This window comes from Muscardinus avellanarius (assembly GCF_963383645.1).
Source record: "Muscardinus avellanarius genome assembly, chromosome: 3".
NCBI lineage: Eukaryota > Metazoa > Chordata > Mammalia > Rodentia > Gliridae > Muscardinus > Muscardinus avellanarius.
In genome coordinates, this window is record NC_137788.1 from 51,526,449 (window position 1) to 51,598,537 (window position 72,089).

The 72,089-nt window shown below is 39.9% G+C and overlaps 1 protein-coding gene across 1 annotated transcript; it reads right to left on the reverse strand.

The window, feature by feature from the left end:
• Positions 1–3,252: 3,252 nt before the first annotated feature.
• Positions 3,253–34,832, reverse strand: CYP2J2 (cytochrome P450 family 2 subfamily J member 2; the record flags this gene model as incomplete). Its single annotated transcript, XM_080692423.1, has 9 exons — positions 3,253–3,431; positions 8,879–9,017; positions 12,402–12,589; positions 18,597–18,738; positions 20,704–20,880; positions 23,955–24,115; positions 24,484–24,633; positions 28,212–28,374; positions 34,620–34,832. The coding sequence occupies 9 exons, from the start codon at positions 34,830–34,832 to the stop codon at positions 3,253–3,255; spliced, it is 1,512 nt and encodes a 503-aa protein (XP_080548549.1).
• Positions 34,833–72,089: the final 37,257 nt, after the last annotated feature.

Below are 72,089 nucleotides of genomic sequence, written 5' to 3' on the forward strand. Positions count from 1 at the left end.
AAGACAAACAATTTATACTAAAATAGAAACATAGGATCTAATATAAAATTAATAAATGGCTTACTGACAAATGAGACACTGCAGAAGAAAAAGTGCACTTGAAAACAGAATAGTAGGAACTATTCAAGCTGAACACAGCAAGAACAAAGCCTGAAAAAAATGTACATAGCCTCAGTGATGAGTAAGTCAACATCTATAGGTCTAACATATATTGTGATAGAAATCCCAGATATATGGGAGCAGGGGGTCAGTTCAGAGAAAATATTTGAAAAAATAATGACTCATATCTGTTCAACTTTTCTTCCTCTTCATTTCCACTTCTCTTTTCCTTCCCCCCTCCTTCCCTCCCTCCCTCCCTCCCTCCCTCCCTCCCTCCCTCCCTCCCTCCCTCCATAAGTTCCTTCTTTCCTTCCTTCTCTGGTACTGGAGGTTGAACCCAGAGATTTTCTACATCTGAGGCCTGCCCTCAGCCCTGTTTCATTTTTTATTTTGAAACAGGGTCTCACTAAGTTGCTAAGGGACTCGCTACGTTGCTGAGGCTGGCCATAAACCTGTGATCCTCCCGTCTCAGCCTCCCAAGTACTGGGTTTATAGGCGTGTGCCCCCACACCAACCTCTATCCAAATTTTCTTGAAGTGATAAGCTCACATATTCAAGAATCTCAATGAATTCCAATCAAGATAAACACCAAGAAAACTAAACTAATATATATCATAACCAAATTGTGGTGGAGTCATGACACAGAAAAAAAAATCCTAGCTGGACTTGGTGGCCCAGGCCTTTCATTCCATTACTTGGGAGGCTAAGATAGGAGTATGACAGGGTTATGGCCAGCTTTAGCAACTTGATGAGACCTTGTTTCTACAAAAGAGAGGAGGGATACCAGGCAGTGTAGCTGGGCAGTAGAGTACTGCTGTGTTCAAATCCTAGTGCCATGCGTTGGTGGTATAGTGGTGAGCATAGCTGCCTTCCAAATCGTAGTGCCAAATTTTAAAAAAATTTTAAAAAGGGAGGACAAAAGACTCTTCATCTGTTCATAAATAAGGAAGGAAAGATCTAAATGACTGTGAACCTTTTGTCAGAAATAATGTCAGTCAGGAAACAATGAAATAACCTTTCAAATAGGCGTTATCAAAATTGATGTCTCCTCTTAGTAATTTTCCATTCATGGCTCTTCCCCACAACCTACTCATGCCACAAATGCCCACTGGCCCAGACTACATTTGAGATTGAGCCCAGTTCTATTCTGAAGTCTTTTTTTTTTTCTTTCTAATTGTTCCTGAATAAAATCTGTTTTTTTTTTTTTTCACTTCCACTGCTGTTTAGGTATAGTTTTCTTTAACGGGGTCCTTCTCACGTTCTCCATGCTTCCTGTGACGTGGAGGAAAGGCAGGGGTTCCCCTCCCAGGTGGCAGGTGCGAGGGTGCAGGGTGTCGTAGGAGGCTTTGCTTCCACTTGCTGGTGAAGCAAGGAGCTGAGAGGCCAGTGGTACATACTCGCTTTATAATCCCTGGAAGGTGAATCTCTGGAAAATAGAGCAAGTGATAATCCAAGAATAAGGCTAGTTGAATCAGGCCTTGAATTTCTCTACTGTCTTGGCTCTGTCTTCCATTTAATTTTCCTTTTCTTCCCCAGTCAAGTCCCCCAAGTAGAGGCTAAGGCCCAGCTAAAGGATGCCTATTGATAAAGTAATAGACTAAAAGATTTACCATTTGGCAACACTACATGGGCTTTATCTTGGGATACCTCTGGGAAGGCAGCAGAAAAGGGATGATTCCTGTTCCCAGGCAGGGAGGGTACATGTTGTTCTATGATTTGCATAAGGAAACAGCACATCAGGACCACACTGATGACCAAAACAGTCTAAATTATCTTGTGAGTGTTGATGTCATCTTCGAATACCTCCTCCTATCCACTTCTCACAAAGTCTCACAAATAAGAGCTGTGAACCCCCAAACACATCTTTTACTTTGGAGATGTCCCCATTCTCTCTTGAATGTGTGTTTCTTCCTTTTCTAAGTATCTGACTGTCTTAGGCTGAAATTATTATTATTTTTTTTTCATGTAAGTCAAGGACCCTCTGGCCCTGAGTTGTGTTGCCCTCTTTCCCTGACTGGAACTCCTCCAAACTCTTTATACATCCATCCTTCTCCCAAGACCATGGTGTGGGAATAAATGCTTGATGGACTCAAGACAAAGCGGTTCTGTGAGACACACAATCTTTCCACATATGTTCCCCAGCCTGTTCTCCAGGTTTGGCTGACTGTGGTCTCATCCTAAGTGGCCTGAGTCCAAGGCCTGTGTACTTCTTCCTTATGCAAGAACAACATAGAACACAGAACAGCATGTACCCTCCCTGCCTTCCCAGAGGGTCAGGAACAAGATAAAGCCCATTGAAGTGTTACCAAATGGTAGATACTTTATGGCCAACCACCATGGCTGCCCAGAGTGCCTGTGTCCTCAGCGGAACTGTTACCGTGTAGGGCAAGAGGCTGGACTCCACTGCTCATGTGCTCTGCAAATACTCAGACTCGACTCAGAAGTGTTCTGATTCAATCTAGCTCTGAAGGAAAATAGAACTTTCTTGTTTTAAAATCTCCTTCTTCAGAGAGCTCCCAGGCAAGGGAAGCTTTTTTATAAGAGAAGAGGTAGCAAAGGGAACACAAGAAAGGAAATATGCATAAGCAGATTTAGACAGCAAGAGAAGCTGTCTCATATTTCTTGGTGAGTGGGGTGGGGGTAGCCCTTCAGCCTTTATTCTCAGTGGAAGGAAACATGAGATGCAGAAAAACAAGTTATCAGGATGTTGTCCTTAAGTTCAGAGGGAGTCTCTTTCATCACTTCTTGTACTGACTATTTTGCATCCCTTAAACCCAAGCTATCTCAATAGGACAGACAGGAAGGAATTACATAGTAGCTACAATTCTCATGATGTCCTTTAAGGTTTACAAACCACTCAAAATCCACTATTTCCTTTGACCCACACAACATGATTTTATTTTTAGGGAAGAAATCATTATTCTCTTTTCACTTCCTGAATGAAAAGGGAAATCATTGAACACATACACCGTTGTTCTATGGTTAATTTGGAGGAGACAGCAGAGCTGGGATTGGGATTGCCTTTCTTCTTAGGGCAGTTCCTTTTGTCTTTGCTCAGAGTCACCTTCTTTTGTCCCCTTGCATCTGAGCAGGTGCCGGCAGAGCACAGGTAATTTCTTCTTCCTCTCCTTTTCCCTTCCTTCTCTGGCAGCATCATGCCCTGGGAACTGCACAGATGCGATGGGCGACTGGGGAGAGGGTGAGGCCCAATCTGAACTTGAGGCTCAGCTTCTCATCAAGTGGGGCCTTAAAGGTAAATTTTTGCATGAGGGAAGTGAAGAAAATAAATAGCTCAGTCCTGGCCAACTGTTCTCCGAGGCATCCACGCTTTCCTGAAAGACAAATAGGAAGGTGGGGTTACCTTCTCAGCTAGCACTGGAACCTAAAAGAGAGCAGACCCAGGCTTTTGTCCATCAGATTATTGAAGGCAGACAATTAACTGAATTCACCAAAACACAGAAAGTGGAGTCCAGCATTACAAAGTCAAATGCCTCTGGGGGTGAAGTAGTTCTAGGGTGAAGGGTCTTGGACATGGTTCATCATACCCAGGATTATTTACTCCCTGCTCAGAAAGTCCAGGGACAGAAAACAAGTTGCCAAAGCAGAAAAAAATATGTATCTGGAGAACCAGCAAACCAAAGAAGATGAAGACTCTTGGCAACAAAGACCATCTTGACTTAGCCTAGGCTTTAAGCTCTCTTTTATGCTCAGATAAGAAGGAAAGGAGGAGGGTTGAGGTTAGGAAAGGACTGATAACTGAGACTTCTAGGTGCTGTCAGGTGGTTTGGAACAGGACTTTGTGAAAGATGGTGATTGGTGATCTGTTGATCAAGAGGCCCCTGTAAATATTAAAAATATCTTAGGTACTCTTTTTTTTTCTTTGCAGTACTGGGGATAGAACCTGGGGGGGGGGTTCTACCTCTGAGCTACACCCTCAAGTTACACTTCCAGCCTAATTTTTATTCTTTATCTTGAAACAAGGTTTCACTGAATTGCAAAGGGCCTCACTAAGTAGCTGAGGTTGGCTGCAAACCATGATCCTCCTGTCTCAGGCTCCCAAATGCTGGGATTACAAGCATGTGCCACCATGCCCAGCTGGGCTTCTTAGGTACTCTTATCTTGAAGTCTTTAGCCTTGAAGAGGGAGGAGAGACATTAGGAAAATTTAAGACTAATCAACCTTTTATTACTAGTTCCAGGCAAATACTCCTTAGATGGCTAACCTGTCTATCTGCAGAGTTGAGCAGAAATCTTACAAATTAACAGCAAAGGAGACAGAGGCAATATGAAGGCAGGGATGCCAAGCTTTTAATGCTACATTTAGTCACTCGTTGGACATTTGCAGGTCCAAGTGAAGAGCCAGATCTTTCAGCAAGAGGTCCTCAAGTCCCTGAAAAGCAGCCTAAGCATTAATCATCATGACCCCCATATCAACTATGTCTAGACTAATAGTGTACTGCTCAGCTGTGTACCCTCCAAAATTAGTGATATTAAAAGTCATCAACAAGCAAGTGAGGCTGGAGGGTTTATGTAGGTTTTCCCTGGGTTATAACAAAAACAATAAAAGTGGGAGACCCAGCCTGACCTAGAAAGTAGGGTTCTAGTCTAAAGGCTTTCAAAATTCACTTAACAATGACAAAAGGGCAGTCAACAAACAGCAACAAAGCAATGTAACTGTTTCAATCCTCAATAGGACACTCTAAGATATAAGCAAATAAACACCAGAACAGGGTTTCTAGTGTCTCTGTCATTTTTCTCCTATATGTGATGTCCTCCTTCTCCCTGGGGGACTTTCTGCCCTTCACACTCATCAGAACTACCTGGGTCTCCATCCCTCAGTGGTCTGTCCTGGTGAGAGCCTTTGCTTGTAATGTGGAGCCCCAGCTGGATGGTCCTCTGCACAGTTCACACGTGGTACTGGTTTAGCCATGTACCAGTCCCTGTCAGGTGTGGAGAACTGGAGGCAGAGGACAAAGATCCAGTTCAATTCCTCCTATCTCCCAGGGTGATTGAGGTAAGTTAAGCAATCTCTTCAGATATTAGTGAAAATGTGTCTGAATTTAAGATAGAAGCTATTTTACATATTGATTGTGCTACCTGCTGAATCCAAATGCACTAAATAATTTAACAATTGGTACAGAAAAATTATTACAAAATGTCACCTACAGAATAATAAACATTTTAGGAATATAAAGTGCATTATTAGAATGATCTGGTAATTATCAAAAAGGACAGTTTAAATGCTAATCTTTAAATAAAACTCATTTGCTGATAGTGTTATTAAAATAGCTTTCTATCCATTATATTTCTTTATTGTGTGCTTTTGATAATGTGCCTTTTATTAATCTGAAATAATTTCAAATGTACAGAAAACTGACACAAATAATTTGTTTCTCCTGAATTATTTGAGAGTAAATTGCCATACCACCCATAAAAAAGTTGGTATATAATTTCTACAAATGAGGACCTTCTCCATAATAACCATCAAAGGTCAGGGGATTGACATTAACGCATTACCACCCTCTACCCTCTTATCCTCAGATCCCATTCAGGGTTGTCCGGTTGTTCCAATAATGTCCTTTACTAAAAGAGTCCAGTTTAATGTTGTGCATTGCATTTAGCTGACATGTCTCTTTAGTCTCATGTCTGGAATAATTCTTCACTCTATATGACTTTCACAGCTTTGGCATTTTAAACATTACAAACCAGTTATTTTGTAAATGTCCCTGAATAGAACAGGTTGTGGGGTTGTGTATTTTTGGTAGGAATGTCACTGACCTGACTCTATGTTCTCATTTCATCCTACTAGATGGTACATAATTTTGATTTTTCTCATCATTGGTGATCACTTTATTAAGATGGTGTCTAACAAGTACGATCCTGTAAATATTTGTTTTTGAAACTAAAAATATTTTGAGAATATGTGGAGAAACCAATCTTCATTCTGTCACGCCTTCCGTGAGATCCCCAGGCAGACCTCCTGCCCTCTCTGCTTTTCATTCTTCTCGGTCAGAAGAGAGATGGTGAGAACAAAACACCTCAATCTTCCCTTTGCCTCGTTCCCACATAATTGGCAATGTGACTTCATAGGTATTTTATTTATTTATTTATTTATTTATTTATTTATTTATTTATTTATTTGGTGGTACTGGGGTTCCTGGAAGCCCTTCTACCTCTGGGCTACACTACCAGACCTATTTTTTATATTTTTATTTGGAAACAGGGTCTCTTAAGCCAGCGAGGCTGGCTCCGAACCAGCGCGATCCTCCTGTCTCTGCCTCCCAAGCGCGGGTGTGCGTCACCACGCCCGGCTTCATAGGTATTTTAATTAAAAAAAAAAGTTGTAGTTATTTCCCCTCCCCTTGAACTGGAGCTGGCCTTATGCATGGCACCTGTTGTCAGAATGGGATGGGAATCCTGGGTTGCTAGCTTCCAGCCTGGACCTTGAGAAGCTACTATGTTCGTGCTTCTGTTCTCCCCCTTGGGACTTCATAAGCACCACATGGAAAAGCCAGGCTTGTCTGCTATAGGATGGAGGTGGTGTGAAAAGAAAACCGCTGTCCCAAATGAGGTCATCTGAGACCAGCCTGCAGTCACCTAGCCTACCAAACATGTAAGAGAGCCCAGCTAGTCACAGAGTTTTAGACTGTTTGTTACCCACTAATATATACTAGCTGATACATATGGTGTGAACTCAGTGAATCTTTAAATGGAAAGGTCTTTGATTGGGAAGGTAAGTTACAGAGAGAGCACTAGATCAGAAGCATAAAAACTTGAGTCTTAGGCCCTATTCTGTCAAATCACTGAGTATATGGTCTTGGAAGGAAACAACTCTCTTTTTCAGCTTCCTACATTAAGAAAAAGGTATTAATCCATTTCCTGTCTAATTATGAATAACTGGTTTGCTGTAAGGATTCCATGAGATAATTTGAAGTTGTAATTAAGAGGGTGTAATACAATTCCCAGTAGCAAAGCACCAGTTAATTACTGTGTGTTGCTCTTTTTATACTACAGCTAATGTAAATGGAATAATTTTTAAACAATGGGAGTCATGATACAAATATGATGAAGAAATTTTGCAATATAAAAGAAAGAAATCTAGGCATCACTTGGCTGAGAAAATCCTTTTTCGTCTTAAAGCCATGGGCATCTATCTATTAAGATTCCTCTCATCATACTTGCAGCAAAAAGTAGGTAAAGGATTTTTTGGGGAATGCATAGAGGGCTATACTTTTCACATTTCAGGATTTTATGGATCCAATGCAAGAGACAGGAAAGCATGTTTATAATACTTAAAATTAAGGCTTTGCTTTGTGCTGTAATAAACCTGAATGTTGCAGACAGACTAGGGTTTTTTTTTTTTTGTTCTGTTTTGTTTTGTTTAAATTTTACTTCATTTTAGAAGTGACTTGTCCAATGTGCATAAAATAACCTAAAACCAGATGAGGAAATACAAAAACAATATATTAAGAATCAACCCAAACACACCCAGAACATCACAGCTCATTGGGAAATCAATTAATCACAGCGCCTTGAGGTTCAGGTCAAATTCCAGACCTTCTCTTTTGGCCTTAATATCACCAGCAGCCAAATGATAGTGCCTAGGAAGATCAATGAATATTCCATTTTAAGTTAAAAATAGTGAATTATTATGTATTCCATGGTGTGGTTTCAGTGCAGCACTTGGTTATTTTGAAAAAATAGCGTTGGAAGAACGCAAAATTTACTTTTTAAGAAGTCTTGTGGACACTGAGTCCTACCTCTGCCATGTGACTTTTATGAGCTCATTTCCACATTTGCTTAATCCTCAGTTTCCTTATCTGTTAAGTGGTGATAGTAATTTGAACTTTATACAGTTACACTAGGATATGTGCCCCAGGAGAGTAGCTCTATTATGATTTCTACTTCATCCATGTCATGTTCTCAGGACTGAATATTTGACACATAATAGATCCCCAGTAAATATTTATGGGATACAGGAATTCAGCAATTATTTAGTAATATATGTAACTCAATACCTGAAATAAGGCTTTTGTTATTGATTTTATAATATGAGTTCAAAATGCCCTTTAGAGGAAGAGAGAAAAAGTGTGTGTGTGTGTGTGTGTGTGTGTGTGTGTGTGTGTGTGTGTGAGAGAGAGAGAGAGAGAGAGAGAGAGAGAGAGAGAGAGAGAGAGAGAGAGAGAGCACGCAGGCAAGCAAGTGAGCAGTATATCCATTTTCCTGCCCTTAGAATTGCATACCAGAAAAATGTACTAGTTTGATTTTGCAAAAGGATTTCTACAAGGGGTTCTTATAGAGCAGAACCCCACCTAGGTGAACTGGTGGCATTTAGAGTCACTGTCTAATGACCTAACAGTAAGTATGTGGCCCCTCTCCCTCAATGTCTCCTCATCTTATTATAAACCAGATCTGTTTCTGTGTGAGTGGGATGCCCTTGAAAGGAACTTGTGACAATTAAAAACTCTATAAAAAAGGTAGGTGCTCAAACTTCCTTGTGAGCAAGAGCCAGGATTGGAGTTTCTGTCTCCAGTGTTTTGGAAAAGAGGGCAGAGGGAGGCTGGACTCTCCTTCAGAGCAGGGAAGGCTTGAGGAGCAGAGGTGGCCTGAAGCAGTGCCATGTCCAGGGAAGGTGGGGCTGCAACCAACAGCAAGATGAATCACACTGGGAAGGGCTGTCTGGAGACTTTCCAGCTATAGCAAAGGTCTCCAGGGAGCAGAGGAGGGCAGGGCTGAGGGAGGAGCTCTGCACTCTCACGCTTGTCTTCACCATGACTTACCCATGGAGAAAGGCAGGAAGGCTTCCTTTTTCTTAAACTGTCCATTCTCCAGAAAATGTTCCGGGTTGAAGGTGTCAGGAGTGGCCCACTCCGCAGGGTCCCTGTGCAGCGCCGTCAAGTTGGTCAAGACCATGGTCCCCTAAGGAAGACAGCAAAGAGTCAGGCAGGCTTGAGCCGGGTGACACACACTCAGAGGGTATTGGTCCTCAGGCTTCCAGGCCAGGGCCTGCCCACATCCTGCACTCCCCCACCTCCTGAGCAGCACACCACTCCCTCAACCCAAACCCCTAGGGCTTTCCTGTTTGTGTGGGATAATTTAGAACAATAGATTGGAATTGCCTGCTGGAAATTTACCAAGAAAATTTGACTACTCTTGACTGTAGAATGAAGCTGTTCTTTCTTCCAGGACAAGTTGGCTTAGGTCTACTGAGGAGACCTGTAAACCTCCATTAAAGAATAACATGACAGCTGCCCACCAAACCCCATCAACCCAGCTGCCCAGTGAAGTGATGACCAGTGCAGCTCTGAAAAAGGAAAAGACATGCCCTTCATTTTGCTTCTCCATTCTCTTCCTTACAGTGTCCAGGATGCTGTGCCCAGTCCCCAAGGCAGGATTAAGAGCAGAAGCAGGTTTCCAGAGAAAGAAGCCCCTGTCCATCCAGATACATGGCAAGAAACCCCACAGTCACCAAAGCAAGCTTTTCCTTTTCTGCCTCATCCAACCCATCGAAGTCTAGTCAATTCCTCTTTAAATTTCTTGATTCTGTCATCTCAACTACCTGCCCACCCTCTCCACCTTGGCCCAGGCTCCCACCTTGAGTGCAGAGACACTTGTGCCTGCCTCCTAACCATGCCCACATCCTCTCTTTCCCCTTTCAATCTCTTCCACACCCTGAAAGCAGAGTGGGCTCTGAACATGACTTCAGCATGCCATGCCCCGACCCACTTTCTCCTTGAACCTTGGTGCCCTTTGGTAGTGTCTGATCACTGAATATACAGTTCCCTTGCCTGACCCATCAGGGCCTCTCTCTGCATGGGCTCCCACTATTGTGGCCTTCCTTTAGCTTCTGAAAGGAAGCTAAAGGAAGCTTTCTCACTCATATCAAGGCCTTTAAAATTCTGTTTGCTGTGCCAGTAATGTTCTCCCTCCCCCACTTTGTCACTGGTTAACTAATTCTTAACCATTCTTTAATTCTCAGCTTCTGCATCATTTCCTTTGAAACTCCCCACCCCATCACTTTGGCTCCTGGTTCTCACTCTACCTGGGAGATACAAGGAGCATCTTCATAAAAACAGTGTGTTTTTCTTTGGAAAGCCATCATTGTTTGTAATCACGTTATTATTTTGCTTAAGGTTGTTTTTCAGACCTGACCACTTCAGGTGCTTAATGAATGGTTGCTGAATTAATAAAGAATAGTAGCTGCTATTTTGAGTACAAGGCTCAGCATGTATGATCTCATTTTACTTCCCCGTGGATCTTGTAAGATGGGTTTAAACGCATTTTATAAATGAAGAAAGTAAAGATACAAAAGGTTAAATAATGTGCTAAAAGTCACACAGAGGAGGATGTTAAGCCATCATTTAAATGAGGTCCATCTGATGTTAAGGGCATGACTTCCAGCTTTTATTGCAAATAGTCAATTATATTTCTCAGAGCCCAGCATGGCTATTAAAGTTGATGCTAAAATAGTGGTAGAGATGGGCTGGCTGACTGTAGTTAAATGAATGGCTAGAAAAATAGAAACAAAACCTGGTGAACTCAAACTTCAGTCTTCAACCACAAGACGCTCACTCAGTAAGGAAACAGCACATGCAGCGGCTCCATTTCCTAGCTCTGCAGGGACAGTCACCAAGTAGTGTCCAGTGGGTAAACTCTTCAGGTTTTACCTCTGGAGATCAACTCTAAGTACAAGCCATTTGGAGAGACCTAGACAAACTAGAATAGGTCTACAGAGGCTGGCCAACGTGGCCAGGAAGCACGGGAAGAACTGTAAAAATTCATCATTAAGCAGGAACACTGCACACCCCAGGAGAGCTGTCTGCAGAGATCCCGAGAGTGGTGGGTGGCTTGGGATCAGAATTCTGTTTTTATATACTTTTACTGGTGCATTGTAATTATACATCACAGTGAGATTCGAAGTGATACATTCATACCTGCACAGATCATGTGGTTTATTTCTATTATTGAAGACAGAAAATCTGTGGGGTTTTGTTTGTTTGTTTTTGTGATACTGGGATTGAATTTAGGAACATTCCACCTCTGAGCTAACTATTTTATTTTTTTACTTTGAAACAAAGTCTCACTAAGTTACAGAGGGCCTCCCTAAATTGCTGAGGCTGGCTGAAAATCTGCAAGCCTTTTGACTCAGCCTCCCAAATACTGGGATCTCAGGTGTGTACCATCACTCCCAGCTGAAGACATGGAATTTAATAGGGACCGATGGAGGAAAATTGCCAGAAGATTCTTCTAAAGTCAAAGTAAAGCAAGTCCGTGGAGTACATGTGCAGTACAAATAGAACAAAGCTTGTTCTGGATCCCAACCTTTGGCACTTTGTTGTTGAGGAGATCCCATGCAAACAATTTTTCTGCGTTTCAACTTCCCAGTCTCTAAGATAGGAATGACAGTTACTCTGAGAACTAAGACAGTTTTTAAAAGGCTAACGGTCGATGGCACAAGGAAGTCATTTTTTTGTAAGTGTTTGCTCCTTTCTCTCCCGTTTTATTTTTATTTATTTATTTATTTATTTATTTATTTATTTATTCCTGGAAGTCCTTCTACCTCTAGGCTACACTCCCAGACCTATTTTATATTTTTGAAACAGGGTCTCTTACGCCAGCGCAGCTGGCTTCGAATCTGCGCGATCCTCCTGTCTCCGCCTCCCAAGTGCGGGGATTACAAGCGTGTGCCACCACGCCAGGCTCTCTCCCGTTTTAAAGTTAAAATTGTACATACTGGATTCACTTCCTTTTTAAGGCAGAAATTTCCCCATACTGGGGCTATAAGTAAAAGTTATATAACGATCCCAGTGGGATCATTACATTAGAAACACCAGCATTCGTGTGGCTTTGGCCCAAGTGATAGGTATCCTTTCACACGTCAACGTTCTCTACCCTCAGGCTTGTGAAGTAGACTTTTCCACACTAAGTCCAGCATGTCTCTACTCCTGAAAGATGCTCTTTCAAGGCAAGGAAAAGAATCCATGGAAAAGTTGACAAGATCTTCTGCCTGCTCTGTGCCCACAAAGACTGACAATACCCACCAGCACAACATGAATGCAGAAAAGTCCCACAGCATCAACAGAAATGTTAGTCTTTGCCTAAATACATATGACCTAGGAATCTTCCCTTCTCCAGTCCCCATGATTCCTATTAGTATCTAGTTAAACTCACAGAGAATAAAAAGCTACAAATTTTCTTATATCAGCGATACTGTATCCTTCTCCTTTAAGTGATTTCTTGGGGTTGAAATACATGTATTATAATGGTCTCAAAGACAGGCTTCAAGACCTGAGGCTTGATTACCTTGGGCAAGTGATATCCATCCAGAGTAGTGTCCACTGCCACTTCCCTGGGAACATTCAGGGGGATGATATTGCTCATTCTCTGTACTTCATGGATAACAGCATTGGTATAGGGCAAGGACTCCCGTGTGGCCACACTTGGCTGCTGCCATTGGCCAATTACTCTGTCAATCTCAGCGTGTACTTTTTCTGGAAGAGGAGATTTTGTTATTTTTAAAACTTTGGCATTTTTTCTAAAGATGTAGGAATAAGCCAGATAGAGAGGCACTTGCCTGTAATCCCAGTCCTTGGGAGGCTGAGACAAGAGGATTGCAGGAGGTTTGAGGACAGCCTCAGCAACTTCATGAGACTATTTCAAAATAAAAAAAAAAATAAAGAATGGCTGGGTGTGTAGCTCAAAATTAGAATGCCCTGGGTTCAATCCCTAGCAACACGTACACACACATACACACACACACACACACACACACACACACACACACACACACGTAGGAGTGGTTTTTAATATCTTACCTGTTTTTTTTTAAGCTAATACTTTTTTTAAGAACTGGGGATTGAACCCAAGGGTATTCTACTTCTGAGCTATACCCCCAGCACTATATTTTATTCTTTATATTAAAACAGGGTCTCACTAAGTTGCAGAAGGCCTCAATAAGTAGCTGAGGCTGCCCATGAACCTGTGATCCTCCTGTCTCTGCCTCCCAAGTACTGAGATTACAAGCATGTACCACCACATCTGGCTTATAGTTAACACTTATTTTTATTCTTTATTTTTTATTTTATTGATGCATTATAGTCTCACATCATGATGTAAATCATGTTGACAATGACATGGACACAATACTTGGTGCCCCTTGCCTCCCCATTTCCCTCCCTCTCAATACCAAGTACTCAGATTGACAATGGTATATTCACATGTATACATATAGTCAATGGTAATATTTCCATTTATTAATTTCAGTCTTCCTCTTTCCCCTACCCTTCCTGCCTGGCTCCACTGAGTCCCCTCCATTATCTGGAGTTCCTCTGATATTCCAAATACTCCCTAGCTCATGCATATTAGAGAAAACATATGACCCTTCATTTTCTGTGATTGGCTAATCTCACTTAACATATGTTTTCCAGGTCCTTCCATCTTCTTCAAACGATGTAATTTTGTTCTTTATTGCTGAGTAGAATTCCATTGTGTATATTTTCCATAATTTTGTAATCTGTTCATCTGCTGATGGACACCTAGGTTGGTTCCATAGTTTGGCCATGAGTTGTAAGTTGTGCTGCTATAAACATGGGTACATGCATGTATTATTATAGTTCTCTGGTTTCAATCCCTTTGGAAAGATATCCAGTAGTGGTAGAGCTGGATTATATGGCGGATCTATTCCTAGTCTTCTAAGGAATCTCCACACTGATCTCCATAGTGGCTCAACTAGTTTTCACTCCTGCCAATAGCGTAGAAGAGTTCCTATTTTCACACATCTTCACTAACATTTCTTGTTATTTGACTTCTTTATGATTGCCAGTCTGATGAAATCTCAGTGTAATTTTGGTTTTCATCTTTCTATTGGCCATTTGTTCACTTCTTGATTGGGTTGTTTATTTTTCTAGTGTAAAGTCTTATTTTTTATGGTGGTACTGGGGATGGAACCCAGGGGCCTTCTACCTCCGGGCTATACTCCCAGACCTATTTCATATATATATATATATATATAAAATTTGGAAACAGATAAAGCCAGAGAGGCTGTCTTTGAACCTGCACAATCCTCCTGTCTCAGCCTCCCAAGGGCGGGGATTACAAGCATGCACTACCACACCCGGCTGTAAAGTGTTTTAAGTGCTTTATATATTCTGAATATTAGTTCTCCATCAGAGGGATAGCCAGTAACGATCTCCCATTCTGTAGACTTTCACTTTAGACTTTTGATGATTTCCTTTGATGAGGAGTAACTTTTTAGTTTGATGCCATCCCACTTTTTAAATCTTGTTTTAATTTCCTGAACTTTGGAAGTCTTGTCGAGGAAGTTACTACCTGTGCCTATATAATGGAGTACTGAACCTATGCCCTCCTCTAATAGCTTCACAGTCTTTGTTCTAACTTTCAGGTCTTTTATCCATCTTGAATTGATTTCTGTGCAAGGAAAGATGTAAAGATTTAGTTCTATTTTTCTATAAATAGAACTTTCCTAGCACCATTTGTTGAAAAGTCTGTCTGTTCTCCAGTATATGTATTTGGCCCCTTCATTGAAGATCAATTGATTATAAGTGTGTGGATTTGTTTCTGTATCTTTTATTCTGTTCCATTGGTCTCTGCACCTGTTTGTGTGCCAATACCATACTGTTTTAATTACTATAGCTCTGTAGTGTAATTTGTAGTCAGGAATTGTAATGTCTCTTGTATGGTTCTTACCGCAGATAATTGATTTAGATATTCTGAGTCTTGGAGATTCAAATGGTGACTGCAGAATGCAGCACATCTCAGTAGCTGAAAAAAAGTTCAACTACCGAGAAGGCAGCGTCTTGACAAACAAAATAAATAAAGCTCGTGAACCAAAACAGAAACAGGAAACACGGTGGAATGGACCATCTTTTAAGAGTGATGTTCTGTTCCATTTCATCTAGCCTGCCATATTGCTTTCTATTGCTGACTTCAGAGATCCTGTGGGAAAACTGAGACCTGGGTACTATGAGCCTCTCCTTTGCCTCTGCTGTGTTCAGTAGCAGCTTCTGACCCGACCTCCTCAGAGGTAGACCACCAAATCTCAGATGACTGGGGGTCCTTGAGGTCACTCTGGGCAGTCTCCTGCTGAGAAGCACAGTTACTTTACTCTTGTGTGCAGCTCTGGGTTTCTGGAGGGCAGAGGGAAAAGGGCACTGCTGCAGGTGCAGTTCCTGGATGAAATTCAGACTATCCGATCTCTGTTGTACCTGGATCAAGGTGCTGATTGCTTAAGATGCCGAAGATCTGCAGCCTCTTACTTAACATTAAGTCGTTGGCTTCTTGGCCAGGAATCTCTTAGGGCCACGATGCCAGCAGTCCTGGCTTGAGTGAACCAGCAAAGATGACAAGGCTTGGTGGCAACTGCAGTTTTCACCAGGTCAGGAGTGTGCACAGGCACTTTGCTATCCTCTGTTCTGTCTACTGTATTTTATTTACTCCACCGCAGTTCAATTTTTTGTGTTTTTTTTTTCTCAGTATTTTCACTGCTTCATTTTTCTTGTCGAGGAGCTGCGTTCACAGTCTCTGAATTTTGTTTGTTACAGTGACTGAGATGTGCTGGGTCCCACAGTCACCATTTTGCCTCCTCACCTGATATATTTCCACTAGTCACTAGGTTGCAAAGAAGTAAAATTGTCCTTAACCCTTCAAAGATCTTACTTAAAAAAAAATAATCACCCTTGATCACCCTTGTAACATTCCTCGAGTCTGGATATGCTAAAGAATGAAGAACTAAGGGTAGGCATAGCTAATCTCATGGGTCCTATATTGTTCAGGCTTCCATAATGTGTCATGAACTGGGTGGTTTATGAGCAATAGAAATCTTCTCATAGTTCTGGAGCCTGGGAAGCCCAAGTTCAAGATGTCAGCAGATTTAGTGTCTGGTGAAGACCAGTTTTCGGATTCACAGGTGGCGATGTGTTGCTCTGTTCCCACATGCTGCAAGGTGCAAGACAGCTCGCTGGGACTCCTTTGATAAAGGCACTGATTTCATTCATGAGACCCAGTTGCCCAGTAGGTTTCAACATAGGACTTAGGTGGGGAGGACACAAGCATTCGGACCTCAGCAGATCTGTAGACGGGAATGTCTCAAGGAGATACAGGAGAATGGGAAGTGGAGAGCAGCCTTGTGCCCTACAACTGCTGCTGCAAGTTACGTAATGCCCTCTGAGCCGCGAACTCTTCCTCTCACTAGGGAGGTCGCATCTACTTTTATCTGACGGATGTTTTGAGATTTATAGGAGCTCATTTAGGTGAGCAGTTGACAAAGGATGGAATCTGATAGCTATCTTCCTACATGTTTTCTTCTTTTTCTATAGTAAAAGAGATTTTAGCTGGAAACCTTTCTGGCTAGCTAAAAGCTGCATGTCTGAGATTACCATGGGGCTATGGCCATTTAACTTGAGTTGTAGCCAATCATGTAAGCCCCTCAAGAAGGACGTTTGCTTCCTCCTCCTTTTCCCCTTTCTGCAGGTAGAGAGGCAGTCCTTGTGCCGAGCCATCTTAGGATGTGCCACGAGTCTCATTCTAGTTACAACAAAGCAACAGGTAGAAAGAATTGGAACCCTAAGGACTTTATCGAATCTAGTTTGCATTTGTTTTTATCTTAGCGGGAAATAAACATCTATCAGGTTTTACTGTTCAATTTTTAAAGAACAATTTAACAAGGTAAAAGACACATACAATTTACTATCTTAACTATTTTAAGTGTACAGTTCAGTACTGTTAATTATATTTGCAATGTTGTACAACCAATCTTTAAAAATTTTTCATCTTGTCAATCCAAAACTCTATATCTAGTAACCAATTTCTCATTTTATCTCCCCCAGCCACTATTGTTCTGTCTCAAAGAAATTCACTACGCTCAATAACTCATAGAAGTAGAATGATACAGTGATTTTGTGTCTGGCTTATTTAACTTAGCATAGTGTTTTCAAAGTTCATCCATGCTGTGGCACATATAAAAATTTATTTCCTTTAAAAACCTAAATAGTATTCCATTTTACATATATTTCACTTTCTTTTTATATATTCATGGTCAATGATCCTGTGAGTTCCTTCTGGCTCTTGGCTATTATTAATAATGCAACTATGAATATGGGTATATACTATCATTTTAATCCATAGCTATTTTGGAGCCTTTATTTCAAAAGCCAAATTCATACCATAGCTTGATAACTTTTAAACTTTTAAAACAATGTGATCTTCAGGAATAAATGCACTATACACATAACCCAACATGTGTGTGTGTATATATATATATATATATATATATATATATATATATATATATACATACATACATATAAAGCATACATTTATATATTCATTCATTTACTTAATTTTGTACTGGGGATTTAATGTAGGGGCATTCTACCTCTCGGCTATACCCACAGCTCTATTATTTTTAAATTTTTGAAACAGGGTCTCATTAAGTTGTGAAGAGCCTGGCTAAGTTTCTGAGGCTGGCTATAAACCTGTGATCTTCCTGTCTCAGCCTACCAAGTACTGGGATTTCAGGAGTGTGTTACCATGCCCAGCTAAAGCACACATTTATGTGTCACCATATGAAAGAAAGTAGTTTCATGGATAAATTTATTCTTAGTACATGGGAACCACTTTGATTTTATTGACTCTATTTCACCTTAGGTGGAAAAACATCTAGATCTCCTCAGTATTATGCCTCAATAATAAAATATTTCCCACAAATTAAAAACCTAAATCATGACTCTTCTCATCTCCCAATTCCTCAAACTATTTAGGAACCTGGATAAATAAAAATGATGGGAAGAGCTACTGTTCCTGAAGGGACAACAGTATGTGGAGAAGCTTTATAAACAATGCGTAATAAGCACCATAATGCATAGGTCACCTCTGGAAGAAAATGATAGTAATTTCCTAGCAGTGATTCCTGGAGGTGTCGATATATACCGTAGGGAGGTAGTGTCTGAACCGATTCTTCTAGAACGGCAAAGGGTTTAATCATCTGGAGAAACTAGCAAAGTATATCACTGGTAGAGGGAAGAGCAGATGTCATGACTTTAAGAGACATAATTAAGCACAGTGCAAAGAAAATGGCACGTAATTTAGTGAAGCCACCACCCAGTATAGATGGGTTTGAAGCTGGACAGATATTAGAAGGCATTATATAGCAGAATAAGGAGACTGGACATTATCAACGGGGAAAAGGAAAGTATTACTGAAAAGAAAGAAAGGGCATGAGTGGCTTTTTATATGAGAATGCATCTCTTTCCTGGAAACTATCATATGTCAACAGACTTCACTGTTTTTCTTCTAGACTGAACTTCTTGAGGCAGGGAGCCTGTACTTTATCCTACCTAGACCCATCACCATCCTGAGAGAATGTGCTCATTCTTGAATGTATATCACCTCGTGACTAGTTTCCATGCTACCATGCTCTCTTGCCCCTTGTTCTGGGAGGCACCCTTTGTCCTTTCCAGGTACAATCTCTGACACCCTCACCTTGGACTTCTGGGTAGACAGCCAGGTACAGCAGACTCCAGCGCAATGTGGTGGAAGTTGTCTCAGTTCCAGCAAAAAAGAGGTCCAGGGTGGTGCAGATGAGGTTTTCTTCATCAAAACTTGAGTTAGCCTTGTCTGTGTGCTAGAAAGGACAGCGTTTATGAGTTTAATCAGAGGATTTGTGGTTGCCACCGAATACAGGGGCTTCATTCAAAGGAAAGAATCAGACAGAAAATGTCCCCAGAAAGAGCAACTTTCCCTTTGACATCCTTACCAGGCAGCAATCTCATCAACACTGCCTATAGTAGAGGCTGAGAGAAAGGAGAGTAGGTAATTGGATGCACTGTAAGCATTTTAGATAGTTGTGAGAGAAAATTAAGACAACTGTCTTTTATGCCTGGAGCAAGAGGAAGCTACAAATACAGTGGAAATAAAATGAGATATGGATGGCTTGGCTTCTAATATCAGCCACATCAAAACTAACTGCAATACCCAGGGAAAGTTTCTCAATCTCTCCCCTTCAGTGTCCTGTTTCATAATATGGGAATGAGATGCATTCCTTAGTGTGACATTATTTTTTGGATGAGATACAAAAGATATACAACAAAGCAAATTCTAAACAGGTGTTTATGCTGATATCCGAAAGATAAACTGAATTCCTTTATGTACTATAATATCTCCCCATTAATCTTTTCTATTTTAAACTTCTGGTTAAATTCACTATTCCTGATGATACTCCAACATATTTCCCACCTTTTTCTTAATATTATTGGTCCCATACCCGCACGGCATATAGCAGATAGGGTCTCTTATTCTGGAGATAAAACAGTGCTTTCTAGTGTGTGTGTGTGTGTGTGTGTGTGTGTGTGTGTGTGTGTGTGTGCGCTGCAGGTTGAACTCATATGCATTTATCTGTGAGCTACATCTCCATCCCTTTTTATTTCCTTGTTTAAAATTTTGAAACAGGGTCTTGGTAAATTGCTGAGGCTGGCCTTGACTCTGTGATCCTTCTATGTTAGCCTCTAAAGTACTGGGATTACAAGCATGTGCTGTGGTGCTCAGATTTATATTAATCTTATGCCAGTAAGATGAAGTAAGAGACAAAAAGAAAAGAAATTCATTATTCTGTTCCTCTTAGGAGTAGAAACTCATTATCCAATGAATCAAAGATTATGACATAGATTCAGGGATGGATATTATTAGCCACTGTACTCAAGGCCTATATCCAATTTGCCTTTTTTTCCCTGCTTCTTGTCTATAAAGTTGAAAAAAGGGTGATACAGGGAAGCAGAGCAGAAGTCCTACTTAGACCTTAAGGTTATGCTTTGGTATCTGCAGTGGGAATGGAGAGAAGGAGAATGTAACAAGCCTGGGGCCCAACAAACAATAAAATAGAGCTTTGAAGTTCAATTGCTCTTTTCTCCTTTGGAAATAGCACATTTAGGTATAGGGAGGCGTGAGAAGGTAGGGGTGTGTGGGCATCCTCAGAGCCTCAGGCCACATCTCATTAAACCCTTACCTTTATCTCCAGATGCCCCAGCAATCTTAAGGGAATGCTTTCCTAAAGTTCTGAAATACTGCCTCTAATTTTATTTCTCTATCATGGCTGATTAATGAGCCTCAAAGATGTCCTAAGCCCTGGTATCTGGACATGTTAACTTATTTGGCAAAAAGACTTTGCAGATATGATTAATTTAAGAATTTTGAGATGAAAATATTTTCCTGAATTATCCTTAAATGGAGGAGGGTCAGAATTTGAGAGAGAAGATGTAAAGGCAGAAGCAGAGAGAAGTGCTACACTAGGGCCTTGAAGACAGAGGAAGCAACCACAGGCATGGAATATAGATGGCCTTCAGAAGCTGGGAATGCCAGAGAAATGGATTTCCTTCAGAGGAATGGGTTTCAAAAGGAGTTAGCCTGACCAATATTTTGACTCTAACGTAGTGAGGCTGAGTTTAGACTTGCCATCCATAACTGTAGATGAGCAAATCTACGCTCTTTTGAGCCATTAAATTTGCAGTAATGTGTTACAACTGCAGTAATAAATTAACATACTGTCTTTGTTCCTTAAGAGCAAAACTACAGTAAAAATCTCTGTTTTCCTCACCTTTGTCATTTCATTTAGGAAAGCATCAATAAAGTCTCTTGACTCAGCAGGGTCCCAGTCTTTCTTGTGTTTTTCAATCATTTGAGAAACAAATAGTTTTAGTTTGTCCCAGTTTCTGAACAGAGTTTGGTGGGATCCAGGAAGATATTTCATTATTGTTGGAAAGACATTGTAGAGCTAATTGAGAAAAACAAAAACAATCATGGCGAAAACAAGGCACCACCTTTGCACTGTGTGTGTGTGTGTGTGTGTGTGTGTGTGTGTGTGTGTGTGTGTGTTACTCAGGATAGAAACCAGGAATGTTTTACCTTTGAGGATACTCTCAGCCCTATTTAAATTTTTTATTATGAAACAAACTCTTACTAATTTACTGAGGGCCTGGCGAAGTACCTGAGACTTGTCTTGAACCTGTGATCCTCCTGTCTCAGACTCCCAAGTACAGGTAAGCCACCAAGCCTGGCTACCTTTGTGCTTTTTAAAACAGTTTTCCTTCTCCATCTCTTTTGTTTGTTTACACTTCATCTATGGAATCACCCTCCACTTTTCTTTTTTCTCTTATCCCTATGGCAGATCTTTCAACCTTTTATCCCAAATGTATGGTACCTCAGGCCATTTCTCACCACCCCAGAGGCTTGCTACGCTCCTACAGACCACCTCCACTGCCCATCTGGATACTCTTAGAGCTTCCTGTGAATTTCCAAATTCTAGTCACTCCATCCCCAGCCTATCTTTCAGAGACTTGCCAGAGGGGTCCTCTAACAGTGCAATTATATGGTTTCAGTGGGTTTCCAGTACACTTAGACAAATTCCTCATCATTCCTTGGACCTATACACCCAATTTAGCCCCATACCCTGCCACCCCTATCACTCTCTACCATTTTACCCTGTGCAGCCCAGCCACAATAGCCTCTTTATCACATCAAAGACAATTCTGATTTAGGTCTTTGCAGTTGCAATTCTATCTAGAAAGCTCTCCCTCCAAAATATGTATGGCCCCAGCCGCTCACTTCATTAAAGCACTACTGAAATGTCACCCCCTTGGAAGTGCTTTACCATATGACCCATCTCACTGGCCCCAAACTCACCCCACCCACAGCTGTTGGCCAAGATAACAACCTGACAGCTAATGCCATAGTCATGTACATTTCACCTTCAAACATGGAAAGTGTTTGCTGTTAAGCTATTCAGTTCAGCTCCATGAAGAAAAGCCTAAGTAATAACACCCATGGACCTTAATAGAGGTTTAGTCTCACAAGTGTGCTCTCTCTCCCCACCCCCATGGACTGCTTGAGTTCCTTGCTATTTCCAGATTTTCCATTGGCTTTGTGGGCACCTCTCATATCTCCTGTATCCATGAGTAGTAAGGCACTTCTGTTATTTCATGTGTTTTGTTATAGTCTCTCACCTGACAAATACAACCAAAGCTAACTTCCTTTCTGGCCAGGGCTCTCCTAGAAAGTGACTGTCTTGGCTTATGGTTACTTTCTATAAAAAAGAACTTCAATAAAAAATAGAATAAATCAGAGTATAAAGATATTTTTAAATTAGTGAAATAAAAAAAATGTAGCCACCTCTAATCCTAGTACTTGGGAGTCTGAGACAGGTGGATCACAGGCTGGAGGACAACCTCAACAATATAGTGATATTTTCAGCAATTTAGTCAGATTCTGTTTCAAACAAACAAACAAACAAACAGACAGACAGACAGACAAACACAAAACAGGCTGGGGTACACACACACACACACACACACACACACACACGCACACATACTGTAAACTAGTTCTCATTTGTCAATAAAAGAAAATAAATGTCTCAAAGACAAATATTATCAAAGTTGTTATGAAATTTACACCCAGTTTTATGCTGTTTAAACAAAAACTCTAAAACATAAGGGAATATAAAGGTAGAAGATAAAAGTAGGTAGAAGAGTCAATCATTTGAAAATCAAGGGAAAGATAATTTGTTATATTGATATCACACAAAATCATCTTTAGGGAGAAAATATATTAATAAACAAAAGTATTTCTAAGTAGTTCTAAATGTGTTAATTCACTAGGAAGAAATAACTTGAATTTGTATGTATCTGACAATAAATGAGACATATAAAGTTGTGAAATACATGAAGTAAACATAGAAATAATAAGGTATGATAAATAAACCCACCTTTTCAGTAGGTAATTGCACTATACTGAATACTCTTGCTAGCACAATTAAATAAGAAAAATAATGTTGTAAGAATTGGAAATGAATAAATAAATCTATTATTATTTACGTATGATATAATTATCTATGAAGACATTCAGAGATTAGTTATAATATCAGGAAGAGCTTATAAAAAGTTGACCAATACAAAATTCAAATATAGCAAAGCAGGAAGTTACCTTCAGGAACAAAGATAATGGAAGAAGGAAACCCAGAGAGGTGACTTTAACAACTGGGATTGATTTCCTTCTAGAAGTACCTTAAATTCAGGAAAGTGGCTAAGAGACCAAGAAGCTAAGCAGAGTTTTTGACAGATTTATGAGCCATGAGGGATGAAATTGGATCTTAGAGCTCACCAAAGAAGAGGTAATGTTTAAATAACAGATTATATCTTATGAAATTAGAAGGTTAATAGTGTCAAGTATCAGTGCAACCAGCTTTGAAATCTTTAAGTATCTTTTATGCCCAGATGTATATGCAGGACAACTGAATTGGTGTGTCTACATGAACACTTATAGAGGAAATGTTCATGTTTCTTCATAATATCCCAAACTGTAAAAAACGCAAATGTCCAATAATAGAGAACAGATTAACAAGAGCACATTCATACAATGAGATGCTAGTCTACATTAAAAATAGCAGTCAAAACAGATGAATCTCAACCATATAAGCAAGAAACAATACTCAGAAGAGTGTACCTGAGAGAGAGGGATGAGGAACACAGATGTTTCAGGAGGGACATGGAGAGAAGAGACTCAAAGAAGATGGCAATATGATTGTCCTTTTAAAAAATCCCAACAAAGGCACATGAGTGTATGTCATGTAAAATTTTGTATTTTACAATTTTAGAAATAATTTTTGTATGTAGCAAGTATTCATTATTATTTAAAACACTAAAGTCAGTAGCTTGAAGTCACTTAAGTTAATGTCAAATTCGATTTCAAAATGTTTTATTTTAAATTTGAAAATCTAACAACAAAAACCCTGCATGTGTCTGATATTAGCTCTGATATTATTAACTAAGATAGGAAAAGATAGCTGCTTACCTGGCATAGCATTGTGGCCTCCCTATATGTGACATCATCCAGTAAATTCAGCAGCTCCTGGAACTGATGATCTTGGTAGTCAAAACGCTCCCCAAAGGTGATAGAACAAATGATATTGGAAACCGCATTGTTGATCTTGAGGTGAGGATTGAAAGGCTGTCCTGGAGGTCGAGGAAGGATGAGATGATTCTTTGGGTATGAAAAACCTTTAGTTTCTGTTTTCTATAGAGAATCTATGCTAGTTGGTATAAGCCATTTCCAGTAGGGAATCACAGATGAGAGTCTAGACACAGCACACTCCATAGTGTCTGACATATATCAAGGACTCAGTCAATGCCAAGGAAGCAAAATTTCATTATGTGTACAATGCTTGCTTCAATGTGTTTAATTCTAGAACTTTTTGGGGAATGGATCATGATTGGTGTCTGGCACGGTTCTGGTTACAGCGCAAGTGCTTAGATACTCTGTAAATATCTCTTCAAAGAATGACAGGCCATGGCCTCCTTCACCCGATCTGTGAAATGCTCACCGCTCTCCTCTTTGAATGCCTCAACAAGGTGGCGGGCCTCCTCCTGAATGCGCTCCTCTAGGCTCTTCTTTCCTAAACCAAAGTTTCTTAATGCTGTCATGGTGAATCTTCTCTGCTCTTTCCATATTTGACCATTGGACATGATCAGCCCTGAGTGAAAGAAAAACCAACATTATGGCATTTTGATTCTATTATGCAAACACCTGGAAAGTTGCATGGAAATACGTATCGGATGGAAAGGAGAAAGGACATAAAACACTTGAAAACTGTTTAGAGAAACAAGGCCTAAAGGAGTAGACATAATAACTAATATTTATTGACTTCTTGCAGTATTAGAGACTTTAGTATTTTTATGACTTATGTAATCCAGTGCTCAAGAAACTCTATGGGGGTAGATACAATTATTAGCCCTTACACTCATTTTACTGATGAGAAAACTAAGGAACAGAGAATAAAGGATAAAATAAACTCTACAGAGACACACAGTTAATAAAGAGCTAACCAGATATTAAAATTTAAGAATCCCTAATTCCAAGGCCTATGCTTTGATCAGTAGTCACAGTTTATATTTACGTACAGTTAAATATTTGTGTTAAGCTAAATAACAGGAATGCACTCATGGATACACCAAAGTCCATACTATTAAGGAGGCAAAGAAAGACATGATAAGAGGGAGTCCTACCTAAATATGATCTGAAAAGATAAGGGAATGACTCAATAAACAAGAAGAAATAAATTCCCTATAGAGAAAGAGCAGTAGTGGTGAAAGTGTTCTGGTGTGGTCCACAGACCATTACTCTTTCCTATTTTTGTATGTGGTACTGGGATGGAACTCAGGGGCATTCTCCCACCAAGGTACACCCCAACTCTATTTTATTCTTATGCTTTTGAAACAGGGTTTCACTATATTGCAGAGGACCTCATTAAATCTCTGAGGCTGGCTGAGAGCCTGTAGTCCTCCTGTCTCAGCCTCCAAAGTACTGAAATTACAGGTGTGCTCCACAACGTCCAGCTGACCATCATTACTGCATAACATGCAGTGTTACGCCCCTTCCATTTCTTCACTTCTAGAGCACTCCTCCTCCTTGATACCTTCTCATATCTAGCATCAGCCTCTACTATCTCAATGAAATGATTCTCCTTGTTGCCAAATCCAGGGATACCTTTCCACATCATCTCACTTGAGGTAGAAAGGAAAAAATTCTTTATTTAAACTCTCCTTTCTAATGGAGTTCAGGATACTGCATTTCCAGATGGTCTGCCACCAACTTCCCACATCTTTGCTGATCCATCTTCTATCAAAGCTTGAAATAGTAGGGTTCTTCAAGATCAAGTCTAGAACCTCTTCTCACCTCAGTATTACATTACTGGGAAATCTCTCTACCTAAACACTTCATAAATAACATCTATTGATAGTCACCATCTGTCTCTGTCTCTGAGCTCCTAGCCCATATATACAACACTGTTTGACTTTGCCAGTTAAAAGTACATCAGATTCAGTGTGTCATGGTTGAAGTCATGACTTTACCCATACAATTCCTCCCGCAAGTCAAACCAACCAAATATCCATCATCTTCAAGTATTCTTCTTTCTATTGTCTGCCAATGGGCGAATTCCCTCAACCTCTCATTCTCCCTGCATCTAAGTCAACATGTCATGTAAGGTTCACCTCCTGAATGGCTTGGATCCATGTAGCTTCCCTGACACTATTCTGGTCTACCTACTGTCATTTCTGGCCATCTCCTGAGTCCAAGCCACTGTCTTCTTGTCTCTATCAACATTCTTATTTCTATAATCCAGAATGACTGAGCACACAACTTAGAGGAAAAAAGATTTATTTGCCCAATTTTTTTTTTTTTTGAGATTCCAGGTTCACGTCACGTGAAGCCAGGGTTTTGGATCTCAGGACATGGTGGTGGAAGGACAGAAAGGCAGAGAGCCAAGCTTTGCTCTCACATGAAAGAGGACGGAAGCAAGAGAGCCAGAGAGTACAAGAACAAGCCAAGAAGCCAGGGATTCAAGACACAAACACAGTTCCCACGGCCACATCTTACCTTCTCCAGCCACATCCTACCTGCCAAAGTTGCCATCCAGATAAACCCATTAAAAGGGATTTGTGATCTTATAACCCTCATACAACTATATCAGCCCTGACTTCTTCAGGGGACATTCAGTATCTGACCGTAACATTTCTCTAACCTAAAAATAAAACTACCAATGTCTCTTCTTATCTTTATTCCATTACTAAACAGCACCCTAAGTGAGTCTTAAAAATAATAATGTATGATTTTCTTCTCTATTAAAAATCATTCAAGAGTTTTTACTGTCATAAGGATAAAATCAACATCTTTAAAAGAGCTTGCACGAGTCTGTTCCTGGCTAAGCTCAGCCCTTCCATCTGTAATTGTCTCCTTTAAATCCCTGTGCTTGCTACATTGAACAAGGTTCAATTCCTCAAGCTCATTATCCTTCTCACTCCAGGAAACCTCCACATTCTATTTTTTAGACAAATCCTCCCTTTTATTAAACAAATTGTTACTTACCTAAATTAGATTTCCTGAATCCCAGGAGTATTTTAGATAGCCCTAATGAGTGTCTTCTGCACTTATCTTCATAAGAGTATAGGCTATTTTGTAATATACTTTATTGGTATATTGTAATTATATTTTATAGTGAAGTCCAGTGTGATATAAACATACATGCACATAGCACTTGGTGTTTTTCCTTTCAGATCCTACCCACTCCCCACCCCATATATGTTACTGAGATTGGTAGTATCACCTTCATATATGGACAGAGCATGTTTTGAACTGTTTCCTTTATCAAGCCTTCTTTTTTCCCCTCTCCATTTCCCTCAATCATCTTCTATTATTCTACTAGTCTATTTTCATTTATCTGAAGTTCCTTTTATCTCCTATTTTCTCTCTAGCTTCCACATATGAAAGAAAACATATGACCCTTGTCTTTCTGAGCCTAGCTGATCTCAAGTAGCATGCGATTCTCTATTTCCATCCATTTTCTTACAAATGACATAATCATTATAGTTAAGTGATGCTGTCTTTCTCTGTGAATAGAATTTGAGTTATATAAGGACATGGATTTTATCTGTTCTTCTTACTATTATATCACTTATGTGCAGCACTGTGCTTCACAAGGCAAGCAGTGCAATGGATGACTATAGAATTAATTCATGGAATATCTTAAAGAGGAATCCTGAAGCACCTAATAAATGGTGTTGAGGTTTTGATTTCAGCTCTTATGTTTATTATGATAATTCTAAGTATTCTACCAGGGACTGAAAGGCTCGAGATGCCCTGTTGTGTGGCATGACCTTAGAGATGGGGTATAAGAAACCATAGGCAAAGGGAGGCAGCAGCAAAAAGAAGATGCTCCACACCCATGTTCCTAAAGGAAGAGGCTTGGGATAAGAAAGGAGAGAGCCTGTTGTCTTCTTCTCTGCTATGAATAGGTGATGTGGTTACTTTACTATCAGAGCACCCAGAATGAGTCTACATAGAACATGTGGTTTTTCTCAAGTCTCTATCAGGACTGATTCTGTCAAATCTTTTAGGAGGTGTTTTCAACCAGTTGGCTTCCATTTATCTTTAGCTGCAGGCACTTCATAACGGGGTTGGCTTCTGAGAGAGGCAAAAAATCAGACACACAGAGGCATCTTTTAGAGACCATGAAATTTCAAACACACAACTTACAGTGGTCAGTAAACTTACCAGTTTGACCAAAGACACGTTGTCTTATAGGAGTAATGGGACGGTTCACAAAGCTTTGGTCCGTGTGAGCAAGGACTTCCTTGATTAAGGGCAATCCAGTTATAAGCACTGAAGATATGTCACCAAACTCCATGCTAAAGAGGTTCCCATATTTCTTCACATACTGAAAAACAGTTATAGTCACAGTTGAATATGCACACTTCTGTGTGTCCAGGTATGAAGGGTGTTTGTGTATTTAGGGGGGCACTTATTGTAGGTAGTCTGTGTATATGTTTGTGTGTGCATATATCCCTTGGTCTGATGGACATGTTTAGGATTTTTTTTCTCCTCTCAACTAAACTCCAATTCACTTCAGGATTGGAAGTTTCCTCATAAAGCATTCATTCATATCTTCAACCAATACGTACTGAATGCATAAGTGAGCATCTACCACATGTCTCTAGAAGACACAAGGATATAAATAACTGTCGCAAACAAGGTCTCTAACCAGAAGCATTCCAGAGTCTAGGAATATAGAAAATACATCCTTATCACCTGCCAAAGCAGGCTGGTATATATTTAATGTAATTCTGGTAGTGCGCATGAATTTCTTAGTTAATCAAAATATCTGTTTAGCCAAAAAAGAGTCCCTTCTTCCTCAACACGTGTTGAGAAAGTGTACTACATGGTGGAAGCCAGGGATGGAGAAATCACTGTAGCTCTAGAGTTAAGTGAGGATCGTGGCTCTGTGGTTCACCAACCATGAGCTCTTGGAATTTGCTTCATTTTTTTGAGGCTCAATTACCCAGCTATAAGAGAGAAAAATTATTCCTCCCTCAGAGGGTTCTGTGAGGAAGAATGAAAGGAGCGATGTGAAAGGCACTTTGTTTTCTGGTTCCAGGCAGGCAGCCACCCAGCGAGTCTCTGAGGCGTGAATGCACTCTGTGTGCATAAAGATATGCCTAGACCTTCAGGGTGACAGTGAGGACAGGGGCCCTCGTGGTCACAAAAAGCAACATTCACTGGTGCCAGGTTAGGCAACTTTCATGTTTTATTTAATTAACCTTATAACAAATCTCTGGTAGTAAGGACTTTTCCTCACCCTTCAGCAAAGAAGAATGAATTATAGCTCATATAATGTAGCCAAAGTGACAAAATTATTGCTTGGCAAAGGGAATCTGCCAGATATATATGTAAGATTTGGGGACAAAGGCATGAACCTGAGATGGCTCCAGGTCCTTAGAGTCCAGTGGGCGGGAGGAGAGGGAGGGGGGGTGAGGGGGGAGGGAAAGGAGAGAGAATTTAAATAACATCCACATGTGGGCAAGGCTATGGGGTTGGGTGACTATGTGTGATCACTATGCAAAGTGTCAAATTCCCCTCCAACCTGTTGATACAAGAATGAACCCAACTTGGTCCCTTCCATTTCCTGTGTGCCTGGGTCGTGTCTGGTTGCAGACAGAAAGGCTCAAGGCCTCTAGGAATTTGTGTCCCTGCTCTCCATCCACCCCCAAGGCACTCAAAAGGCACTCACAAGGCCACCATGTAGCTCCTAAATTCCCAGCTCTGTGTGGGCCCCATCGGAGCAGGTTCTGCGTATCTCACTATATTCACATTCAAGGCAGAGGCTGAACTTTACTTTCGAACACTGCTTTCCTTCCATTACTCTTTTGATCTAGAGCTCTCTGTCAGTCTCCAGTGATTTCTAGCAGTCTGTCTCATGAGTATGGGAAAAGCCAAGAAGTACATATCTTTTCTTCTAAGTAATGGCAGCAATAGGTTCATACAAATCAAGCACATTTTTAAATTTTATCTTAATGAATGCCTGGATAAAATTTGGGGGGGCCTCAGACAAAAGATTTCTTGCTTAATTTAGAATATTCGATTGGGATTTTTTTTTTTTGGTATAGCTGAAAATCTCAAGTTAAAACATTCCTAAACGGAATCTAGAAAATCAGCCTGTACTTGGGAAGGATTCAGCATGCCAATATTATTTACTGAAATGAACTTCAGCAGTTCATATTTATTATTTTTTTTTGTCCATGTGTATTTTTAGTTCAGAAGAGCTGGATCAGAAATTTAATGTTATTATAAATTGTGTGAATGTGAGTAGGACAAATTACTTCCTGGAGCCCTAGTAATTTTTTCTTTAAAACTGGGAATTGAACCTAGGCAAGTTCTACTTCCCAGTTACAATCCAGCCCTTTTATTTTCTATTTTGAATCTTGTTCTCACTAAGTTGCTAAAGCTAGCCTGAAACTTGAACCCTCCTGTCTCAACCTCTTAAGTACTGAGATTACAGGCATGTACCACTGTGCCCAGCAGAGTCCACAACTGGTTATTCCGATGTCTAGCAATTCTTAAACGTATCCAGTCTTTCTGCTGATTGCTTTACACGGATTAAATGACCCAGAGAGCATTTGAGATTTCAAAGACAGAGGATACTTTTCAATATACATCATTAATTAAATCACTTAAAAATTCAAAAAATAAGCCAGCTGGGCATGGTGGCACACGCTTATAATCCCAGCATTGGGGAGGCTGAGAGTGGAGGATCGCGGTTTGTGTACAGCCTCAGCCACTTAGTATGGCCCTCCGCAACTTAGTGAGACCCTGTTTCAAAATCAAGAATAAAAAATAGGGCAGGGGATATAGCTCAGAGGTCGAATGCCCCTGAGTTCCATCCCCAGACCCACAATAAATAAATAAATAAATAAATAAATAAATAAATAACAGAGTAAGGATGAAAAAGGGTTAATCTCTGTGCTTGGGAGGTGGAGACAGGAGGATTGCTCTGGTTTGAAGCCAATCTTGCTGGCTTAAGAGACCCTGTTTCCAAATAAAAATATAAAATAGGTCTGGGAGTGTAGCTCAGAGGTAGAAGGGTTTCCAGGAACCCCAGTACCACCAAAAAAAAGAGAGAGAGAGAGAGAGAGAGAGAGAGAGAGAGAGAGAGAGAGAGAGAGAGAGAAAAGGTAAAAGAGGCTTAAAATAAGAAATAAAAATAGACAAACAGATTGAAATAGGAACTATAAAAGGAAAACAAAAGCAATAGGAGACTGGAAATTTAATAGTAAGAATAAAAACATCAAATGTAGCATGATATGTTTAAAAATATAAGGTATAGCCAAATGAATGTTTTAGTTAGTGAGGTAAGAGATGGAAATAAATTTCAATCTTGCTTACATCTTTGCATTTTGGGGATCTCTTTGTTACAAGACTTTTTGATCCCCAAAATCAAAAAGCCTTGTACTACAAACCCCCTTATGTACTGTTTTCCCATTTGAGTTCAATTAAACGTTTCTTGTTTAAATACATGCTCCTAGAGTAAGCCATATAGCAGTGGGAGAGAAAGTTTGCAAAATGGAAGGGAGAAGGAAATTAAAGACCCCCACCTGCCATACAAACAGGCCTATTTTTTCATTGTCTATCTCTTTCTTTCCTTTCTTCCTTCCTTCTCTCCATCTTTTTTTTCTTTCCCTCTTTCTCTCTTCTTTGTTTTCATTTTCATTCTGTACTGGAGATTGAATTCAGGGGCATCCTACTTCCGAAAACCTCCAGTCCTTTTAAAAACTTTGTTTTAAAATAAAGTCTTACTAGGTTGTTGAGAGTCTCATTATGCTGCCGAGGCTGTCCTTCAACCTGTGACTCTCCTGTCTTTGTCTCCCAAGTACTGGGATGACAGGTGTGCACCACTACACCTACCTTCCTCTATCTTATCATTGTGTTTTAGCTCATGCCATTTACCATTTAAAATCTCCTGACTCAAGACTTATCAGCTATTACTATTTAATATTTCCAGATGGCAAGAATGCAAATTTACTTATATTATTGTTAAATGGCACCACTCAATCCCATCTTTTAAACCCAGAAATGTAGAAATACAAACCAATAAAAATAAAAAATAAACATGATGATGTAAAACCACTGGGCCAGGGAGAAGATCCTGCTCTCAGTTTCATCACTAGCCAGTTTTGTGACATTAGGCAAGTCACCTCGCCTGTCTAGTCACATCTATCTTTCTAGCAATACAAGGACACATACCAAATGTCTTAACCTAGACGAGACTGAATAAGAGCAACCCATTTATTTTCAGAAGTCATAATACCAATTAATGGAGGTAAAATTTCAAGGAAAACCTAGTGTCTGCAGCCAAAACAAACAAACAAACAAACAAACAAACAAACACCACCACCACCAACCAGGTAAAGTGAAGCCCTACAGGAGAGAATCCTTTTAGCCTTTCTTATTCTCTGGCCTGGAAACAAACACCATGGAAAGGCATGGCCTCACTCATCCCTGAAGAAGTGGTGGCAGTAGAATGCACGGGCACCCCATCTGTGCATGCCTTGGGGTGGGGGGACCTTGTCTGTGTCCCCACTCTGATCTGTCATTTCCATCCCTGAGCTGCAGTAAGGAGATTCTCTGGAGGAGTCTTGGGACAGAATTCTGACTTCTATCCTTGTCCTATGGTAACAAGGAATTGCTTCCCCAGGGAGTAGACCTGGGTGAATCTCTCACTTCTCTTCCCCTGTAGAGAGGAAGAGGCATCCTCACCCTGAGGAGCCCCTTCCTTCTTCTGTCTCCAATTTCCTTCTCCCCAGGCCATTGAGAAGAGAATGTGGGGTTGACTTCTGTGGGGGTGGATAACACAAAGTGGGGCTAACCAGACTCGAACTACAGAGACTCTATGATCTAAATTTACATTCCAATCACAGCTCACCAAAGCTGGCATTCGGAACTTAAACAGGATACCTACTAAAATTCGAGATGTATATACTATCCAGAATAAGTCTTTTAACACATAGTGTCCAGGATATAGTTCAAAATTATTCGCCTTTCCAAGGATCAGGAGAATCTCAATTTTAGCAAGATGACACAGATGTTAGAATAATGGGATTCAATACAAGAATTCATCTAAAATATGATGATAGAAGTTGATTGAAAGTAAAAGAATGAAGAGGCACACAACATTTACATACTAATCAAAAGGAAGCTGAGGTGGATACACTATATCAAAGTCCAGGCAAAAAACACTCCACAGGGGTGAAGAAGGACCATTACATGGAAAAAGTATCAATTCATTAAAAGAACGTGATAATCTTAATTGTGTGCTATGTACAAAAGAACAGAGCTTCCAACTTCCTGAAGAGAAAGTTGCCAGAACTGAATGGAGAAATAGACAAGCTGACTGTATAGTTGGAGATTTCAACAAGTTTCTCGGTAACTAATAGAAATCAGTAAAAAGGAAGTCAGTGGAAACTTATCAAACTATATGTTATTACCTAATAATATCGAACTGATATTTATAATCTACAAGAGTAGAAAACACACTTTTAAAAGCATACATGCCATATTTATTAAATACACTATATTTTAGATCATTAAATTGACCTCAATATATTTAAAACAGTAGAAATAATATGAGGTGTCTTCTGGACCAGAATGGAATCAAGCCAGAACTCACTAACACAAATACAACAGGAAAATCTTTAAATATTTGGAAATTAAGAAATATATTTCTTAAACAAAAGTACAAGTCTAGAGGCCTAGCTTTAAGTATCTATGACTAATCTTGACAGGATACTCATCATCTCGTTTTTGCCATAGAGTGATACAAAGGGCGCGTTTGCACTGGAGAACATAGGCTTGTTTAAAATCCTCCAGGCATGTGTAGGGAACTATTATTTGCTGCTCACCAACTCTAAGCTGTGCTAATAAGTGTTGACCACTCACTGTGATGCCCCTCAGCAAGATGCCTGTGCTTAGTAGAAGGAAAATCCACTGAGAAGGTGTTTGATGCTTGAGAGAACTTAAAAAAAAAAAAAAAAAAAAAAAAAACAAAGTCCTGGGAGTTAGGAATCCCTGTCTGAATGTGATTACCAGGGTGGGAAGAGGCTGGGTGCAGAAGGGTCCCAAGTGACTCTGTAAGGAACCTGCACTCATTTGTAGTCAGTGGTAGGCACTGAAACATTTTTCAGTGGAGGAATGATATTTTAAAATTAGCAACAGTGCGTTGCAGAGAGAGGAAGACGAAGGCCAGGGGCTCAGTTAGTGGGAGGTGGAAGTAGTCCAGCTGAGATACGATGAGAATTTGGGAGCTACTGTCACCGTTTATATCTGGAAAACGGTGCCTCCGAGAAGAAAAGCACAGCATTTTAAAGGATGATAATATAAGCAAAAACAAGGTAGTTATATTATACTTTAGACGTTTCAATAACGTTTAACAAGATAACAGACAATTATATCTCACCACTAGAAAGGGTAGGTCGGCTGTCAGCTGAATCGTTATACAAAGTGGGATCTAGGGAGTTGCCAGTATGAGCCACAGAGCCGCCCATTCTCCCGGTCCTGGTACCCAGAATGACCCTTTTCCTGCAGATCAGAGTTAAAGTCTGGACGAAGATGGGCACCCTGCTCTGCTCCTACCCGCTGAAGTGTCAGATGTGACTGCTCAAAGTCGACCTGAAGGAAGTTGCCAAGGAAGGGCAGGCGCCAAGGTCCGGGTGGGAACTTCTTTGGGCGCCGCCTTTTGAAAAAGTCTGCCACAAAAAGAAAGGTTACAGCACCCAGCAGGAGAGTCCGAGGATGGATCACCACTGCCCAGAGGGCAGCTGCCAGGGAGCCCACCAACGCGAACATGGCTTGATCTCCACAGCTCTTCTGCTGTTGAAACAGGCGACAGTCTCCTTTGGTTATCAAGGTAGTGCTGCCGGCATCGCCCGCCCCTCCCCGCCCCTCGGCCCTGCCCCTCTCTCTTTGCCACGCCCCTCCCCGCCTTCCACCACGCCCCTCACATTCTTGGGCTGTGAATTCCCTCTGTGTCAGAGAACACAGGGAACCTTAGTTCCTGTTTTCCAATTATCCTCTTGCCCTGTGATTGGATCTGTGCCTGATGAACTGTAAAGACAGCAGCACCGAACGGTTTGGGGCTCTTACTACATCAGGCAGTACATCCAGCTCCAATTATTTCTTTTTGACAAAATTAATCCTATCTCAAAGTTGAGGAAAACAGTCTAAGTACTAAAGTTAAGTACTAAGTACATGGTGAATCCATTAGTCTGAAACACATCTAACGAGGTCCTGTATTTGAATGTGTTTTAAAGATAAAAAAAGCATAACATCAAAGCTCCTAGTACTGAGCTAGGTGTGTAATGAACATTTGTTAAAAAATATATTCAATAATATTGTACACATTCATGTACTAAATATGGAGATATATATTCTACCTAAAATTCATTTAAAATAAATTAATTGAAGTTTCTATATTTCCAAGGGAGACACACACACACACACACACACACACACACACACACACGTCAGAGCTTAGTTTGCATCTTTCCAGTCCACAATATCCTCTTTGATTACAGTTGTTATGCATCCATACAATACTTCTAATGTTTATGTATGTTAGAAGAAATTTTCTATAACTGCTTTTTTTATTTTTAGCTCATTATTATGTTATTATTCTAACTGATACATATGACACTAATCCATTCAATTTGACCACTAGTCAATCTTCTGCTAGTACATTACAATTTACTTACTCATTTCTATATCAATGGGCATTTAGGTTTCTTTTTATCTCTCTTCCCTTTTTTTCCTTCTTTCTTTCTTGCTTTTTGTTTTGCATTAAAAACAATGCTGCAGAGGAATGACTTCAGAATGGCAGCATTAGGAACTCTCCTAACCCTCTTCCTAGAAAAAGAAACACAAGTGATAAAATTGGTAAAAAAAAAAAAAACCTATTTATAAAACTAAACCAGATTGAGTATGAACATTAACAAAATAGAGCAAATGAAGAAACTTTCATTCAAGAAAAATTTACTAAATATTGGTTAAAACAGTCCATCTGAAACATAACTCATTCCTTCTCCCAGTCCCTATCTCAGTGTGTCAGAAATCCTATTCTAGCCAAGAAAACATTCCATAGGTCCCAGTTGAAGGATGCAGTGCATGTATGAGAGAAAAAGGCTGACAGCATTTCTCATTTCTTTCCTTCAAAACTCTATGGGCAGGAACTCTTTTCTAGGTAAGAGTGACTGAGAAGTCCAGGGATGTTCTCCTGCAGTCAGCCCCACTGATAGGGCAGAAACATTAGTCCAGATCAGCAGGTTGAGAGAATGGGCTAAGATTGGCCTTGCCACAGCTTGTTCATAGAATAGTAGTCCCATACTGGGAGAGTTTGGCTACAAAGACAATATACTAATGCCCTGAACAATAGAGATGTTGGTGGCAAGCAATTAAAAGAAGGCTAATAGCTCCAGAAATAACAGTAGCTAAACCCAGGCCAGCTAAGTTTCCAGAGTCCATCTGAAAAAAGGATAGCTAAAACGTTTTTCTGGGGCCAGAAAAAAGCTCAAAGACTGGACTCCAATTTTATTTCTGCAAAAGGGCCCTGGCTTAACTAGATCAGATTATAAACAATTTATTTCTAGGGCACTGTTTAAAATATATAAAGCAAATCAGCTGGAAGTTAGTAGAGACTAATGATTGAGTACAATACAAACAGTGAGATAGCTTTATAGAAAAAGAGAAAATGACAAAGAGGGCTTTGCTAAAATCAATACCATCCTCCGTGACTTGAGTACACGCTCACAGCTGTAGCCTAGAGAAGTGACACCAGAAACTACTGTAGGAGAAATAAGCTTCACGTAATCAGCTAAGTCGATTGAAGCACTAAATAAAAATTCAAACAACAGCAAAAAGACTCGAGGGTAGATCAGTGACTAGACTTGCTTGTATTTTCTAAAATCTACAGTTTTCAACAAAAATTGGGAAATGCAAAGAGACCAAAGAATGTGACACAGACAAAGAAGAAAGTAAGCAACTGAACCAGCTCAGATGTGAGCACAGATGTCAGATGTAGCTAGCAAGGACAATAAAGCAACTTACTTATGGAGTATGTTCACAGAACTACAGGAAACAAGGGTTTAGGAAGTAAAGTATCCAATGAAGAATATCAGTAAGAAGCTAGAAATTATAAAAAAAATAGCCAAAGTGAATTCTGAAGTTGAAAAAGACATAATCACTGAATTAACAAATCACAAAAGGGGCTCAGCAGATCTAAACTGGAAAAGGAAAAAAAAATCAGTAAACTTGAAGAAAGATCATATAGCCCCTCTAATATAGGGAAAATGAAGGAAGAATCATGAAAAGAGCCTCAGAGAAATGTTGTACACAAGTAAGCAGCCAACATATTTGTTGTAATTGGGTACCAGCGAGGCTGACAGAGAGAAAGGAGCAGAAACATATTTAAAGAAATAATGGCTGTAAATTCCCCTAGTTTCATGAAAAACATTAATCTACAAGTCCAAGAAGCTCAATAAACTCCAGGTATGATAAATAAAAAGAGGTTCACACCCAAACACATCATGGTAAAATTGCTGAAAAACAAAGGGTATTTTTTTTCAAGTATAATAAGAAAAAGAGTTCATATAATACAAGGGACCCTAAATAAGACTAATAGCAGACTTCTAATTAGAACAATGGAAACCAAAAGAGAGTGGGGCAATACATTCAAAGAGCTAACACACACACACACACACACACACACACACACACACACACACACATTCATATATTCATTCTCTCTCCTCTCTTCTCTCTTTCTTTCTATCTCTCTCTCCCCCAAGAATCTTATACCCAGCATAATTTTATTTGAAAAAGAAAGCAAAAGGACATCCACAGATTAAAAAAGGAAAAAATATTGAAGAAAACTTTTGCTAGAAGAGCCAGTTTATAAAGAAATACTTACAAAAGTACATAGACTGAAAGCCACGAACCCTATGTAGTCATTAGAATTCACGAGGAAACACAAATTGTGAAGGAAATGATGCAAGTATAAAAAACGCTGCAAATGCATATTTCTCCTCTGTCACCTCCCAAATGATATAAAGTCATTTGTAAATATGCCTGGCACCCCACAATGGATATAGTTCAGTACATGAGAAACTTGGTAGCCATCATTACTTTACTCATAATAAGAAAAAAGTTGAGAAAGTAACAGTCAGCAACTCTTTTCAGACCCACTAGAGAGCTGAGATTACAGGTTAATTTACCCTAAAAATTGGCCACACAGATAGGTGTTTACAGAGAATTACAGCTTAATGAACAGAAGCCCAAGAGTGAGAGATACATTTGAGGATTCATGGCTCTTCCTTTTTTTTTTTTTTTTTTTTTTTTTTTTTTGGTGGTACTGGGGTTCCTGGAAGCCCTTCTACCTCCAGGCTACACTCCCAGACCTATTTTTATTTTTGGAAACAGGGTCTCTTAAGCCAGCGAGGCTGGCTTTGAACCTGCGCGATCCTCCTGTCTCCACCTCCCAAGCATGGGGATTACAAGCATGTGTCACCACGCCTGGTCTATGGCTCTTCCTTTGAAGAAACATGGGGAAGGGTAAATGAGAGAAAGCATGTGAAGGTAACATCAGTCTGGTGATTATAAACCAGTTTATGGTGTTCTGGTCATCTACTGTTTTCTTGAGCTGATCCTGGTCTCCATCATCAGGTCAATAAATAAGCAGGAAATTCCTCAAATTATAGGTTTTTCCAGATATTCTATTTGTCTGGTTAACAGTGGTGCCGAGGGTAATTATAGGGAATTGTTGTTGTTGTTGTTAATTTTATGATTTATAGCTTTCCCAGGAATTTGAAAGATACAAACCTGGAAGAGAGAACTGGTTTGGGAAGTAAGGTATAAAGCATTTTAGCACTGGGCTTATATTAAAGTTATATTTCATATCCAACTATTTTATTTCTTATATCCTACCTCAATACAAACACTTAAGGCTTTGTGAAAAGTTTGGTGATGAGTACTAGTACGTATGGTTTACACTGACAAAATCCTAATTTTTTAATGTGCTTTTATTGGTGCATTGTAGTCTCACATCTTAATATAAATCATGTTGACAATGACATACATATCCATGACACTTGGTGGGTCCCCACTAGCTCCTCTTTTCCCCTATTTCAATACAGAGTGCTAAGATTGATGATGGTATATTCTTATATACACATATAGTTGATGGTAGTATTTCCATTAATGAACCTCACTCTTCCTCCTCTCCTTCCCTTAGACCTCCTCCCTGGCTCCATTACTTGGAGACACTTTTGATTCCCAATTGCTCCCTATCTTGCCCATATTAAGGAAAACATATGACCCTTCAGTTTCTGTGATTGGCTAATCTCACTTAACATAATGTTCTCCAGGTCCTTCTATTTTCTTGAAAATGGCATGATTTTGTCCTTAATTGTGGAGTATAATTCCATTGTGTGTATTTCCCATAATTTTGTAATCCATTCATCTGTTGATGGACACCTGCCTTTGTTCCACTGTTTGGCCATTGTGAATTGTACTGCTAAGAACATGGGTATGCATATATTAATGTAGATCTATGGTTTTAACTTCTTTGATAAGATACTCAAGAGTGGTATAACTGGATCATATAACAGATTCATTCTCATTTGTCTAAGGAATCTCCACACCTATCTCCATAGCAGCTGAACTTAGTCTGCAATCCCTAAAAGTTGTTTTGTATGCAATACAAAATATCTAATATCTCCTTTATCTATATAGATGAGCAAACAAGGCAATCTGAGGGGATAGGAGGGAGAAGAGGGAAATTCCCTAGTGCACATGATGTACGTCAACAAGCATATCAATGTTAATCACTAAGCCAAACATGAGAAGGAGGTAGGAGAGGAAATGGGGGCGGGAATTGGGTAAGGGCTAATTGGGTGATGTGTGAATGTATGCCTCCACCATCTTGTACCTCATTAAGATGTATGACTACAATGCACCCATAAAAAATTTAAAAACAACAACAAAATATTTAATATCTAAATCAAGGCAGCCATAAGAGATTAATAACAAACATTGTATGTTTTGTGTTTTAGATTTATATTTCCATGTTTAAATTGAAAATAATACATTTTAATAAAATTAACATGCTTTTTAAAAGTAAATTCCAAATTTCTAAGCTTTAAAGAATTGAAAGAAGCTGGGCATAGAGGTGCATGCTTGTAATCTCAGTACTTGAGAGGTTAACACTCGAATGATCACATAGGTTTGAGATCAGTCTCAGCAATTTAGTGAGACCTTGTTTCTAAATATCTCACATTATACACATATATACACACATACACTGACAAATGTACACACCCACATACCCACACCCACACCCCCCCACACACACACATATACACACTGAATATATATGAATAGCACTGCTAAAGAGAAGAAAATTCTGCTATTGGGACAATGTGGATGAACTTGGGGGACATTATCCTAAAGAAAATAAATTAGACACAAAAAGTTGAATACTGTATATTATTGCTTACATGAAAACTATCAAAAAGTAAAAATCACAGTGAAAGAGAGTGCAAGGGTGGTTTACCAGGGCTTAAGGAGAAGTGAGGCTATGTTGATAAAAGAAGACAAATTGCCGGGCGTGGTGGCGCATGCTTGTAATCCCAGCATTCGGGTGGCTGAGACCGGCGGATCGCGGACAGCCTCAACTACTTAGTGAGGCCCTCTGCAACTCAGTGAGACCCGGTTTCAAAATAAAGAATAAAAAATAGGGCAGAGGGTGTAGCTCGGAGGTTGAATGCCCCTGGGTTCCACCCCCAGACCCGCAAAAAAAAAAAAAAAAAAAAAAAAAAAAAAGACTTTCAGTTGCAAGATGAATAACTCTGGAGACTGCATTTACGGCTTGGTGACTCTAGTTAGCAATAGTGTATTGTATTCTTGAAATGTGCAGAGAGAGTAAATCTTATGTGTTCTCACCACAGGCCTAGTCGCATACATCACACTGACATGGGTAACCACCAAGTGAGGTGGTAGACATGTTGATCAGCTCATTATAGTGGTCCTCACACATGCACACGAACATCAAAACACCATATGTAGGGTTGGGGAGTTAGCTCAGCGGCAGAGCACTTGCCTGGCAGGTGCAACGCCCTGGACTGGATCCTCTGCCATGAAATAAAAAATGATAAAAGCTTCACATATACACTTTCGATGTATACAAGTTTTAGTTATAGCTCTCCCTCAATTAATGTGGCAAAACACCAAAGAGATAAAATAGGTATATATCTAACAAAATATGTAAAAGTGTCTAGGAGGAAAACTCTGATAAAGAACACCAAATAAAGTATGAATAAAATGGAGAGATGTTTCATGACATGGAACAGGAAAACTCAGTATCAAGAAGGTATCCGCCAGGTGTGGCAGCAAAGGTTTATAATTCCAATACTTAGGAGGTTGGGATAGGAGGGTCAAAGGTATATGGCCAGTCTCAGAAACTGAGTAAGATTCTCCTCTGCAACATAGTAAGACCCTGTGCCAGGGATGTTGGTACCCACCTTTAATTTTAGTATTTAGGAGGCTCAGATAGAAGGATTACAGGTTCCAGGCAGCCTCAGCAATTTAGTGAGGTCATCAACAACTCAGTGAAACTGTTTCAAATTAAAAAATGAAATAGGACTGGGGGTATTGCTTAGAGGTAGAATGCCTTAGGATTCAGTCTCTAGTACAGAAACAAAAAACAAAAAAGATATCAGTTTTCCCCAAATATGTATTTTCAAACACGCACACACACACACACACACACACACACACACACACACACACTACCAATAAGAATACTGGCAAGTTATTTTGTAAAATTTGACAAAGCCATTTAAAAGAAAATTTTGATAAACAGAAGACCCAGAATAGCAAAAAGGTATATAAAATGCACAATAGAAATAGAAAACCCTCTATATAAATAATAACAATATATTAATATTAAGATGCCAATTGTAATAAATGTACTAGGCAAGTATAAGATATTAATAAGAAGAAATTGTGTGTGGGCAAGGGGATAATGGAGGGGTAAACAGGAACTCTGTACTTTCCACTAAATTTATTTTTGTAAGGCTATAAACAAATCAAGAGACTGATTTTAAAATACCCAGAATAACAAACAGGACACTGAAAAACAAAGTTGGACTGACATAACTCCAAGATTTAAAAAGTTATAGAAAACAAGATCGTGTGACATTGGTGAAAAATATACAGTTTACTCAAACAGACCAAATAGGCATAGTGGATATACACAAATTTATCAGTGCCAATGAATGTCCCGAAGGGAAGGGTGGGGAGGGCTCAAAGAGCTCAGTGTGTGGTGGCGCACGCTTGTAATCCCCTCGCTTGGGAGGCAGAGACAGGAGGATCGCGCTGGTTCGGAGCCAGCCTTGCTGGCTTAAGAGACCCTGTTTCCAAATTTAAAAATATAAAATAGGTCTGGGAGTGTAGCCCGGTGGTAGAAGGGCTTCCAGGAACCCCAGTACCACCACCACCAAAAAAAAAAAAAAAAAAAAAAAGAGCTCAGTGTGCATGTAGGCCTCTATCACCCTGAACTTTATCATGATGTATGATTACAATGCACCAATGAATAAAAAAATAAGGTCCAGAAATAGACCCACACAAACATAGTCAATTCATCTTTAACAGAGCAGCAAATGCAGTGTGACAGTCTTTTCTCCAAATGTCTCTGGAACAACTAAACATTACCACATTAAAATAAAATAGAAAATAAATCCAGGCACAGATCTTATATCTTTAAGAGTACTCAGAATGTAGCATAAACCTATATGCAAATACAAACTATAAAGCTTCACGAAGATAATACATAAAATATCTTGAGGACCTTGGGTTTGGCAATGAGTTTTTAGCTACATCAAAAACACATTTTATGAAAGAAAAAAATTAGTAAGTTGAATTTCACTAAAGTTAAGACTTCACACTTATTTGAAAGAGCTCTTTTGAGAGTCAGAGGAAATACATGAGGTATATCTTTCACTGAGAAAGTATTCAGATCATCAAAGATAAAAATTTCAGCTGGAATATGTCCAGAGGAGGCTGTTCAGGATGTGTAAGATTCCACACTTTTACTGAAAGTATGGTTGGTACCAGATGTTTCATAACTTTTGCTTGAATCTGAGTTAATTTTTACAACCCTGACTGTGAAGTGAAATTATTATTCCCATTTCATGGATGGTATCATATAAAACCAGAATACTTAATCCTTAATGAAAATGTTACCTACTCATTACCTGCAAGGAAAAGAACAATTTTTAAACAGACATGGTTTATGGATCCTTCTCTCTGTACTGACCCCATTATGCATTTCTCATGGTGTTCTATCAGCCCTACTGTCATCTTCCTATGAGTCATCTTGGGGTTCTCAGAAAGAAGACTTTACTTGAGCAAAACAAATATCTCTGAGATCTCAAGTAACTCAGGTGAGCTTAAGATTTATTATTTTATAATAATAAATAATAATAATGATGATGAAACAACAACGATGACAAAACTTTGCCGAGTTTTAGGAGGATTTGAGGACGTCCCTAGATGGAGAAAACTTAAGTAGATAACAAAACACATTTTATGTACAGCAATTATTATTCTCTAAAGGTGGACCCATTTTTCTTTTGGTTAGACACTATTAGTAGGGAAGATGTTTATTTTGACTAAGACAAGGAGAAGGATATTCCTTCCTGGTGATATTTATTTAAAGCGACAAGAATCACTTATTTCCTCAAACACAGAGTACAGGTAATAGAAAAATGAACATACTTTAGCTGAGACAAAGTATTGAGAATGATCCCTAACTGAGTGTAACTATATGGACAGACTGCTTTTCCTAAAGTATAAAATCTGAGATAACATAGAGACAGTTTACATTTATAGCAAATGCTTAGAGTTGAAATGTCAACTGGTTAGGTGTAGTAGGTTTGAATATGTGCTGCTTAATAGAGGCAGCTTCCCTAACTTTTTATATCAGGGTCAGTTTCCTCCAAAAACACATATTGGAAAAACCCTACATTTGATGAAACAAGGGGACATATCCAGACACTGGAAGATCAATCCTTACTTCAGAACCAGGAACGAGTTTTTTGTTGGCCTAAAAGATGTGTTCTTTCTTTGGCACTTTTATGAACAAACACTCATCTTCTAAGGAGGAGTGGGCTTTGATCAATAAGAAAGACAGAGAAAAAGAAAAGAAAAATTTCTTTCAAGTCCCATAGCTAGTGCCTTGAATCTAAGAGCTATACGTTTTTTCCCCCCTTCATCTCAAAAAGGGTCTAGGAGGTGACTTACTCTTACATTCCATGTATGGCTAGACAGATGGCTTTAACAAACATGGTCAGACAGTTGAGAGTCCTAGAGGCCATCATGCAGCTATAAAATAAGGAAGAAGAAAAAAAGGAAAAGAAGATGTTGAGGTCCTACGCAGCTTTAAAGTTCAAAGCCCCTTGCCAGGCCTCAAGAAATGGTGTTAGAGGTCACCTATTGCCATGTGAATTTGTATGACTTGGGGAACTCCTCCATCCTCCAGGAATGGGGACTCATGGCAAATAGAGTAGATTGTTCTTTTATGATTCATGAAAATGAAAGAAACAGAGATAACAAGTATAGAGCTTTACAAGTACACATAAAAATATTTAACCCCTTTGGAAAGATACCCAGGGGTTGAATTCAGAGAACTACAGCAACATATGCATACCTATGTTCATAGCAGCACAATTTGTAATAGCCAAAATATGGAACCAACCCAGATCACCATCAACAGATGAATGGATAGCAAAACTGTGGGAAATACACACAATGGAATTCTATTCAGCCATAAAGAAGAACAAAATTATATCATTTGCAAGAAGATGGAAAGCCCTGGAGAACATTATGTTAAGTGAGATCAGCCAAGCACAGAAGGAGAAGGTACATACATATGCTTCCTCTAATATGCCCAAACTAGGAAACACAGAGGATACCAGTGGGACTCCAGATAATGGAGGGGAAATACCAGCAAAGTTTGAATGGAAAGATAGGAGAGGAGGAAGGCTGATCTTGATTAATGAGGGTCTACATCTGAACATGTGTAAAATTATGAATAAGACATGGTTAACCTGGACAACCATTGGTGGGAGGGGGGAAGGTAAAATGGGGGTGGGGGGAGAGGGCACCAAATATAGTTTAAATGTATACTATTTATGTTCAATAAAAATTTGTTAAAAGAAAAATAAATAAAAAAATAAAAAAATATTTAAAGAATGGGAGATTTCTCCTGCATGATGAGAACTACTTTGATGATGATAACTACTTTGGCTACTTTGGGTTTTTTGTTGTTACAAATGAATTTAAGGACTAATTTTTCTATGTCTGTAAAGAATGACCTTGGTAACTTAATGGTTATTGCATTGATAGATCACTTTTGGAAGTATGGCCATTTTGGTGATATTCGTTCTCCTTATCCATGAGCATGGAAGATCTTTCCATTTTCTAAGGTCTTCTTTGATTTCTTTTTAATGTTTTACAATTTTCTTTGTAGAGGTCTTTTACTTCCTTGGTTAAGTTTATACCTATATATTTTATTTTTTTGTGGGATATCCAGAGTGGAAGTGTTTTCTGGATTTGTTTTTCAGTGGATTTATGGTTGGTACACAGAACAGCTTCTGAGCATGGTACTGGCACAAAAACAGGTACATAGATGAATGGAGCAGAATAAAAGACTCAGAAACAAATCTGCACACTTACAGCCAATTAATTTTTGACAAATGAGCCAAAAACATACACTGGAAAAAAGATAGCCTGTTCAACAAATAGTGTTGGCAAAACTGGTTAACCATATGTAGAAAAATGGAAATAAACCCCAATTTCTCACTCTGCACAAGGGTCAATTCAAGATGGATCAAAGACTTGAAAATTAGACCAGAGACCTTGAGGCTCCTTGAAGAGGGCATAGGTCCAACACTGAAACACATAGGCACAATTAAAACTTTCTCAAAAAACCCCAAATGTACAAGAAACTAAAGGCTAATCAATGTTTGGGATTGCATTGAACTGAAGACGTTCTGTAAAGCAAAGGAAACTATCAAGAACCTCAAATGAGAAGCAACAGAATGGGAGAAGATTTTTGCCACTTACTCCTCCAATAGAGGACTAATATCTAGACTATACAGAGAACTCAAGAAACTCAGTACTAAGAAAACAAACAATTCAATCAAAAAATGGGCAAGGGAAGTAAATAGACACTTCACAAAAGAAGAAATTCATATGGCCAATAAATGCATGAGAAAATGTTCAACAACTAGATCCTCAGTAACAAAAAAAAAAATCAGTTAGAGGGGCATGTTGGTGCATACCTTTAATCTTTAGTACTTAGGAGACTCAGATAGAAGGATCACAAGTCCTAGGCAGCCTCAGAAATTTAGTGAGGCCTTCAGCAACTTAGTGAGACCCTGTTTCAAATTAAAAATAAAATAGGACTAGGAGTATTTCTCAGAGGTAGAAGCCTTTGGGTTGTCTCAAGAGGAAGAAGAAGAAGAAGAAGAAGAAGAAGAAGAAGAAGAAGAAGAAGAAGAAGAAGAAGAAGAAGAAGAAGGAGAAGAAGAAGAAGAAGAAGAAGGCCAGTTCTCCAAATATGTATTTTCACACACGTATATGTATATACAAAATACCAATAAGATTCCCAGCAGGTTATTTCATAAAATTTGACAAAGCCATTCTAAAGATAATCTCAATAAGCAGAAGACTCTGAATAGCAAAAAGGCATATAAAATGCACAACAGTGAGAATGAGCCATTTAGTTAAATAATAATGTATTAATACTGAGATACCAATTGTAATAAATGTACTAGATAAGTATAATATATTAATATAAGATAAATCATGTGTGTGCAGGAAGGGATACTGAAGGGGCATATGGGAACTTTGTTCTTTCCATTCAATTTATTTCTGTAAGCCTACAAGCAAATCAACAAATTGAATCTAAAATACCCAGAATACCAAATATGTCATCGAATAACAAAGTTGGACTGACACAACAACAAACTCCAGATTTTAAAAAACTACAGAAAGCAAGATTGCGTGACATGGGTTAAAAGTAAACAATTTACTCAATCAAACAGACCAAATAGACATAGTGTATATACACAACTTTATCAGTGCCAATCAGTGTCCTGAATGGAAGGGTGGAGAGGGAGAGGAAGAGGAGTGGGAACTGGGGGGAAATCAAAGAGTACAGTTTGTATGTATTTATCTATCACCCTGAACTTCATCAAAATGCATGATTACAATGTACTAATGAAAAGAAATAAAAAAAAGCTGGTGAGGATGTGGAGAAGTGGTCACCCTAATATATTGATGGTGGAACTGAAAATTAGTGCAATCACTTTGGAAAACATTACAGGGGATCCTCAGAAGAATGGGAATGAACCTACCATATGATCCAGCAATACCACTTCTAGGTATCTACCCCCCCCCAATTGAAACCAAACTATCAAAACTAATGTATATGCATCTATGTTCATAGCCACACAATTCACAGTTGCCAAACTATGGAACCAGCCAAGATGTCCATCAACAGATGACTGGATTACAACAGTAGGAGATATGTACACAATGGAATTTTACTCAGCCATAAAGAAGAACAAAAATGATGCCATTTACAGGGAAATTGATGGAACCGGAGAAAATTATGCTCAGTGAGATTAGTCAGTCACAAAAAAGTGCAAAATCAGATGCTAGCCCTAATATGTGGAAGCTAGGGGGGGAAAGGATCATAGGATGAACTCTAGATGAGAAAGGAGAAATCATAGATGAGCAAATAAGGTGACCTAACTAAGGGGGATGGAAGGGGAGAAGAGGGAAATTCCCTAATATACATGATATACATTCACAGACATATCAAAGTCACTCACTCACTAAGCCAAACATGAGAAGGAGGGAGGGGGAGGGAATGAGGTGGGAATTCGGGAAGGGCTAAATGAGTGATGTGTGCTTGTATGCCTCTAACCATCTTGTACTCCATTAAGATGTATGACTACAATGAACCAATACAAAATTAAAAAGAAGCAAAAAAATAGGGCCCAGAAATAGGCCCAAACAAACATAGTCAATTCATCTTTAACAGATAAGCACATGCAGTTTGACAGTTTTTTCACCAAATATCTCTGGAACAACTATACATAGCCATGCAAAAATAAAAGAGAAAATAAATTCAGACACAGATCTTACATCTTTAATATGTAAGAATGAACCATAAACCTACATGCAAACTCAAATTATAAAGCTTCTGGAAGATAATACATTAAAAATCTCAAGGGCCTTGGGTTTGGCAATGAGTTTTTAGACACAACACCAAAAGCACATTCTATGAAAAGAAAAAATTGGTAAGTTGAACTTCACTAAAATTAAAGGTTCACACTTCTCTGAAAGGGTTCTTTTGAGAGTTAGAGAAAACACTTTAAGTATATCTTTCAGAGAACAAGTATTCAGATCATCAAAGATAAAAATTTCAGCTGGAATATGTCCAGAGGAGACTGCTCAGGATTTGTAAGATTCCACACTTTTATTGAAATTCTGGTTGGTACCAGATGTTTCATAACTTTTGCCTCAATCTGATTTAATTTTCACAACTCTGTCTGTGAAGTGAAATTATTATCCCCATTTCACAGATGGCACCATATAAAACTGGATGACTTAATCCTTAATGAAATTTTACCTACTCATTATCCACAAGGAAAAAAACATAAAAGAAGTATTTTATGGATCCTTCTCTATATATGCAATGTTGTGTTTCCTGTGTAATTAGCACATAGAATAAGAAATAGAATATTGCCCACAAGCACTTTGCTATGTGCTTCTTTTCAATCTTTATCACTCCAAGTTGATGACTTAACCCTCTTCTGTAGGGTAATTCTGCTTTCAGAATCAAACAGAATTCCTTCCAGCCTTACTCAGGAGCCAAAATTTCAGGCAAGATTTAGTTATTTTTTTTTTTTAGATATAGCTATGTTCATAGTTTTGATAACGTTGCTCATAGTTTTGATAGCGTTACTGACCTCGGCATCTCCCGTATCTGTCCCCTTCTCACCTTTCACATGATCTCTGTAGATTGGTCAATTAGCACTCTCCTTTGCTCTTCACTGGGTGGGCGAGAGCTGGGTTCTGACAATACCAATAGGATTTACAAAACAAGCATGGCAGTTTCACCCTGTTGACCAGACCGCAGACGCACCATGCTCCAGGCTGCTTATCTCTTCAGCTTGGAGAAACTTTGCTTCTGCCCAATAGAATATCTCTTATACATAAATTCAGAGTTTAGTGCTTTGGTGTTCTATGTTCCAGACACTGTCCTGGGACTTTGGGCATTTATTATTTTACTTATGAATATGAGTGTAGGTGCCCTGATTGTTAAAATTAAGAAACTGAAGTCTATGCATATACTATAATTTAATCCAAATGCCAGTGGATGGCAATGTAAAGAAAAAAAATCCAACCAGCTTTGCTTGAGAGCAAAGTAAGTGCTGTTTTCCTTAACCACACAACCAGGAGTGAATTTATTTCTCGTGTCACATGTAAACATGTGCATACAATGTCCAAATTGTAACACCTTCTTCCTCTTGTGATTTAGTTCTCTCAAATCATAGCATTTTCTCCTACGATTTAGTCTTCCCAAGTCATAACACTATCTTCCTTTCCTGTAAGACCTGTTCTACTGAATATCTAATTATTTCTGAGGATGTACTTTAGCACCAGGCAGGCCTGACTCTATACTACCCTCTACAGAAATAAATACTTATTTTGGGATCCGGGTGTGGTGATACATGCCTGAAATCCCAGTACTTTGGAGACTGGGACCAGAAGATCACAGGTGTGAGGTCAACATGCTATATACTGTGGTGTAATTTAGTAAGACTTTGTATCAAAATTAAAAATAAAACAGTGGGGAGGGGCTGGAGGCTAGTTCAGAGGTAGAATGTCCTGAGGTTCAATCTCCAATACCACATACCTAGCTTGGACTTCCTGCCTGGTTTTGCCCTCCTGGTCCTTTTGACAAGTCCTGTTCACCTTTTATTTTATTTTTTGGTGGTGGTACTTGGGTTCCTGGAAACCCTTATGCCTCCGGGTTACACTCCCAGACCTATTTTTATATATTTTTTATTTGGAAACAGGGTCTCTTAAACCAGCGAGGCTGGCTTCGAACCAGCGCGATCCTCCTGTCTCCACCTCCCAAGCGGGGGGATTACAAGCGTGCGCCACCATGCCCGGTTCCGGTTCCTGTTCATCTTTTAAAGCCGGATTTAGTTATTACCTCTTTATGACTTAGCACTTTTTTGCACTGAGCTCTTTTCTACTGATTTGCTTCTGCTTTTTTTTTTTTTTTTTTTTTTTTTTTTTGCTTCTCATTCTGTCTGAAACAAATATTGAAATTCTGCCCAGACATCAAGGCACAGGTTAAAGGCCAACTGTTCCAGGACATAAGGTTAGATCTCCCTTGGTTTAGTGATCTCCAGAACAGAGTCCCAAAGGAATTGTCAGGTGGAAAAGTAAGCTATGAAGCACATTAAATACCAACTTTAGGACAAAATGCTGTTATTAAGATAACCATACAGCATATAATTAACCACAAACTGATTTCTGCATAGAGTATCTCAAGTTATATACTGATTGTTAGAAAACAAGAAAAAGCAACAAATTGTCCAGGCATAGAGTAAGCTGCTTCAGCTATAATCTCAAATACATGTGATTCAAACAAGAATGAAGTTTGCCTGTTTCTCACAGAACATTCCGGAGAAGCAGCAGGTCCAGCTGCCAGGCAGGCAGTTGTGTCCTAGGAAGCCTGAGGGGGGCAGTTTCTGTATGCCATGAGGTTTACCCTTTCCTTTGTGTTGGCCCTGTTCTCAAGGTCACACCTGGTTTACAGATTTGCAGTCTTCATCTAGTAGATTGAAAGGAGATTAAAATATCAATCAGCTATCTTTTAAGGTCATGATCTAGAAATCATTCCTAACACTTATACTCACACCCCATTGGCCAGAATCTAGTAGTATAGACAAAACTGGTTGGCAAGGGAGGCTTGAAAATACAGTGGTGTATCCATCTAAAACTTGAGTTATTCTGGTGCTAAAGGGTAAACAAAACAAACTAACAAATAAAAAAACTCGGGGGGGATATGGATATTGCAGGAGAGCAATTAGTACTAGCTACAAGTTTTATGGCTAGCTTACTGGAAAATTAACTGAAAACACAGGTAGGGATCTTACAGGACAGAGTCAGAATTGAAGTAGGTTTCCTTGAATCAAAGTGTGCAAGGGTGTGTGTTTCATGTGGCTTAGTCCCAAAAAGGAGGAACAGCAAGGAGTGGCTGCCCCTTGTCTTACCATTCCATTTGTTCAGTTTTAATCAGGAAGGTTATTTCAATGTCTGTTTTTAAAGCCACGTGTAAAGCAGATAAATATGCATTTGTTTCTGCCACAGAGCTTGCATCTTCCTCCAAGTCTCATCAGTAGGGAGGCCAGACTTCACTTCAAGATTCCTCACCCTTCCTCCTGCCTTCCAGGGGACACTTTGGGCTTTATTTAACAAATATTACCTTCATGTTCCTTTTTGGGATTAAGGGCCATGATCCTATTATTATTATTATTATTATTAATTACTTATTATTAGTTTGGTACTTTAATAAACTGAAGTATACTAGGACAGGGTAAGAGTGTAGCTTACTCTCAGAAAGGTAGGAGGATAATTTTGATGGTAACTGTCCCTCTGGTCACCTCCCAGTTTCATCTGTCCATCTTTGGCCTTTTTTACCTTCTGGCTTCACCCTTAGACTTTTAATTATTAAAAACCCTACACCGTCACCTTTTCAGTTCTGTGGGATTCAGGTGTGGTGGTGCATGCTTGTAATCCCAGTACTTGAGAGGCTGAGACAGGAGGATCAAAGCTTCCAGGCTAGCCTCAGCAACTTAGCAAGGTCCCTCAGCAACTTAGTGAGACTCTGTACAAAATAGGGTAAGGGGTGTAACTCAGAGATAGAATGGTTCTGGGTTCAAATCTCAGACACACACGCACACACACACACACACACACACACACACACACACACACAGCAGTGAGCACTGAGCCCAAATGAACTATAGAAAGCCACCAAGGGAGAAGAGCTTTAGAGAGGTATCTGACATTCATTCATGAATATTTGGTCAACTGGTAGCTATGGTGGAGGTTCATGCAGTAGATTGTATACCTGTGCCATTGCTGATCTTGGGCTATTAATGTTTCCACTCAAGTAACTCATACAGGAGGAAATTATTTCTTACTGGGGGGAGGGCCAGCCTTATTTTCTACTCAGGCACTCAGCTGGTTGAATGAGGTTCCCCCATGTTAGAGAGGGCAATCTGCTTTACACTCAGGCTACCTAGTTAAATGTAATCTCATTAAAAATGCTCTCACAGAAATGCTCATAAAAATACTTGATCAAAAATCTGAGCATCTTATGACCCTGTTAAATTGACACTAAAGTTAAGCATCCCACCAACACGTATTTATAATAAAACTCTTACCAAGCAAATAATAGCGTTTCCCTTAATTTGATAGAGTGTCTTTTTATTTTTTATTTTTATTTTTTGGTGGTACTGGGGTTTCTGGAAGCCCTTCTACCTCCGGGCTATACTCCCAGACCTATTTTAAACTTTTTTATTTTTGGAAACAGGGTCTCTTAAGCCAGCAGGGCTGACTTTGAACCAGCACGATCCTTCTGTCTCCACCTCCCAACTTCAGGGATTATATGCATGCGCCACCACACCTGGCAGATAAAGAATGTCTATAAAAAAATCCCATAGCAAAAATTGCACTTAATAAAAAGTGTATTAGTCTGTTTTGTGCTGCTATAACAAAATGCCACAGACTCGGTAATTTATAATAATCTGAAATTTATTGGGTCACAGTTTGGGGGATGTTAATTCCAGTATAAGGTGATGGCATTTGGCTTGAGCCTTCTTGCTGTCTTATGATGGAAGAAAAGAAAGGCAAGAAAGATTGAAAAAGGAGCAAAAGAGGATGTGGCTCATCCTTTTATAATGAACACACTCGTGAGAGCCTGAAAAGGCTCACTACTGTATGATTCCAACTCTGACACTGGCAAAGGCAAAATGATGGAAATATTAAAAATATCAGAACCAGGCATGGTGGTACACACCTATAATCCTAGTACTTGGGAGGCTCAGACAGTAGGATCACAGGTTAAGGCCAGCCTCAGAAATTTAGTGAGACTCAGAAATTTAATGAGATCCTATTTTAAAATAAAAAAATAGGAAAAGGCTGGGGGTGTAGTAACTCAGAGGTACAATACCCCAGGGAACAATTGCCAGTACCAAGAAAAAAACCAAAACAAAACAAAGATTAGTGGTAAGTTGCCAGGGGTTAATGTAACATTACATTAAGTGACATAAGATGAATATAATGTTAATGTATTATTAATTTCAGTTAATGAAATGAACCAATATTGGTTTGTCCATTGTGATAAATGAGTCCCACTAATACAAGTTATTAATAATAGAGGAAACTCTTAAAAAGGGAGAAAGGAGGCCTATGAGAACTTTTCCCAATTTCTGTAAACCCCCAAACTGCTCTAAAAATCAAATTGTGGCATTTTTGTCTATATCAATGCTTAATTTCCTAAGTGAGAATTATGTAAGTGTAATGATTATGTAGATATAATCTCATAAAAAATGAGAGATGGTCTGTTCCTTGTTTTATTTCTTAACAGTTACAGGACTTTCAGGGAATCATTCAGCCTTTCTCAACTTTACTTCCATTAAAATGCAGACCAACAATTCTTAATTATTTTTCTCAAAATTGCAGGGAATTACAGTGAGATGACGACTGCAAGAATAACATGTAAAGTATTTAAAATAAAGTCTCACTTTCTTTAGTATTTATACCCCACATTATTTATTTATCATTCCTACATACTGACATTACTCTTTTTGCATGCTTTTAACTAATAACTTTTATAAATTAAAATAATGCAATGTACCAGAACAATGTTATCAGTTCAGGCCATCATACACACAAGCACACATGTACACACATACACATGTGTGTGTATTATAGATTGCATATATATTAAGTTCTTGCTTACCTTTTTTTATAGTCCTTTTATTGTATTCTGTTTACTTTTGATATGATTTACAAATATTATTAACCCAACATATCTGGTAAGTATAGAAAGAAGCAGTGAAGATGATAGGCATACTAAGATAAAAGTGTTATTTTAGTGGCTATTGAAGGAGATAAACATTGAAAGTGGTAAGAAAATGATATGTGTCACACATGCAAATAGAATAAAACACCTGATTTTTGCGTGCATGTATGAGGTTATGGGGATGGAATCCAGGGGCATTCAACCTCCGAGCTACACCCTCAGCCCTGTTTTTTATTCTTTATTTTGAAATAGGGTCTCACTGAGTTGCAGAGGGCTTCACTGAATTGCTGAGGCTGGCTGAGAACCTGTGATCCTCCTGTCTTAGCCTTCCAAGTACTGGGGTTACAAGTGTGCACCACCACACCTGGATGAAACACTTGCTTTTTAAGAATAAATATAAAAAGGAATGAGGGAGGAGAGAGGAAGAGAGAATACAAAGAAGGAAAGAGACCAAGCAATATTATGTGCATATACGACTGTATCTCTATGAGTCTCCCTATCATGGACAATTATAATGCATGAATAAAAACAAATAAATAAAAAGATAAAAGCACACAAGTGAAACCAATAAGCTATAAATAACTTAAAAATAAAAAATGATTGTAAGTCTACTCAGAAAGCAAGCTTAGCTATAGAACAAGATCCAGGATTGGACGAAGGACATCTCCATGTGTCTCAGCCGTAGAAAGCATTCTGTGTTCTCATCTGGTGCAGCCACTGGAAAGAAAGGGCATTAGCATATATTTTCCTGATTTTGGCTCTTCAAAGTTTAAGAACAGAGGATCCTGCTGGCCTATGTAGGTCATGGCCTCTCTCAACAGTCTCTGGTGCCTTGATTTCCAACCAGATCAAGATGTCACAAAGATGAGAAGTTATACATTTTCAAAAGAAAATTGGGATGCTTTTAAGAAATAAGAAAAGAGGGTAAATAGCAAAAAGGTACACACATACATACATACATATGTATATATGCACATACACACATTATATACATGTAGTATAGATAAGAGGTCTGTATGTATACATACAAATACACACATACATACTATATACAAATATACAATATATGCATATGCATATTGCTATATATGCACCCACATTACATCATACATGTGAAAAATGCTTCTAAGTGATAGGAATTAACAAGAGATGGGGAATAGGAATGGGTAAAGTAGAAAAACAGGCTGCTGGGTGGGTGTGTTTGAAGGGCCGAATCAGTGTTTGGTCTAGATAAAAGTGAGGAGTCAAAGAACTTAAAAGTTTAGCCCAATGAATGGGCTTCTGCAGCAGCTCATTATCAGCTGTGCACAATCCCCAATGATGGGGTGCTGACACCCTTTGGACTTTGCCGTAGTTCAGTGCAACAGGTGAGGTGCCAAGTGGATGAACTGTAGCTGATAAGACATCTTATGAACTGTTTCACAAATATTGGTGGAGCATTTATCAAAGATCAGCCTCTCTTGGAACTGGAGATACGGCAGATAAAGAAGATAAGGATTTTGAGAAACTTATGATCTGGTTGGAGTCAATTTAAGATAAATTATTATAATATACAAATAAAAATATAAAAATAAATAAAAGCACACACACACATAAAGAGTAGAAAAATCAGATAACCCTAAGCACGAGATATGTAAGTGGACATATCAAGTAGGTAGCAGGATATTCAGTGTTTTGGGAAGAAGTATTTTATATTTATTAATTTATTTGTTACTGGGGATTGAACTCGGGGGCATTCTATCTTTGAGCTATGCTCCCAGACCTATTTTACTTTTTATTTTGAAGCAGAAGTTCACTCATTTGTTGAGGGCCATGCTAACTTGCAGAGGTTTGCCTTGAACTTGTGATCCTCTAGTCTCAGCCTCCCTAGTACTAGGATTATAGGCATACTTCCTAATTTCCTTTTGCTTCAGATTTTCCTGGACATACGTTTAATTTTTATTTTTACTCTAAACTTGAAAATTATCTGGTGTAGCAAATTACAAAAAAGTTCCTGATGGGAACTTGGTTGGGATCATATATCACCTGTCCCTCTCATAGTCAGTCTCCTCTATCCCGTAGGTGAGAAGGCCATTTTTCTGAATTTCTAGGCTATGTACTTTTGAATCATTCTTGTATCCTTCCTTGCCTACATTTCAAGTGTAAATCAACATATATCCAGAGTCCAATCATTTCTCATCATCTCCTCTGTTAACATACTTTCACAACCCACTCTCCTCTCTCTTGAGGATTATTGCAAAACCCGGGTCCTCTTGATTCTAGGTCTGCTCTGTGAATAGCCACACACATTCCTGCTACAGTAGTTTAAAACTAAAATCAGAATCCTCCTGTTGACCTGAAAGTACCTACAAAAGCTGGCTTTTGTAGTTCCTCTGACTCTCAGCCTCTTTCATTCTCTTGCAACCATGCTGCGGAGCCTCCCTCAGAGTGCCAGGCTCCCTCCTGCCTCAGCCTCCGCACCTGCCCATGGCTCTGCCTGCAAAGCTCCTGTCTCAGTGGGTCTTTGCTCAGAAAGTATCTTCTGGGTAAGGATTTCTCTGACCACCCTGAGTAAACATTAACTCCTCCCATTCCTGCTTTCTTTCATTTTTCTCTGAAATAAACTCTTACTTGGCATACCGCTTGCCTCCTCTCTGCTTCCTATCAGGATATGAGCTTCTCAGGGCAGAGCATTTGGTCTGTTTGAATTGCTGCTACATTACCAATGATTTGCATATAACAAATTATCAATAAATATTTGTCGACGGAGTCAGCAGATTTAAAAAAAAAAGAAGAAAATGTATACTCCAAGAAGCACAGGAAAAGAAAAATCCGAAAGACACATTAGAATAAAAATGTCAAATATTTTAAAAGATAGTGAACAGATTAGCTTTCATAAGGTAAAAACAATTGAGTAGTTTATACATAACAAAATCATCTTTATATTTACAATACAATTTCTAAATATGAAGGTAGAATCTTTGAAATTATAATGATAATATCTACTGCGTGTGGTTCTTAGCAGTTACTGGTACTCTCTGAAGTCTTTGAAGTATTGAAGCATTGTTAAAACATTTTTTTGACAACTAGTTTGATCTGACAAAGGCGAGACGAGAAACTGAGGCACAGGAGAAAAAGTTCTGGCCTCCAAGTCATCCATCCTCCACGTGGTGAGGACAGGATTTGGACTCAGCAGTTGCCTCCCTTACCACTGGACTCCAAGTCTCCAACCACTTTTACTCCCCAACTGTACTAGGTTGCCTCTAGCCAGGCCTATTTTCCTTATCTATAGGATGGAGGGTATGGGCTTAGACTGCCTGGTTTTGTGCTGAGTTTTGCAAAACCAATGTTGTTTAGAAGATCTGTCGGTGGCTGCCCTGCCAAGTCCTGCACAATGTCATCTGTGTGTAGTTTGAAAATTAAAAGGACACATTAGAATTCAGCCAAGGGAAACTCAAGAATTTTTTTAGTGAAGGCTCATAAAGCATCACCATTTTCTAAAAGCGCATTCTCCAAACAGAGGCAACGCTGCCCCGCACCCCAAGCTCAGGGGCTGCACCGCTCAGCGTCACCCGCTGCCGTGCAGCGCTGAGCCAGGGAGCCTCGAGGATGCGATGGTTGAGCCCGCCTCCGTGTGGCAACACTGTGCAACTACAGAAGCAAGCCGGCTCCTTCAGAGGCCGAGAAAATGGCTGGACAGTGTTCCTTTCTACCGCTCTGTCCCCAGACCTAAGGACAGTGACAAAACTGGCCATGCCAGTTCCTGGGGGATGTTCATTATTTAACGGATAAGAATACAGGATGAGATGCCGACTCCTCAGAAAAGCACAGCATTCCCAGCCCTTTGTGATCTGGGGCAGGCTTACCTTCCCAACCTTGTCTCATTCAAGGGCTTCAGTGCTACCTGCAGGGGCGACCTTGACTCCTCGCTTTGGGCTTCTGCATGTATGATCTCGTGGTCTGGAATTCACTTTGCCTCTGTTTCTGCTAGGAGAGCTCTCCATACACAACCTTTGAAAATGCAGCTAAAAACTTCCATGTGGCCCCTGTCACCAAGAGCCTAAGTTATTTTGGGAGAAATACAACGCCTTTGGCTTTGCATTGCCCAGGCTCTGGGACTGTGCATGCCACTAGAAAGCTGGTACCCCTTGAAATCATATATTCTCCTGAACTTTGCAATCAAATATTCTCAATTACATGTTATCCAAAGGGTCTTAAACAATTGAAAACAGTTCAGGCAACTTTATTTCTAACGGTGACTATGGAAATAACCTCTTAGATAGTTTCCCTGCCTTCATTCTTTTCTCCTTCTATCATTCACCAAATAGCTGTGAGGGCAGGATGTTCAAAGTCCGATATCAGTAGACTGCTATTCTATGTCAAACCCTCTGGTGGCCGTCCACCACTTGCCAGAGTCATCTTCAAATATTTTGCTTATGGACATGTATTAGTAAAACACTTTTCAGCCTACACTCACAACATAGATTTATTTAGGTACTTGTGCTACCAGAGAAATAAATTATGTATGCTGATAACATACAAAAACAAAAGTTAAAAAAATAAAATAGAATAATACTTAAACATTTTTATTAATAGCATAAAAACCTTATTGCATTAATAATCATATTTTTATTGCTGAGAACAAAGTGATGGATGTGCTTGGTGTTTTTGAAACTCATAGTTCAATGCTGTGTTCTACTTTTAGCCTTTTAAGGTATCTAAATTTAGTGGGTATTGTAACAATACTATTATTATCAAAACTTTTATCAGCTTCCCCAGGAAGATTCTTAAGCAACTTCTGCAAATGCAAATCTGCTTTGGAAACTACTACTTAAATAAGAACAGAACCCCAACTCTCCAGATGGCATCCAAAAGTCCTTAAAAGCTGGTCCAGTTTACCCTTCCACCATGTCTCTGAGCATCGTCTCCTCTATTCTGGACATACTCAATCTCAGGCCTATGGCACAACTTGTGGGTCCATGAAAGCACCCTATACTCCCCCATTTCTATGTCTCTGTATAGTCATTGAGTGTCCTTCACTGTTTCCTGCCTCCATGTCTGCAGTGGATTTCTAGACATGTTTCAAAAGTATGAATATAAAAGCCATTTGTCTTTGAGTTTCCCAAGTTTTATCTCTGACCTCTAGAATTTGTTTCCTCATTTGTTACTTGGAAACACACACACACACACACACACACACACACACACACACACACCTAACTGGGGTTGACCCACCAGGGGCATTTTACATCTTCCAGCTACACCCAAACAATCTTTTATTTTTTAGTGTATTATAATCTTTTGGCTTGTTTTTCTCAATTTCCTGTTGGAGAAACTGTATACTTTTGACGACATTCCTAGAACATGACAGGAGTACAAAAAATGGTTTGTGGAGTGAATAAGTGAACACCAGTAACTACCATTAAGTTCACAGACCCCGTATGTTCCCCACACGATACCACCATGAGTAAACCTCAGTCACTCTCAATCATTAAAAGGGGTAGGTCCTAGTTTGTAACAGGACACCTTGATGTCCTGTGTCTATAAGCCTTCTTATTTTACTATTTTATTTTGTGCAACTGAGGATGAACCCAGAGGCATTCTATGACTAAGCTACAGCCCCATCCCTTTTAGTTTTTTATTTTGAAACAAAATCTAAGTGACTAGGTGCTGGCCTTGAACATGTGACGCTGCAGTCTCAGCCTTCCAAGTACTGTGGTTACAAGTATGTGGCACTGTGCCTGGCTTGCAAGCCTTTTCCTTTCTTTCTCAGGTGCCTTCCTGCCAGGGACCTCTTAAACTAGTCACTGTGGGGTATTCTGCTCCATTCTCTCAGTTTGAGTCTAGGACTGTTCTTGGTGTTGTTCTAAAACTTCCAAAATGAAAAGGAGTGAAATATTGCACTGACAGTTTTGGATATTTAATTTTTTTTCCTCTTTCTTTCCATTTTTGTTGTTGTTCTCTAACAATTAAACTTACTAGACTTTCAGGGATGGGAAAGGGCATGGTCCAATCCAAAGACTTAGGTAGGAGATCAAGACTAACAATTAAAGAATTGCACATTGGACTGAAGGATCTGTTGTCCCTTCAGTCTCTCTAGCTCTGTGGTCTTAAGAAGCCACGAACTACATTTCCCAGGATCCTCTTCCCATATGCTTTTGGGTTAGACCAATAAGCAGAGTGCAAAGGAGGGAGAATCAGCTGCAGCCTCTGCAAGGGCAGATGCAGAATTCTCAGAGGTTTTCCTGAAAACTCTCAAAGCCATTCGCTTTGCTGCTACAAGCTGGCACTAGCAGTGGGTGATTTCCAGAGGTCCTATTAGCTCCTCAGCTTTCTGCAAAGCTCTTTAGAGCCCATGTCAGTTCCCAGGCTGTGTCCGCAGTGTTCACCTCTTTGACACTTGCCCTCTCAGCCTTTCCAATGGGCATGGAAGTCCCTTACACTTGGAAGACAGGGAGTTTTCGTTGGGCTCTGCCGCCCCTTGTGGCAGTGAGGGTTATGGAATGTACTGGAGAGTCATGCTGCTCGGCAGCTGTAGAGAGTCTAAATCACCTCCAACCTCAGTGATTTAGAACGACAGCCATTTTCCTGCTCTTTCTATAGGTCTGGACTTTGGCTGGAGCAGGGCAGGGATGTTCATTTTGGGTCTGCCATCCCAGATTCTGCCGCATGGCTCAACTGGGATAGAGACCCAAGAGGTCTCTCCTGGTGTCCAAGGTGCTGGTGCTGCTGTGTGAGCTGCCTCCCTGATACCCTCTAACTGCCCATATGATTGTCCACATTCAGGAGTCTAGCTCAGGTCTCTGTCCATGCAGCCAGCTCTCTAGAGGAGACAGCAGAGCTGAGAGGTTCCCTCAGGCCTGAGCCTAGACTGCATGGCTCTTGTGACATGCTGTTGATCAGAGCAAGTAAGTGGCCTAAACCTAGGGAAGAGAGCTAGATTCCTGCTCTTAAAGGTGGTGATGGTGTTGTTGTTGTTGGTGGTGGTGGAAAAGTCACTTTTTTGTGATGGTAATGGTGATTGAACCCAGGGGTGCTCTACCGCCAAGCTGCACCCACAGCTCTTTTCTGTTTTGAAGTAGGATCTTGCTAAGTTGCTGAGACTGAACTCAAACCTGCAATCCTCTTGTCTCAGCCTCCCAAGTACTGGGATTACAGGTGTATGCCACCACACCTGGCTAGAAAAGTCACTTTGCAAAAGGGATGGGAGGCAATGCCGTGGCTGCTTTTAAACACAATCTCCACGAAGGCTGAAGAAACTGAGGCTTGGAATGGTTGTGACTTGTCCAGCTGCTGAGTAGCAGGGTCGACATGTGACCCCAGTCAGGTCTGCTCTTCCTGGATGCCCTTTGCCTTGAAACCATACTGCTCTGCCACTTCCTCGGTATCAATCTCTAATGTTTTCCTGACTACATGTTTGTGTGTCTAATTCTCATATGGCTTTCTAGGTCCAGAAAAATGCCATCTCGACTATTAAAGTTGCAAGGAATAGTCCTCCAGCTGGACCTTTCACAGCATTCCTCTTCAGGCCTTAGCATTAAGGAAATAGAGCCAAAACAAAAACACAAGCAAACAAACAAAACCAAAATGAAACCGGTAACTAAAACAAAACCTTCTTTGAGTGTTTTAATATTTTATGGAAGATATGTGGTTCTTATAATCTACAAATGACTGTATGATTCCTACAACTGGGCATGGGTCTTCTGTATGTCCCTGTCTCTTGGATCATAAAATCATTGCAGTTAAATTAGCAGATAATAAGTGATTGGACATATGAATGAGCTCACCATTTTTATGAAAAAATGTTCTGACCTCTCTGCACATGAAATGTATGTTCATTAAAAGAAATGTCTCAGAGTTTCTGCCTTATCTTTTTTTTTTTTTAATATACTGAGGGTTAAACTCAGAGCCAGTCTAACATCCCCAGCCCTATATTATTTTTTTTGGAACCAGGTCTCACTAAGTAGCTGACCAAGAACCTGTGACCCTTCTATCTTAGCCTCCCAAGTATTGGGATTACAGGCATGCACCACCATGATGGCTTCAGCTTTATCTTATTATCAAGGGTTCTTCTGGATTTTCTCCTGACTTGCTCTTTCCCCAGACCATGTCCACCTTACTTCCATGGCTCAGCTTTCAGATGCTGATTATGACATTCTTGATATTGACCCTTCTTGCCCTCAGAGACAAACTTTGGATGGGATCTCCTTCTCTGCTATTCCAAAACATGGTGTTGACCATTCCATTCTCATCCCCATAATGTGAGGGACAGTGTCTATTTTGGTTACCACTGGGTACCCAATATGAAGTTCAGGAAATATTATACGACTTGTACTGAACCAGTGCCCTTAACCAGGCTCACCCAGGGCTCTAATGAGTCTGTGGCCCAGACAGATTGACTGACAGAAGGAGATAATGAAGTTCTGTGGGGTTGCCTTTGTACCAGGCAGGGGCTTTCTCAGAAGGGCTTCCCGTGAGCCAATAAACGAAGTAATCCCAAAGGAAGCGTGCCTAACAGAGCCATAATGAACCCCGTGTCAGAGGGGCAAACCGCTTGCCAATTCTCTATGCATATGGTGTTCTATTTTTGCTAAACTTCCCTGGAGCTCCTTTGCTTATTTAACTTTCCTTAATAACCAGCAGATGGCTTCTGTCTGGGCAATCATCAGCTGGTGCTTAGCAGTGGCAGATTCGAGAGGAGGCATGGGACTTGTTAGGGCTGGGGAATCCAGATGCCAACATGCAGAATGCCAGGTGAAGTGTTCAGGCAGCGTCTAATTGGGGTTGGAGGCAGTGAGGACAGCTGAGAGGGGTATTAGGAAGACTCCTTCCTGGGAGGGGAGATTGCTGCTCAGTGACTCGGGCAGGCAAGGGAAGGCAGTGGTAATGGAAATCAAGATCAACTCTCGACTACCGAAAGGTTCTTTTCAGAGTCCTTGGTATCTCACATATATGATATATATTAGGAACATTGGTGCTCAGTCACCGCATAATGAAAATAAAATGGGATTCACCATTTATTCGTGTATTTATCTGTTCAGCAGATTTGTTGAGGCCCTACAGTAAACGAGACTCTGTCCAACACTCAGACATACTTGAGACATAGCAGTGGCCCCTCCTGCTTAATAATTATTTATTTTATTTTGAATTTTTATTGTTATTTTTATCATTATTATTTTGGTACTGGGGATTTAGCTCTGGGGCATTCTACCACTGAGATACCTCCCCAGCCCTTTTTTACCTATTTTTTTATTCAGAAACTCTCTAAGGGTCTTGATATGTTGCTGAGGCTGGCCTTGAACCTGTAATCCTTCTGTGTCAGCCTCCCAAGTACTGGGATTATAGGTATGAACCACTGTGTCTGGCTTGTTAGTATTATTTTTGATTGACAAGTAATAATTGTATACATTAATGGGGTAAATGTGATATTTGATGTGTACGTGTACAGATAACGTGGCATTGCACAAAAAGGATTAGGTGCATTTGTGCTATAGAATAAACATACACACATATGCACACATGCATGCATGCATGCACACACCATTAACAAGAAAAGGTTCTTGCTTACAATAGAATGCCAAGTGCCAAATGGTACTGTGCTGTGAGGGAGTGATAGATCTAAAAAAATCATCATTATTTCACTAGATCATCATAATAAAGTCTGGTTCAGGCAAGAGTCATCAATGGATGCTAAATCTAAGGGGAGAGTTTGATGATCTCAGAGCCTCTCCATTGATTGCCTTTTACTTATAAAGGAAAAACTATCAATAATACAATAGAAATTTCTTAACACTTTGGCCACGTACATAAAATAAACATGACTCAGGGGCACGTTGTAGGATGCCAATTTTGATCCCCAGAAAATGATGCAACATCACCTCTGTAGTATTCTGTCTTAGAACATAGAAACTTAATCTATGAGAAAATATTAGGTAGATTAAAAATAAAAACATTTTATTAAATAAGTGGAGAGAGATGTTGACTATACTCTTAGAAAAACTAATGCTTTAGAAGAAAAATAAAAGGCTGGGGAAATGCTCCCATTTAAAGGAAATTAAATATCACATGATAAAATGCTATAAAGGACATCGAGTGTGTGTATGTGTTTTCTGAAGCATTTGAGAATAAAGTTTCATACATTATGACCTTATGTACCTCTATTTCATGTGGTTTAGAAAAATATTATGTGCATGTGCAGATGTAGTTATTTAAGAATTACCTACTACATATTATATATACTCTTTATCTACACACTATAAGGGGAGTATGGGAATGAGCGAGAGGGCAAACAATGGCTAGTTGGTCAAAATGCTGATAAAGAATGTACGTATGTTCTCTGTGTTATTTATTCTTACAATTTTACTCTAAATTTTAAATTATCTTCAAATAGAATGAGAAGAGAAAAAATAGAAAAAAAAATTCAGGTTTCTGCAGAGCCACTGTGTGGACTGGTGCGGGGCACAGTTGTGAGAACATTTGCATTGTCTGTCCTATATGAATTTGCAGTTGTCCTGTGTTCCTGAATGCAACGCAGTAAACCCAAGCACATCTTTCCTCTAATGCTTCACTGAGCTTAAGTGTATGGATATGGTATTTTAGAGAGAGCAGATGACTGATTTTTGAATGTTCAAGCTTCTGGTTATGTTTTTGTCTTTCTTCCTAAACTAACTTTAATAGATTATGTAATGCACAAGGAACAAAGGTGTTTCTTTGCACTGGTGTGATACAATGGATAGGGTTTCTAAATGCTAATGAATTCCAACTTTAACCATGTTGCCTGCTGTTTCAGAAGCTGGACGTTTGTATTTGTCCTCTCTATGACACCTGTTTCTCACCTCTTCTTCTAGAAAAGAAAGAAGAAAATAAGCAATAATTCTAAATTGAATAGAGCACTTCACCACTGTAAATTATCTGACTGTGTTTCAGGTAAGCACTGGAGATTCCATGTCTCTACCCTGGAGTCTGGTAACTGGTAGAAGAAATGAAGATCTGGTAGTTGAAGGAGTGTTTGTTGACATTTGAAGTTGGGTCATGAGAGGCATGTAGCTTCTGCTTTGCTCTTAGAACGCTGGTCTTTTATCCCCGAGCTTTCATGAAAGAGCCTCTACCACTTTCAGGCCACCAAAGGGACCAAGGTGGAAAGGAATCATGGGGATTCCTCAAGAATCTCAAAGAGAGTCACCTGGACGCCTGGCCTCTCCCACAGCTTCTGTTTGGTGTCATTTAACTAAAACCACACAAGAGACTCCAACCCAGGGTCCCCACACTTGGTCCTTCCAGAATTTTAGGCCCATAGAAATGGCAAGATAAAAGATTTATTTATTTATTTATTTATTTATTTATTTATTTATTTACTTATTTCTGGGGATAAAATCCAGGGCACTCTACCTCCAAGCTATACTTCCAGCCCTTTTATAAAATCTTTTTTTTTTTTTTTTGGTGGTACTGGGGTTCCTGGAAACCCTTCTACCTCTGGGCTACACTCCCAGACCTATTTTATACTTTTTAAAAATTTGGAAACAGGGTCTCTTAAGCCAGCATGGCTGGCTTCAAACCTGCGTGATCCTCCTGTCTCCACCTCCCAAGTGCAGGGATTACAAGCGTGCACCACCACGACCGGCTTTTTTTTTTTTTTTTTACATCTTAAAACAGGCTCTTGCCAAGTTGCTGAGGCTCTTGCTAAGTTGCTGAGGCTGGCTTTGACCTTACAACCTTCCTGGCTCAGCCTCCTGAGTTAAAAATAAATTTCAACCGCTAAATTTTGGGATGGTTTATCCCGTATGATAATACAGTACTGGTTCATGAAGAGGAAAATGGTAGAGGTAGGTCCAACAGAGGAATGAGAGCTGAATACCAAGGGCCACTGAGGAAACAGCAAAAAGAAATTCTACCCACACGGCGGGATCTAGGAAAGGGTTAGAAATTGGAGGACCGGCTGCCAAGGAAGGTGGGGTGAGACATGCAGTTGAAAGGATGCTGTATTCTTTCTCTGTCTATATAACCAAGACTTCTCTGTCAGGTAGTCACTCCTTCTGTATTCTTCCAAGAAGGATGTGTGCTATGCAAAGAAATCAAACCAGAGGGCTCCAGAATTGACAGCACAAGGCAGAGAAGACCACGAGGGAGGGATTCACTCTGAAACCAGGAGGGCTTAATGTCTGAAACCCTCAGTTCTCTTCTACCAGTATACACAGACCTTCGACTCACTTTTGAAATGCATCCTTCTTAACCATGATGCAAATTCAGTTGTGAAAAAGACACACACACACACACACACACACACACACACACACACACACTGCGCAGACTATAGAACATTTGTTTCCAACTTAACAAGCCTTAATGTGTATCAAACACAAGGGCTGGGGAAGACCTACATGATGATGCATTATCTTAAATTTTCAGAAAACATGGTAAATAGATGTCCTTAAAATAATCCACAAGTAATACTCATGTGATCCAATAGAATATTGGCATCACACTTCTGGAATCAAGAAGACTACCTAGCAAGGCCATGCTATTTGTCTTGGCACACTTTTCAGCAGGGTTAGAAGTGATGGGAAGAACCGTAGGTCTCTGAGCTCCTGATAGTACAATAAGCCCCCCCCCCTCTGAAAATTTCTCTCCTTACTACTAAAAACTGCCAGAATAAAAACTCTATGAAGGAGGCTAAATGAGAATTGATCATTTAGTTTCTCCTAACAGACCATCAGGACCACTTTCATTCTTCCCTGCTACTCTGAATTCTGCCACCAGAGGTCAGTGTTCCAGGGTCATCCTTGGTTACCTGGGCCTGGGTTTCTGTATTTTTCTGTGTATCAGCCTCATTCCAGGCCTGCCCTCTGCCCTGCTGATTTCACAACTTATCACCAACAAGACCGTTCATGTCCTTAACCAACAGTCCCCTGGCTGCCTTGCTTTAGTTGAAACCAGCTGCTCCCTGGGGTATGGTTTCCCCCACAGTAGTTTGGCTACAGTCCTGTTTGCTGTTTTTCCCTTTCATGCCCTGTGTATCGCTGGAGCTGGAGGTGGCAGTGGTCCTGTGGCTCCTCATTGCCACTTGCTCTCTCCTCTATAATACTGAGGTTCTCTTAAAACTCTAGTCCCCTCTCTACGGCACAGTGCTGCTGTGACCCCCACTCTGAGCCAGTTGCTGGTCACTCTTCTTCATGCAAGAATTCGGAACCTTACTTACTTTCTTTTGACATCTGCTCTTTTCATAATTCTCTGTGTTACAGAGATATCCATTTCTTCTGACCCAACACTTTGGTCCTTCCTTAATCGCCACACTTGCATTGGTCTTCCCTTTAGCCATATTTCCCCATACAATTACCTTTATATGAACAACCTCCCTGAATCTCAATGTCTATTTTCTCATTCTCTTATCTTTCCAGTGTCTCTGGTCTTTTCTTCAAACTTCACTCCTCTATTCCCTACTCTTAGACCCATTCATCTACTTTACATGCTCACTTCTTACCTGGCTTAGATTTTGTGGTCACTGATTCTAACGGTTCTTGTGATTTCTTCTTGTCCAGTGGTCTCTTCTCCTTTGCATTATTAGTTCTATTGAAATATCGAATGATTTCCATAAGTGTGCAAACATGCCTTAATATTACCAAATGTGAAAAAAGACCATATTTCAACTTCTTTTCCCTCTCTAATTTCTATGATCTTGCTATGTTTCTCATATAATAGAACCCTGCAAAGAATTTTTCAAATGTTTCTAAGTCCACCTTCTCTAACAGAATACAAGTTGCTTGAAGTAAGAAATGTCCTTGAGTTTCTTCAAAAGCAGATCTCAAGATAAAAATTTGAGTGCAGTTTACTTGGCAAGGGTAAGAACAATTTCAGGGATGTGGGGAAGCAGTCAAGAGAAGAAGTAGCCACTAAATGATATATTACTAAGCTGAGTTAATATATATATATATATATATATACACATATATACATATATATATATATGTATATATATATATATATATATACATATATATATATATATATACACACACACAAAGTTATATATTACTAAGTGGGTGTTTGGAGCTAGTTCTCACAGAAATAGTAAAACATGAAAGCTGTAGCAGTGCTCTATTTAAGAGAAGAGAGAGCTAGGGTAATTTTTGTGTGTGTGTTTGTGGGGGGCATACTGGAGATTGAACCCAGGGGCATTCTGCCTCTGAGGCACACCCCCAACCCTATTTTTATTTTTTAACTTTGAAACAGGATCTCACAAATTTGCAGAGGGCCTCACTAAGTGGCTGATGCTGGTTTGGAACCTGAGATCCTCTCGTCTTAGCCTCCTAAGTACTGGGATTACAGGTATGTGCCATTATGCCTGGCTTAAGGGAATAATTTTAAAATCGGTTTCTCTCAGTCACTGGTTTGGGGAGGTTGTACTAAGGAAAATGCAGGAGGAATTTACTAAATAACAACAGTAAACATTCTGGATTTCTTTAGTAGAAACATTCCCCTCCCCCTGTAGTGGAGGCAGGGAGCGGGTCTAGGGGCAGGTTGGTGGGGGAGAGGAATCACTTCCATTGACATTAGGTACATATGTGAGAACACCAATGTGAACCTCAGCATCCTGTATGGGGAAGGGGAGAGGTGGGAAGAGACCTGGGGAAAGCCCACCAAGTGCTGTGTGCATGTATGTCACCATCACTGTGAACTGCATTATGATGTGAGACTATAATGCACCAATACAAATATAAAAATGCATAAATACATAAATAAATGTATTGGAGAAAAATAGTAGAAACATCTTTGCAAGAAGATGAACTGCACTGAAGGAAGCTGATGGCTCTCTGCAGCTGTCTCTACACACCAGCTAATTTTGTTGAATTCACACTGGAGGAAAAACATAAGCAACAAAAACTTCCATCCATAGCAATAAACCAAACACCCTGGGCTGATTTCTTTGCTTTCTGGGTTGTGGCTTATCATCATGAAGTCATGGCCTTCAGGTCTCAGATAGCAGTGGGGGTAGGTGGTTGAAAGGCACAAGTTATTTAGATTAAGGAAATCTAAGCTTTTCAGGCAAAATTGCTCCCCATACCAATCATTTTGCTTTTACAATGTACATCGAAGCCTCTCCTTTTTCCCTTCTTGAAATATGACCCTGGCCTCTATCTCTGAACCAGTCTTTCTGCAGATGCAGTTTATGGTTCAGGTTGACAACTCCAAATACAAAAGCTTACACGAGCGTAAGAATGAGCTGAGATAACCTCGAAAGAAAACTCCCATGGGAGGATTCACAAAGCCGGGGACGAATCGAATCTGCAGGCCATGTAATCACAAGGGCCTCATGCAAACCTCTTAAAGGAGGTTTACACAAATATTCATCCCATTCCTCTTTGGAAGGGGCTGTTCCTTTCCAATGAGCCCGTGTTCAACAGAGCTTGACAAAGCATCAGCCTGTTGGCAGAAAGGAGATGGGGTTTTAAAACTCGACCTGTTCTTTAAAAGAGAAAATAACCCTTAAGCTGCATTAACATGGCCTCCCTCAAGCAGAGGAGACGGGGATCCTGTTATCAAGGACTTTGATGAGCAGCTTCTGCTCGCCTGCACCTGCCTTGTTATCTGCTTCAAGCAGAGGAGTCTGGCCTTTATGTGTATTATCCCTGAGTGTGTGTCTGTGAGCCAGGCTGGGCTTCCCAGGCTCTAATTTAGAATGTGATGGAAAAGACACTCAGCAAAGCCTCTGTTTTCTATGTCTGAGTTTAAAAGTAAAGTTCATTTTACATTGCTATTGTATGGAAAGAAATGGGCTGCACTGGGCATGGACCCAGTGAGGTTATGCGATTTTATTTATTATTATTATTATTATTATTATTATTATTATTATTATTAGTGGTACTGGGGTTCCTGGAAGCCCTTCTACCTCCGGGATACACTCCCATGGGCTACACTCCCAGACCTATTTTTTTTACTTTTTTATGTGGAAACAGGGTCTCTTAAGCTAGCGAAGCTGACTCTGAACCAGCGCGATCCTCCTGTCTCCGCCTCCCAAGCGCAGGGATTACAAGTGTGTGCCACCACGCCCGGTGAGGTTATGCGATTTTAAGTACTGAAATACTGGTCTTTTTACTAAAGCCAGAGAAATTGATTTACTAATCTTCCAATAAATCTGAAATATAATCATCTGTGTCTTGAGATCAAAATTGAAAACTCAACTTTTCCAGTGAATGTAAAAGCACAAACTGCCAGACCACTCACTGGGCTGACCAGGTCTGTGTCTCATGCTCCAGAGAAGCCCATGGGTTGGGCTATCACAAAGCTTCTATTGCAAGAATAATTTTCTGTTCTCCTGGACAAGTAGAATGTGGACCAAGAGTGAGGCACAGGTCTTCCGCACTGGGATCCCCATCTGCAGATAGTAACGTTAAAGGGAACAGAGATGCATCAGAAAGAGCTTATATTGAAAGAGCTTATAGCCCTCAACAATAATTGCCTGACTTGATTATTTGAGTGAGATCAGATGAAAATATTTGGAGTTATTTTAGAAAACATCTTTTCCATATTATTCCTTTTCGTCTCTTCCTTGTTAATCTCCTCCATCTTTTGTGTCTTATCCATCTGGCCACCCCTGCTTCACTCCTTTCCTCCCTCTTGGTCCCTATTCCCTTCTCCACAACACATACCAGTAGCTGGATCCTCCTAGCTGAGGGCAGCTGCTGGTTGGGGACTAGGGTGCTCATAGAGCCTGGAGTCTATGGAGGAGAGACAGGGAGGGACACTGCCTAAAAGAGCAGCTGGTTGCTGGTTCTCGCTCCAGGGATTTCCCCAAGGAGAGCCCTAGCAGAGCTGTGGGGCATCCTAGTTTCTTTGGCCACCATTGGTTCCAAGAACAGTGAGAACATCAGTCAGAGGATGGAGGTTTGGGAGTGGGAGAGAGGTGTGAAGGGCCCCACTAAGGAGGCAGAAGCATGCAATTAAATGCCAAGACATCTTTGCGATGGCCGTGTGCCTCTTTCAGCTCCTGTCTCCAAGGCCGTGACTCAGTGTTTCAAGATAGGGTGATATAGTTTTGAAACCACTGAGTTGTTTGAGCAGGAAACATTTATTCTCTTATAGTCCTGATTTGAAAGATAAAACATCTACACTTTTTTTTTTTTTTTTTTGCGGATCTAGATAGAACCCAGAGGCATTTGACCTCCAAGTTACTCCCCCAGCCCTATTTTTTATTCTTTATTTTGAAACCGGGTCTCACTGAGTTGCACAGGGCCTCACTAAGTAGCTGAGGCTGTCTGCGAACCGCAATCCTCCGGTCTCAGCCTCCCAAATGCTGGGATTACAAGCGTGCACCACCACGCCCGGCTAACATCTACAATTTCTGAGCCTGATCCCTGCACATGAGCTCCCATGGTTATAAGACTACTCAATGAAGGCAATAAAACCCGCCACGGTTCTGCTCATTTTGGCCTGTTTTCTTTTTTTTTCCATGAGAAAAGAACACCATAGCATCAGCACTGCACCTGCTAAGTCACTGTAGATACTCAACAAACACCTGATGTTCTTGTTCTTTGCTTAGTTCACTATAAAATCACAGCGGTCCTGAGGCTCAGTTCCCTGGGAGTCAGCTAGTTGGCTGAAATAGATTAGGTGACCAGTTTATATTAGAGCTCACTGAATGTTAGAGTGGAAGTAAGGGACCTCTGATACCATCCCTTAACCAACAAGCCCAGGGAGTTTTTGGTGGAGAAGGCTTCCAGATATTATTTGCATGAGCAGGAGACTGGCGGGAATGTCCCAACCCAAACCCCTTCCCTGTTCTCCAGTCCTGCCAACGGGGTACAGAAAGGAGGGAGGGTTTCTCCAGGTGCGGGGACCCAGGTGTTTCCTCTTTCCTGGTTGACATTAGAAATATCAGTGAACGGGGAAATCAAGCT